This window comes from Prenolepis imparis, unplaced genomic scaffold (assembly GCF_030444845.1).
Source record: "Prenolepis imparis isolate NDT839.2.m4 unplaced genomic scaffold, iyPreImpa1.0 SCAF_207, whole genome shotgun sequence".
NCBI classification, from domain to species: domain Eukaryota; kingdom Metazoa; phylum Arthropoda; class Insecta; order Hymenoptera; family Formicidae; genus Prenolepis; species Prenolepis imparis.
In genome coordinates this window covers 1-64,007 of record NW_028141365.1, presented here as the reverse complement: position 1 = coordinate 64,007, position 64,007 = coordinate 1, and the positions used below count along the sequence as shown (strand labels likewise).

Below are 64,007 nucleotides of genomic sequence, written 5' to 3'. Positions count from 1 at the left end.
ATATATATATATATATATATATATATATATATATATATATATATATATATATATATATAGAGAGAGAGAGAGAGAGAGAGAGAGAGAGAGAGAGAGAGAGAGAGAGAGAGAAACAGAAAGAATGAGAAAAAATAAGTGTGAGCGAGACAGAATAAGGATGTGAAAGAAATAATAAAAGAGAGGAGGAAGAGGGTAAGAAAAGAAAGAGACGATACATTTTTTGTATTATATATTTATATTTATACATGTATATATATTTATATTTATATTGATTAGTTATTCAAGTCGCTAGTAGATAAATAATACGAGTTTAGAATAATTGACCAAAACTAGCTTGAAAATGATTTATTAACAATTCACGACGTTTCGACCATGTGGTTGTGGTCCTTTTCGAGTGAATATACTGAAATTTTACATATATATGGTTAGATTAAATTATTTATACAAAATCATGAACAAATCCATAAGAAGAAAAGCAGCAACTCACAAATAGACGTTGATTAAATTGTATCTCACAGTGTCACATTTATGTACGTTAAAATGGTAGAAATCACAAAGTTAAAAAGCTTAAAAAGAAGCAAGCAACATGTCATGACGAGCGATCGTCAATTTTTGTTAAAGTGTCAGATAAGAATAGCTAAACGACCTTTATTATTTTGTCATAAATATTATTTCAATTCTCTGTGTCCTTTTGTGAGTTGATCGTGTTATCGAGTTTTTTAATGAAGAACATCTCTGCTATTTCTCTCTTTCTTACATTTTTCTCGCTATATAAAATATTATATGTTTTGCAATCGAAATCATGCCCGAGGTCCGATCTGTGTTTACTTACGACGGAATGAGATGACGGATGTAATTTAATGTTATTACAATGTTCTTTGACTCGTGTCTTTGACTCGTGTCTGCAAAGATGTCTTTTTGTCTGGCCTATATATGAGGCCGTACAATCGCTGCATTTTATTTGGTAAACTACATTCGTATTTTGATCTTTAGGTAGGATATCTTTACCCCGTTTTATTAGAGTATTAAGTTTTTTAGGTAAACTATAGACGACATTTAAACCAATATTTTTTAATGAATATGCAATATTGTCAGTAACGTCCCTAACATATGGTAACGAAATGTATGGAATTTTTTCCGGTGGTTCACAGTCCATGGTGCTATTTGTATTGTTATTGTACTTTAAAAAATTGATTGGTTTATGTATAAAACGTTTAATAATTTGTTTAGGGAAACCATTGTTTAACAGAATATTCTTGACTGTTTTAATGTTATCTGTGTGGAAAAGGTCGTCAGATAAACGTAACGCGTGGTCAACGAGATTATAGATAGTGTTGCATTTGTATTTGAAAGGATGATTCGAAAAATAATTTATGTATCTACCCGACCACGTAGGTTTTTTATACCAATTCGTTATAAGTTTATTACCGCTACGAATGACAGTAGTGTTCAAAAAATTAATTGAAGAATTACATTCGATTTCGTATGTGAATTGTAACCGTTCGTGGTAATTATTAAACGTAGTTAGTATTTCGTTTATTTTTGTGTGTGGTACTATAGCGAAGATGTCGTCGACATATCTGTAATATACAGGAACGCAAAAACCCAACGAATTTAAACAGTGTGATTCGAGATCATCCATAACTATATCAGCTAAGATTGGGGATAACGGGGATCCCATCGGACTGCCGAAGATTTGTTCGTAAAATTGTCCATCAAAGCAAAAACTGGTTGAAGAATGGTTTCAATCGCGTATAAAAAAACGCCAAATTTAATTTAGTTTTTCTTGATATATCATCCCATCGTTTTGTTATTGCTTTCAAAACTAAGTCTTTGGGGATGTTATTAAAAAGTGAGGTGACATCCAAAGATATCAATTCACTGTCATCTATGGTTCTATCCTTAATAATTTTAACGAAAGACTAGCTGTCTCTAATATGTGAGTTAGGTTTATTAATAGAGCAAAGTATTATGTTGTGGATGTAACTCGATATATTGTATAGTGGGCTGCCAAGTGACGAAACAATAATTCGTAACGGGAAACCACTCTTATGTATCTTAGGGAGTCCGTAACACCGTGGAAGATTACCGTTTGTACAGTTCAGATATTTATACGTTTTATCATCAATGAGGTCATTAGCACGCCAGGACTTGACAAGCGAGTTCAAATTATTAGTGAGAGGTTTAATCGGATCTTTCTTTAATATCTTATATGTGGAGGGATCGTTAAGTGCCGTTTGCATTTTTTGTAAATAATCAATTTTATCTAAAACTACAGTCGTTTGTCCTTTATCTGCTCTAGTCACTAAAACATCTTTATTATTATGTAAAAACTCTTGGCACTGTGAAAATCCTCTAAGAAAGAATCTATCTGTATAACCAATGTGTTTCTTATCTCGAAGAAATTTTTGGAGTGAATACACAATTGAGTTTCTAGTATCTGTTAGAACATCCTTGGGTATTTTACATGAGTTCGCCTTAATATTTTTTACAACATCCAATGTGTAGCTCAAGCAATCCCTCTTGTTGGATTGTTGTAATGGCAGTGCAAAATTATCGCCAAGGCTCAAAATATCAGAAATTGTGTCAGGAATCTTTTTATTACTAACATTGATTAGCCATTTGGAGTTATCAATATTCTTAAACGGATCCAAATTCATGTCAAATTTTCGTTTTAAATAATTGAGTTTTTTAATTGCATTTATTTTCTTTTTGTGATTAAATGTTTGAACTCTATGCTTACTCAATTCAAAAAAACCGTTAACTAGATCTCGAGGTAAGCAAACAGATAAACTCTCCTCCACATTTCTGATTCTTGATCTTAGGAATTTCAGATTAAAATTTAAATCCTTAATCTCTAAATTTAACAGTTTATGTTGATATTCTATAATGACATTATTAAACTTACGATTAACATTATTACTATGAAACGATAAGTTAAACTTCAAATTTTTAATGTGTGACGGCATTAAGTCATATCTTCTGCAACGTAATAGAAAGGTTAGCTGTTGGTTTGATGTACAGATCTTCTTCTTATAAACAATCCAAGACTTCATAAGCGATGTGGTCCTGGTGTCATAATGTTCCAAGATAAATTGACATGACGATCGCTCGTCATGACATGTTGCTTGCTTCTTTTTAAGCTTTTTAACTTTGTGATTTCTACCATTTTAACGTACATAAATGTGACACTGTGAGATACAATTTAATCAACGTCTATTTGTGAGTTGCTGCTTTTCTTCTTATGGATTTGTTCATGATTTTGTATAAATAATTTAATCCAACCATATATATGTAAAATTTCAGTATATTCACTCGAAAAGGATCACAACCACATGGTCGAAACATCGTGAATTGTTAATAAATCATTTTCAAGCTAGTTTTGGTCAATTATTCTAAACTCGTATTATTTATATTTATATATATATTTTTTTTATTGACGTAGAAAATAATAATCTGTAAAATAAAGAATATTATAATTAATTTTATTTAAATTAAATTTAATAAATATTTCATACTTATTATTACATATTGATATAAATAATATTGTCGCGTCCACGTCCGCGTCCGCGTTCTCGATCCCTTCCGCCTCTTGCCCATCGGGCAGTTTTATTTTTCACTGTAAGAAAAAAAAATATATATATATATATCTGGATATATTATTTATTATTTATTCATTCATACTTACGTTGCAATGTAGTAGTAACATCATCTTTTGATACTGTGTGTTGAAGCTGTGGATTGTCCACAGCCACAATTACAGGCTGTGATTTCACTGTAAAAGAAGTATATATATATTGTGACGTGGTCGTCACGACGCGCGTCCGCCTCAGCCTAATCGCGGGGCAAAAAGCGAAGCGGTCACGCCAATCGCGAGAGAGCGAGAGAGAGAGAGAGAGAGAGAGAGAGAGAGAGAGGTGTTGGCATCACAGGAGAGAAACTGCCGCGGTTGGAGAGATTAGCGAGACGAATATACAGCCGAAAAACAACAAGAGCTGACCTTCCGAACAACCACGAAGGAAGCAAATACAGCGCGTCACCAAGGAATTCGGCCTTGGCGATCGACTGACAAGAGATCCAGTGACGCGCCCGACAACTGGCGCAAGAAGGGCCCGAGACCGGAAGGGTAAATTCCCACCCGCGGGTTATCGCTCCGTCGGATACTGGACACAAGGCCGCCGCGTGGAGGCCCACGGCGCGAGGTCGCGAGGGCCTCAAAATCCCGCGCAAATACCGCGCGAATAAAAACATTTGGTCACTATCGCGAGGGGTGCTGTGAACTCCCGTACGGCCTTGCTAATCTCGCGCGACGACGGTAGACGGCACGGCGCCGTAATTGGTTATCGCGTACGCACCCCGCGTGCGCAGAATTGATCCTGCTGTCGATTTCGGGCCGTTAGATCCGGCAGATTGGTGCGACTGCTCATCCTCGTTAGACGTGTGGCGATCTAAGATCCTTTTGACGATAAAGACGAACTCGAGAGGGACCAAGTCGAAGGGAGAAGTACCGGTGAGGCTATCCGTCCGTAAGCGTATCGAATAATTATCACGTCTGTCATCCGATTGTGTGTCACCGAACGGTGTTAATCCGAGTCTCGTCCGTTCTGACGCGATTGTCTCGTTTAGTGAAGTTTTGTCGCGTGGGCTCTGCCTTATTCGGGAAACTATTTGGTATAAAAGCGATCGACGTCAAGCGGCGAGTACTTTCGCGCATTCGGGCAAGTCAATAATATTAACGCGAAATCTTCGTCTCTCTGGGATTCGGTCACATATGTTGCGTCTCGCGTTATATAGTTGTCGCGCCTTTGTATAAGATATTCTATTGTGTATGCCTGTTGCGTGTCATCGTGGTGTGATTTACCCGCTGGGGTCCGGAAATCGTTATCGTGCGAACTTCATCGCGATAGATCCGAAATTAATAAAGAGAGAGCTTACTGCGCGACCACCGGCGAGAGCGTGAGAGAGAGCGCGAGCGAGAGTTCTGTAAGACACCCCGCCCCTTGATCTGTCCAGCCACTGGACCAGATAAGGTCTGACAGCCTCGACCGTCCTCTGGCCGGGCATGCTGGGGTCTTCCAGCAGGCCCGACCATCTTTCGATGAGGACGCGTCGAGACTGTCCCCTCACGGTACGTCTGACACCGTCAGTGTAACCCCCGCCTGTTGCACCTCCCGAGTCCGGTTGTACACTTCTGCGTACATCCGGGCGAGGAGTTCCACAGGGGGGACTCCGGAGAGTACCCCCACCGCCGTCCAGCTTACCGTACGGTACCCCCTACATATGCGGTTGGCCACCCGGCGCTGCACTTGTCGCAATGCATCGCGCAAGCGCCGAGTAGCCGCCACTTTCTCCGCCCAAATGGGGGCACCGTACAAAAGCATGGCGTGAATGGTGCCAGCGTATAGTCGGCGAACACTTTCTCTAGGCCCTCCCAAGTTTGGGAGAAGGCGGCCCAAAGCCATAGCCGCCCTCTCCACTCTGGGGGTTATTTGCCTAAAGTGCTCGCCGAAGGTCCATCGGCGGTCCAGGTAGAGGCCCAGATACTTTATCTGGGTCCCAACACAAATCGGGGTGCCTGCCACCTTAACTTTGGCTCTTGGTGGCGCCCCATGTCTTCCGTTGTGGAAGAAGACTGCTTCAGTCTTGTGGGGCGCCACCTTGAACCCCACCCCCTGGATGGTCCTTACCACCCTCGCCAGCGCGAGATTGCCTCTCGCGACGGCTTCCCCCCAGTTTCTTCCTCCGGCCAGCACCAGGGTGTCATCCGCATAGCAGACAGCCTGGCAGCCAGAGGGGAGGGCAGTCCGCAGGACCACGTCGTAGGTGATGTTCCACAGCAGTGGGCCTAGCACTGACCCCTGTGGAACACCACCCGACACCGTCCTCTCGTTTTCCTCCGCGTCCCGGTCGTAATAGACTATTTTCCTGGAAGTAATCCCTTATCACGGCGACGAGATAGGAGGGCACCCGGTGATACTCCAGGGCCTCTCCCACGGGCCGGGGGCGGGAGAGAGCCCGCGTGGATGAAGAGGGAGATGGCGCCGGGGGGCAAAGAGTGAGAGTGAGAAGACCCCGTCGCCAACAACGCCAGACCCGGTGACATTGAAGGGGAACTTAGGTTCCCCAGAAATGTCACCGAGAAAGGGCCGCCTCTTAGAGAGGCGGCCAAACACACCGGGATGCTGGGCAAGGGGCGCGGTGCCCCCCTCGCCGGGCGCTAGAAGGGATGGCCCGAGAGGGCGAAGTTTGTCTGGGGAGGGCGGGGGCGGGTGTCGCCTGGCTGGCGGCCGCACGGCGTAAGCCCTGCGGCCGGGAGTTGGGCGGCATCCGCCCCCCCCCGCCCCGGCCGAGTTCCTCCTCCAGGGGAGGGCTTCGGCGGTGCCCCCGGGCCGATGGTCGAATCCCGCAAAGGGAGGGAACCACGGCCTGGGGGCACGGGGGGTCACAGGGGCTCAGAACATACCCTGAGCCCCATTGCACGTGATCCCCCGGGAAGGGACGCGGCAGGGACGGCCCTCTCACCGGTGCCTCAGAGCGCCGGTGGGAGGGCACCACTGTCTGCGGCGAGGGTTCCCCCCCTTCTGGAGGGAACTCTCGGGAGTAGAGCTCCCGGAGCGTCGGCCGAATCTCTCGGCCCCTTTGGGAGGGAGAGGGAGCCCCGTTCCGGGAGCGAGGGGTGGCGGCTCAAGCGGGAAGACTCGAGCCGTGACCCCGCCCCCCAAATTTTTTGGGAGGGCGCGGCGTGGGGGTGGTGCCCCCCTGCGCCGCAACCGGGAAGGACCGCACGATGGTTTTCGCGGGAAAGAGTATCTTCCCTTCGGGGAAGATGCTCTCCTGGGAAGGTAGGGCCAGGGGATGGCAAGAAGTGATGCAATAGCTCGTGCCTTGCCATCCCCATAAGCGCCAGCGTAGGTACCCGCTGTGGTTTTAGTACGGTAGGTCTTGGACCCCATCGCCGATTCATACGTGAATCGGTGATGGGGGACAAGAGTCCCATATAACCCTCATCCCCTACCCGGGAGGTGAGTGGTACCATGAGGTTCCCACAGCGTAACAAAAAAAAAAAAAAAAAAAAGGCCTCTCCCACCCGTCGCCAGGGCAGGGTGTTAAACGCATTGGCGATATCTAATGATATCGCCAATGTCACCCCTCCCTCCTCCGCAGCGGACCCCGCGATCGAGCGCACCCTATCGACTGCATCGATAGTGGAACGCCCGACCCGGAATCCGTATTGGTCCGAGTTCAGGTTCGGACCCCCCCGAGACAGGTGCCGGACGGGGCGGTCACAGATTATTCGTTCGAATATCTTTCCCGCCTCGTCCAACAAACAGATCGGCCGGTACGCGGAAGGTTGGTCCCGCGGCTTGCCCCCCTTTGGGAGAAGGACGATATTCGCCTTCTTCCAAACTGGGGGGAACTTTCCCTGCCGTAGACAGTAGGTGTACAGGTCCCTCAATTCATCTTTGAGCTCTAGGGATGCCACAAGACGAGACAAGACGAGATTCTGGACAATCTCGTCCTTGTCTCGAAAAAATCTTGAAATGTATATTCTTGTCTTGATCTCGAACTCGAGAATCTCGTCTCGTCTTGAAATTCTCGAAATTTCTCGAAAACCAAAATGCCATTTGCAAAAGAAATTGTTTTATGTAGGATCTGAAAGATCCAACTCCTTTTGTTTAAACGGACTCTCTAAGATAGCGATACTTTTTAAGATAGCGGCGTAATTTTACCAATTGGCGTATAGCGATAGCGGCATAATTTCACTGATCGGCGTTCACTTAGATCCGATGACAGAAGCCGCACCGCAAGCCGGTTAGCCGGCGGAAACGGCGGTGAAGCTTTTGAAAATAAGCATATATAAGCATGTGGCATGTACACGCCATGAGTCGCAGAAGATTCGCCCGCACGATATATTATAGATTCTAGCACTCGTTAAATTCAGAATCGAACTACAGCATCACATAAAATCGGCGTTGTGTTTCGTAAGGCCAAACGTCAGCAGACTACGGAGCTTTACTGAATTTTTAAAATGTTTACAAAAAGAAAAAGGAGCGTAGAAAATGAACCAAATATCAGTGATAATGACAGTGACATAGACGTAAACGAAGTGACAAATAATTGTAGTGAAAAACAAGAAATTAACGAAATCAATAAAAAAAATACAACCTTAAAAGTTAAAAGTTATTTTGACATCAAGATTATAAAAGATGCAAAAGTTGGAGTCTGCAAGTTGTGTAAAACTCAAAAGAAGACAATAAAAATGACGAACTCTAATACAACTGGTCTTAAGAGACATCTGCAAAGGAATCATGCAAAGATTTATGAAACCATATTCGGAAATTCAAACTCTCCAAGAGTATCTTCGAAACAATTATCTATTCATGATACGTTTAAGCAGGTATGTTTTTGTAGTGTTACATTACAAAAGATAGAGAATAATTAATTGAGTATATACAGAGTCGTAATTTAGAGGTGAAAAAAATTATGATACAATGAAAACCTGACGAATTTACGCATTAATTTTGGATAATAATGTTCTCACAAATATATATAAAATACATATTTATCCAATCAACAATACACACACACACACACATATACAATATAATCTTTTTTAAATAATTAATTTTATCTTTCATTTAAATTTAAAAAAACTGAATAATGAATATATGCTTTATATAAATATGAAATACGATTATTAATTATTTTATTTTTACTAACTGATGACCGATAATTTAATTCATTTTTTATTTTTTTTATTACAGTCCATGCCAATTATAACAAATCAGATCTATTTAGATCGCAAGATTGTGAAATGGATAGCAATGAAGTATCTGCCTTTTAACTTTTTCGATGATCAAGAAACGCAAGAATTTTTTACACTTCTCAATCCTAAAATTAATATGCCAAAGCGTACCACGATGCGTGCAAAAGTTGTACAAGTCTTTACAGATATACAAAAATCTGTAATTGACACCTTGATGCAAAACAAATCTAAAATATCATTCACATTAGATGGTTAGACATCTGTTGCAGGAAAATCATATTATGGGATAACTGCACATTTTATCAATGATGATTGGAAATTGGTTTCCGTTGCTTTAGATTTCGTCGCTTCGAATGGTCGCCACACAGGAAAAGATATCGTAGAAATATTTTTTGCATGTTTAGAAGATAAAGGCATTTTAGAAAAAATTCAGGGCATAACGTTAGATAATGCTGCGTCAAATTCTACATTCATTGAACAATTCGGAAAACTTATGATAAACAATTCACTAGTTTTTGATGTTGAAAACCAACATTTTCGCTGCTTTGCGCACATTTTAAATTTAGCTGTGCAGGATTCTTTAAAGAAATTAGTCAGTGAAGAGACGCGCGAAGATGAAATAGATAATGACGACGATTATGAATCTGTTAAAACACCAGTTCTTAAATTAAGAAGCATTTTTATAAAATTAAAAAGATCGGAACAACTTCGCAATAAATTAAAAAGTAGTTGTTACATAACAGACACGAAGTACTTATTGCCGATAATTGACGTAGCAACGCGTTGGAATTCAACATACGACATGATCGAATGTGGATTATCAATGTGTTCAGCTCTGAATGCACTTTGTAGCACTAGTAATGATATGAACATTGAACGTTTTCTGTTAACAGACGATGAATGGTACTTATTAAAACAGATTAGCGTATTTTTAAAAAATTTTAAATTAGTTTCCACTCTTCTTGGAGGAGACAAGTATGCTACTTTGCCGCTAGTCATAGTAGCATTTAATATGCTACTAGATAAAATAGACAATATGATGCAATTATTAAATCATAAAGAAGACAGATGTGGAACCGATGAAAATTTGCTTTTGGCATTTCAAGCAGCAAGGGATAAATTAATTAAATATTATAATAAGACAAATTGGATTTATTGCATTGTATTACTCTTAGATCCTAGACATAAATTAGAAACATTTAATTTAACTAATTGGGGAAAAGAGTTGCTAAGTCAATCGTTGGAAAAATTCAAAAAAATATATAAAGAAAATTACTTTAAAATATCTTCCGAACAAAGTTATTCTCCAGATTTAACCAATGCAACATTTAATTCTGATCCAGATACAATTGATATACATTCACTGTATGAGAACAATTCAGCTTCAAATGACAATGATTGGAATAAAGAAATTAATGAATATTTGAATTGTAAAAGAGCAGATAAAAATGAAGATATTTTAGAATGGTGATCAAAGCACACCCATGTGTATCCATGTCTATCTGAAATGGCGAAAGACTTTTTGAGTATTTGCGCAACATCCGTTCCATCAGAGAGATTATTCTCTGTAACAGGGCTAATTATAACTAAACAAAGAAATAGATTATGCGAGGAATCGGCGAGATATCTACTTTGTTTAAATTCATGGGCTACATGTTTAATTTCTAAAATCTTATTTGGCGAATAGCGAATACTTCTTCGTGCGTTAAACCAAAGCTGTTTTACTGATCTATTTTATCTTTTTGCTGCGTTTTAAATACTTATAATTAGTGCAATAAAGTGATTTATTAATATGAAAGAGTGACTTATTTATTATTCTAAGAAAAAAATTGTTTATATATTTATTAAGATATGACCAAAAATCTTCAGAAATGACATACCACAAGCAAACGAGAAAAAAAAGTTAAATTTTGTCGGGGACAGTGTTATATATTAAATTGATATATATATATATAATAGGAATAAATATCGATTTGAATCAACATTTTCTATAAGCTGGGAAATATTTTACGAAAATATAGACAAATTTCAATAATTTTCAAGACTCGAGATTTTCGAGAATCTCGAATGTAAACTCTTGTCTTGTCTTGAAATCTCAACAGAAAAATCTCGTCTCGATCTTGTCTCGAATTCGAGACGAGACAAGAGGAGATTCTCGAAATCTCGAATTTTGACGGCATCCCTATTGAGCTCCCTATGGGCGAGGCTCCATGCCCTCCCTAGGACGCCGTCAGGGCCCGGCGCTTTGCCGGGCTTAATCTTTCTGACGACGTCCCTCAGCTCTCCTCTCGAGACATGCATCTCCTCCTCGTCCCACTCCACTTCCCGCTCTGGAATTGGGTCGTTAAGACCGTCTTCCATTACGGGGAATAGAATGTTTATAATCTGTTGGACGAGGAGGGGATCCGCTGACTCCGTCACTGGGGACGCGCCCTGCTTGAGTTTCCCAAGCACCATCTTGTAGGGGCGTCCCCACGGATCTTTGTCCAAAGAGAAAAGTAACTCCCCCCAGGACCTCGCCCTTGCCGCCCGTATCTCACGGCGGAGCTCATCACTGAGGGACCTGTACTCCCTCCATGCGTCTTCGCTTCCTTCTCGTCTGCGGAGTCGGCCGACACGCCTTTTACTGCGTATCAGCTTCCTCCGCAGATCCGCTAGGTCTTCCGACCACCAATAGGCCTTTTTTAGTGGCCGGGGGTTGGACCTGGGCATGGAGGCGTCACATGCCGCCTCCATAGTGCCGAGGATCCAGCCTAGGTTGCCTTCCAGACTTCGATCCCCTGTGTCCTCTCTCTAGTCATGAGGGCACAGTGGATCGAAGTCATAAACGTCTCCCCATCAAGTTTCTTCAGGACCCACCGCTTCTCCTTCCTTTTCCTTTCTTGGCGGCGAGCCACGGTCCGCCCCGCGGTGGTAGCGACGGAGAACTCTATCTGTTGGTGGTCAGATAGAGTCTCTCTCTCCGCCGTCACCCTCCAACGGCTGATTAGCCGTTGAGCGGGGGGGTTTGCCCACGTCAAGTCGACGATGGAGCCCCCCCGCATTCTGACGCACGTGTTTTGTGCACCAGAATTTATGATGTTCAGACCGTGGTCCGCCGCCCAATCCAACACAAGGTCCCCTCTCCGGTCCCGCCGCGGGGACCACCAAACGCCTTACTTAGCGTTGAAGTCACCCGCGATTATTGTGGGGCGTGGAGAGAGGCCCCTTACTTGTCTACCTACCTCCTCCAGCCTGTTGGCATAACTTTGCCTGTTCAGGCTCGGAGGCAAGTAGACACTTACAATCGCGGTGGGCTCCCAGAGGACCGCCACGAATCCCCTCCCTTTGGCGTACGGCTCTATGGGAGGGGAGTTCGCGGCACCCCTCCAGACGATGGACGCCGTGCCGTCTTGGCTGACCGCCCATCTGGGGCCCTCTCGGACGTTATATGGTTCCGAGAGGATCCCCAGACCGCAGTCCTCCTCGGCCATCGTCTGATCGACGAGGAGATTCTGCGCCGCCCCGGAGTGGTTCAGGTTTGCCTGTATGACTCTACAGGTCATCCCGGCCACTCTCGGGGCCCTTTTTCCTCTCCACCTCCATGTCGGAGGCGGAGTCTTTATCACCGATATCCTCTCGCAGCCTCCTGCGCTTATTACCGCCCGCTGCGGGAGGATAATCTTTTTTCTCCGCCTTTCTCCTTTCTTGCGTGGGGAGAGGAGTGGGGGCTCTGCCCGCCGCGGATGAGGACCTTCCAGCCTCTTCCCTTTCCGCCGCGGGAGGGGCGGGCTGGCTCTTGCTCATTCGGTTTAGAGCCAGCCCCCTCGTGCCCTTCTGTACGGTAGGGCACGCCTTTCCTCCCGAGCGATTTGCAGGGAGGTTTCTTGCTTTGCACACTGCGCAGTGTGCAACCTCCCTGCAGCTCTTAGCTTCATGGCCCTCCTTTCCGCACCTGTAGCAGAGCCCGCTCCTATCGACGCTGTTGGGGCACCGTTGCCTCACATGGCCCCCCTCCAAACACTTGTAGCATTGGAGGGGCCTGTTTTCCAGCAGCTGCGCCCCAACCAGCGCCCATCCTATTTGCATCCTGCCTGCGGCCACTATTTTGTTGGGCGCTAATAGGGGGCATCTCACCCACGCCGTACTCATTCCATTGGGGAACATATGGATGTCCCCTACCTTTATCTCTTCGGCCTCACACCCCCCGTTCTCCGCTATCGCAGCGGTTATTTCTCGGGGGGTGGTTGAGACCTCCAGGCCTCGGTGGCGAAGGGAGGAGGAGCCAAGGGGGGCTACGGGGATGGCGTAGCCTCCCCCAGGCTTTTCAAAAGCACAATGGGAGAGGAGAGAGGAGGGGCCGAGGGTGGCTCCGGGGATGGCGTTGCCTCCCCCGGGCTCGCCCAAGGCCAGACAAAGGAGGCGCCCAAACCCCAACGTAAGCGTAGGGTAAGGGGCGCCTCCAATAAGGCGAAGAAGGAGGGAGCGGACACGCCCGTAGCTCAAAGTAGTGAGCTCGTGGAAGTAGTCATGGAGGAGGCTTAAGCATCGCCAGTTATGGCGAAAAAAATAGGCCTCCTTCAGGCGAACCTGAACCACTGCGCCAGGGCACAAGACTTATTCTTGCACACTCTGGGGCAGTGGAGATGCGGAGTTGGGATCGCGGCTGAGCCGTATCGTGTCCCAGCGGATAATCCGTGCTGGACCACGAACGACAACGGCTCGGTCGCGATCACTTGTAGAATGGAGACAGGCTCTCCCCCATGCACGAAGATTGGAGGTGGGCGCGGGTATACAGCCGTAGAGTGGGGCCCACTGTGGGTAATCGGGTGTTACATCCCCCCCAGTGTGGACTCTGCCACGTTCGGGGATATCCTCGACGAGATCTCACTCGTCGTCCAAAGGAGACTCCCCGAACCTATTGTGGTCGCCGGGGACTTTAATGCCAAATCGGCGCATTGGGGCTCCCGGCGAACAGACCGCAAAGGCAGGATCCTGGAAGATTGGGCAGCGGTACTCGGCCTCTGTATCATTAATCAGGGGACGAGCAGCACCCTAGTCAGGCCGCAGGGGGAGTGGATTTAACATGGGCATCTCCCCATGCGGCGGACAGGATTGAGGACTGGCGGGTGATGGAAGAGGAGAGGGTGCTGAACCGCGCCCAAAGGGGGGACCCGCCCAAAAGGTGGGCCCTAGCTAAATTGGACCCTGACAGGTTGATGGCAGCCATACTCTCAGCCACCTGGCCCGGTGCAGAAGGACCGCAAGGGATAGAGGACCAGGTGGCATGGCTCGGGGAAACCATGAGGGATGCTTGTGACATCTCCATGCCCCGAGTCAAGCTGAGGTCGCAAAGAGCGGCGTACTGGTGGACGGAGGAGATTGCGGACTTGAGACGCACCTCCGTCCAGGCCAGACGCCGCTTTAAGAGAAGGAGAAGGAGAGGTGTCGGCGACGATGACGAGGGCGTGGCAGAGGCGCTCGAGCGTTACAGATCAGCTCGTAACACCCTGAGCGCCGCCATCAGAGCGTCAAAGGCGAGGTCCTGGGACGAACAGCTCCAGGGCCTCAATGCGGACCCTTGGGGCGTCCATACATGGCAGTTATGAAAAAACTGCGAAGATGGACGCCCCCCCGTGACGGAGGCACTGGACACTGAAGTATTAGAAAACATTCTATCGACCCTCTTCCCACAATGCGACAGGGTTCCCGAACTACATATAAGGGAACCCGTCGCGTGGGAGGAGGAATACGAAGTGTCCAGTGCCGAACTGGCCGGGATTGCCAAGAGACTCAGAGCCCGGGGCAACAAAGCCCCGGGGCCTGATGGCATTCTCGGAAGGGTCTGGCTATATGCCATGACGCACCTGTCAGGGCCAATAAAGAGGCTGTATACCGACTGCCTCAAGGCAGGAGAGTTCCCCCCAGTCTGGGGTAAGGCTAAGTTAGTCCTTATCCCTAAAGGGGGCAGAACAGATGGAGCACCTTCCGCGTATAGGCCCATCTGCCTGCTCGATGAGGTCGGCAAGATCTTCGAGCGAGTAATAGCCGACCGACTCGTCAGGCAGATGAGGGAAGTGGGGCCGGACCTCCACGAGGACCAGTTCGGATTCCGCGAAAATAAATCCACGACGGACGCGATTCTACGCGTCCGCTCGTTCGCGGAATCCGAAGCTGAAGAGGGCAGGGTGGTGGTTGGTGTATCGTTGGATATAACCAACGCATTTAACACCCTGCCCTGGGGAAAGGTGAGGGGCGCCCTTGAGGATCATGGCGCGCCCCTCCATACCTCGTGGAGGTCGTAAAGGCCTACTTCAGAGAACGAAGCCTAGAGTACCGGGACAAAACCGGTGCTCAACGCGGAAGGAAGGTGTCATGTGGTATCCCACAGGGGTCAGTTTTGGGCCCATTGCTGTGGGACATCACGTATGACAAAGTGCTCCGTTCTGCCCTCCTCCCGGCTGCCGTGTCGTCTGCTATGCAGACGACACAATAGTCCTGGCCGGGGGGAACGACGGGGGGACGCGAGGAGGAAGGCGAATTTAGCGGTGGCCTGCGTGGTGCGCTCAATAAAGGGACTGGGCTTGAAGGTGGCTCCCCATAAAACGGAGGCCATCTATTTCCATGATGGCTCCCGGGGGAAGCCACCAGGGGCCCACGTTATCGTGGACGGCATCCCCGTTCGGCTGGGGCCAAATATTAAATATTTGGGCCTATGGCTGGACGGAACTTGGCGCTTTGACGAACATTTCGGTCGTCTGCCCGAAAAAGCCAACGGAATAGCGGCGGCACTCAGCCGCCTACTGCCCAATCTTGGCGGGCCAGACGACCGGGTAAGAAGGCTGTATGCGGCCGTGGTGAACTCGGTGACCCTGTATGGGTCACCGGTGTGGGCGGACGAGGCGGTGGCCACGCGACGTATTAGGGACGTCCTCCGTCAAATACAACGGAGAGTGGCCATCCGCGGTTATCGCACGGTGTCGCATGTAGCGGCCTCGGCCCTGGCGGGACTGCCTCCCATGGAGCTCCAAGCGTACGCCTATAAAAGGGCGTACGAAAGAATCAAGGAGCTCCGTGGGACGGGCTTCAGAATAACTGAGAGGGTCCGGGGCATCATCAGAGCGCAAGCCCGACGAATGATTGAGGAATGGGGGGATGTCTGGAAAACACCCCCCATCCAATTCGGGAAGGAGAGTCGTCGGGGCCGTGAGGCCTGTGTTAGAAGAGTGGGTGGACAGGTCTCACGGCTGGATGTCGTTTCACCTTACGCAGGTGTTCGCCGGACATGGATGTTTCGGCGAATACCTGTGTAAGATAGGTAAGGAGCGCACCACGCAGTGCCATCACTGCGACGAGGACAGGGACACGGCGCAGCACACGCTGGAATTTTGTGCTAAGCGTGGGCAGATGAGCGCCGTGTCCTTATTCAAACAATAGGGGAGGATTTGTCACTCCCGGCCATCGTTACAAAGATGGTCGGGAGCGAAGACGCGTGGAGAGCGGTCTCCTCCTTCTGTTTCAATGTTATGGGGCAGAAGGAGGAGGCTGAAAGAGAGCGGGAGAGGGAGGAGGCTCCCCCTCACCCTTGAATCCCGGGAGGAGAGGGATGACCCCTCCTGGCTGCCTGGGCGAGGAAACCGCCGTGGTGGGGGCCGGGGGGGAGAGAGCCCGCGTGGATGAGGAGGGAGATGGCGTCGGGGGGCAGAGAGGGAGAGTGAGAAGACCCCGTCGCCAACAACGACAGATCAGGTGACATTGAAGGGGAACTCAGGTTCCCCAGAAATGTCACCGGGAAAGGGCCGCCTCTTAGAGAGGCGGCCAAACATACCGGGATGCAGGGCGAGGGGGGCACCTCCGCAGAGCGGAGGAGAAGGAGGCCAGTAGGGCGGAGTGGTTGGGCGGAGGGCACGGTGCTCCCCTCGCTCGGCGATAGGGTGGAGGGCCTGCAAGGGCGTTGTTGTCTTAGGAGGAGGGCGGGGGCGGGGGTCGCCCGGCTGGCGGCCGCACGGCGTAGCCCTGCGGCCGGGCGGCACCCGCCCCCGCCGAGTTCCTCCCCCAGGGAAGGGTCTCGGCGGTGCCCCCCGGGCCGATGGTCGAATCCCGCAAAGGGAGGGAACTACGGCCCGGGGGCACAGTGGGATCAAAGGGGCTCAGACACACCGAGCCCCATTGCACGTGATCCCCCTGGGAAGGGACGCGGTAGGGGCGGCCCTCTCACAGGTGCCTTAGAGCGCCGGTGGGAGAGCACCACTGCCTGCGGCGAGGGGTCCCCCCCTTCTGGGGGGATCTCTCGGGAGAAGAGCTCCCGGAGCGTCGGCCGAATCTCCCATCCCTTTAGGGAGGGAGAGGAAGCCCCGTTCCGGGAGCAGGGGGTGGCGGCTCGAGCGGGATCTCTCGAGCCGTGACCCCGCCCCCCAAACTCTTTGGGAGGGCGTGACGTGGAGGCGGTGCCCCTCTGCGTCACAACCGGGAAGGACCGCAAGATTGCGGGGGAGAGTATCCTCCTCTCGGGGACCTGCTGTGGTTTTAGTGCGGTAGGTCTTGGACCCCACCGTCGATCCATACGTGGATCGGCAATGGGGGACAAGGAGTCCCACATAACCCTCAACCCCTACTCGGGGGGGGGGGTGAGTGGTACCATGAGGTTTCCACAGCGCCAAAAAAAAGGCCTCGGAGGCGGAGCTCGGCCATTTTAGTTGCCCGGTCGACCCTTGCAACCGCAGGTCCGGGTGGAGAGGATGGTGACAGCCGGAGCCAGCAAAGAGCCAGCCAAGCAGCCGCCAAGCCCGTCTAAAGAAGAGAAGACGGCTGAAGGGGTCCCGAAAGGCCAGATCCGGGACCAGGAAAAGAGGTCAGCCGCTGCCGACTTCTTCTGAGGTAACTAAGTGACAGGAGATAATAAGTTACCGACAGCCGACGGTCGGTAACTAACCGACCCGAGGGAAAAGACTTTACACGTCGAGCCTGACAACTTACCGACGGACGATAAGTGACCGACTGTAAAGTGAACACTAAAAAACTTACCGACTTACCGACCGAGCACAGTCGGTAAGTTTACCGACACGGACTTACCATCAATGGTACTTACCATTGCGAAGTTAACCATATTATATTTAGTTCTTATTTAATCATTAATTATTATTAATTGCGGTACAATTAAGCGTTTATTGAACTGTTAGCGGTTAGATATAATAAGCGCAAACGATATGTACTTAGAGTTAAGACGCCTATGCGTGATTGTAGGAGGCGCAGGCGCAAGGAGCTCGCCATCATGCGGAGTGGGGGCTCACGGCTATAAAGGGAGAGCCGAGAGAGGGATCGAGGCTCTTTCTTCTGAAACCACCGACGCGTTCACGTCGCGGAGATAAGCGTGCAATTAACACGCAAAGCTTTTTCTTTTGTTTTGTGCGTAGAGAGTCAATTTATTTTTGTTTTGGAAGGGAGCGAGTATATATTTTATATTTTATTAAAATAAATATTTTATATTTATAATATAAAATCGAGTGCTCGTTTATTTATCCATAAACCGAAATCCTGTGCGTGGTGACGTCTTCGGTGAATCCTGGACAGGTCCTGACGCATAGACTGGAAGCTGCCACATCCTGGTGATTTCTGAAACAATAATTAATACGATTAATTATTAACAACGTGTGTGACGCGAGTGTTGCGTCATTGCATACGACGAACAAAGGTGACAGTTGGATGACGTCATCTTGTGCCTTTGTCTCTGACAAAGGAAGCTACGCAGTAGCAGCGAGCAGTGAAGCAGTAAAGGTGCTCATCTGCAGAAGGGGTTCTCATCCTGGGGATCCAAAGGTCTTGTCTGGAGACAAGGTAAACTAAGTAGCAGTGGTGATCATCTGGAGCAGGGGTTCTCATCCTGGGGATCCAGAGGTCTTGTCTGTGAACCAGGTAGACTACGCAGCAGCGGTACTCATCTGGTGAAGGGGTTCTCATTCCGGGGATCCAGAGATCTTGTCCGTAGTGTAGAGAAACGGACTGGCGACCGTGTTAAAGGTAGGAAAACTACCTAAACAACATAACTCCCGAACTCTCAAGACCCATCGTCCGGTCACACCCTCACCTCCTTTTGGCCTGCAAACACCTTTCTTAGGTTGACGGCCAGAATGTCCGCCAACCTAGTACTTTCTTTACCGGGAACTTCAAAAATGAGGGCTCCGGTAACTGCCCTCTTGCACTTAACCCCCGTGATGCCCATGGCATTGAGGTTCAGCTTCAGCCTTGCCTCCCTCATTGCCTCTTCGTAGCGGCCAGGAGGGCATGTGACCGTGACTACGGCCGTTTTTGGCTCCTTCCTGGCCTTTTGCTCCGAAGTGGGTATCACAGGGATTTTTCTCTTTCCTCCCTTAGCTGCTGTGGCTGAGGCGGCGGCCTTTTGGGCCGCCTTTTTCTCGGCCATCGCCGCCTTCCTGCTCACGACAGTGGCCCAGGATGACTCTTGTTGAGTCCCCGGGCTTGTGGTGGTCTTCTGATCCTTCTTCCGCTGTTGTTGCTGTGCGGTATTCGTTACCGCGGCCGTCTTCCTTGTCGGTTGTTTCTGCTGCTGTTGCTGTTTGTTAACAGCAGCAGCAGTAACCGGCTCCCTTTTCCTCGCCTCTTCCTTCTTTCTCTGGGCCTGTGTGGCCACCCCTGGCTTGCCAGGATTGGCTGGCGGGTTGAGGGTGGTCACGCCTTGGCCCTTCTCCTTTCCTTTCCCTTTCCCCTTGGCTGGGGTTGAAGCTGAAGGGGTTGCCTTGGTGCTGGGTTGCGGCAACGCCCTGCTCCCCTTCAGCTTCTTCTCCTTCCACTCGCCGGGCTAGTCTGGGGGACCCCAAGTCGCTTGTTTATTGCGCGCTCGATCAGCCCCTCCAGCCTAGCTCACATCCTTTCTTCCCTTCCTCTCTCCTCCTTGTGGTCCCGCGCCTGGCTGATTATTCCCGGCAGTTGGGCGCTATTAGCAGCGGGGTGGGGTGCGGATGACTCCTCCATCTCGACATCCTCCGCCACTGTTTCCTCCCTCTCGAGGGGGGCTGGGGGTTCCTCCATTAAATATGGACTAAATAACGCAATAAATAATAATAATGGAATATAGTGAAAGGCCAACTAACGAGCAAATAAACAGATATAATATAATATAATATATTCAATTAATCATGCTCTTAAAATTAATAACATGTAAATTCTTAACATGTAGACGTTTCGACTTAGTCTTCCTCAGTACAAATTCTAACTTAAACAAACGCTTAAATAATATAATAATTAAAGTATATCAAACGACCATGACGAGCGAAATATCCATCAATATTTTAACATCGGTGTATTTTCTAAGAGGCACAGCAAGAATAACATTTCCCATTTTATCATTATGGAACGCTTTTGTTAGTAATGAGATTTTAAACTCATTCTTCGTTTGAAGGCGAGAAAGGATTTGTCCAAATAAAGGATTTGTCCGGGTACGGACCCGGAATACTTCCGGGCGGCTTGGGGAGGCACGCGGCGGCGAATCCGGAAGCTTCCGGATATCCGGATATCTCCGGGCATATCTCCTCGTCGTCCCGATACCCCTGGGATAGGGCACCAGTGAGGGAGACCACGTCTTCCCCACCGCTCGCCTCGCCAGAAGGGATCATCCCCCAATTGTGGGACGCCGCTTTACGCCGATGCCACGCCGCGGGTGCCGGGAGACTATCCGACACCCCAGGCCCAGACACCGTCATACCCGGCACCCACGTCCCACCCGCATCACCACCGAAGTGATAATGCTTGGCCAGGTGCTGGTGTATCAGCACCGTGCAGTGCACCTGGCCAATCGTCACTGACCCTGCCCCAGAAACGTCCGGGCGGCCCAGCGACGGTGGTGGTCCCCCCGGGACACTGGGACGAGAGCAAGTCCTCCAACCAGCACCCGAAAACACTCCCCTCCTCGCCCCTCCCGACTCGAGCCCGAAACGTCCGGGTGGCCCGGGAGTGGCCGTCCCCGGGACGCTGGGATGAGAGCAAGCCCTCCACCAGCACCCGGAGACTCTATCTCCCGCCCCCCTAGCCTCTGGAAGAACACCCAGAGTCCAGGGAGCTGTTGTACCCAAGTTAGACTTAGGTACGGGTCACTCTGGCACCCTTCTCTCTACGAGATGGGTGAGCCCCCCCACTACGACAAGGTGGTGACCTACGGGGGGGGGTGCCGAGGGGCTCTTCGCTCCCACTTCATGTGCCGTCCCTGGGATCAGCTGTTGAATGGAATATATAAGCTATACGCTTTGTAACACTCGCGGCAAGCTACCATTCCACGTGACTGTATGTGATCGCGAGCGGCTTGCGAATGCGAGGGCGTGATATATTACAGCAATGAGCGGATGAAATGAATAAAACAAAAAAAAAAAAAAGTTTTTTGTCAAGAGCATGCTTCTTTTGCAAATGGAAGAAGAGCCTATGAGTTATGCTGACGAGGATACATAAGAAGGTAGTACTTGTCAAAGTCTAACCTCTATTCACTCGCCGTAGTTTCTCATTTCGCAGATTTTTGAACCGAATGCAGTTTACACTTTAGAGTGCTGATTGCGGACGCGATGAAGCGAGCGATGCTTAAAGGTGGAAGTTATTTGGCTTATATCAGCAAACATAAGCGGAACCTCAGGTGAGCTCGTTTCTAGGTTAGCTGCTAATGCGAGGTTTTTTTTTGTTGATGCGGTGCACCGAGTTGTTAGAGTTGTCCCGCCGGAGCGTCGGAGTCGTTTACTGGTAACAGCACGATTTTAACGATCGGGCGCTTCAACGTAGTGGCAGCGGTGCGCACCAGGACTATGCGGACGAGACCGTCGTCTCCCGGGTAAATCTGTGTGATTCGAGCTAGCGGCTAGCGGGCGGGTGGTGTATTTTCGTTTCGCACGAGACATAGACGACCAACTCACACTTCGTCGGTCGCGGTCCTACACTTTGACCGGGGCAGGAGGGAGTTGATGACTTCACTGGACCACCGCTCCCAGAAGTGGTCGCGCATACGTTGGAGAACCTGCCAACGTGTCAAGCGGCTTGGTGCTGAATCTAGTAGGCTCGGCTCTGGGAGGGCATTTAGCGCTGACCCGACGAGGAAGTGACCAGGCGTGAGCGCGGCTAGGTCGTCCGGATCATCTGATAGTGCCACGATGGGTCTCGAGTTGAGACACGCTTCGATTTGCGAGAGAAGAGTGCTCATCTCTTCATACGTGAGTGTGGCCTTGCCTATTACTCTACGGAGATGGTGCTTTACAGATTTCACGGTGGATTCCCACAGGCCACCGAAATGAGGAGCTGACGGGGGGTTGAAGTGCCACTGTATTTGGTCGTTGGTCAGTTGACTGGCGATCTGGAGCTGGGTGGATCCGCTAGCGGCGAAGAGAGCTCTGAGCTGATTGTCGGCTCCGACGAAATTAGTGCCGCAGTCGCTGTAGAGGTGGCGGCAAAGTCCTCGACGAGCTGTAAAACGTCTAAAGGCCGCCAGAAACGCATCGGCTGAATAATCCGATACTACCTCGAGGTGCGCAGCCTTCGTGCTGAGGCACACGAAGACAGCGATGAAGCCCTTGTATGAACGATGACCTCTACCCTTGGTCGTTCTCAGCAGTATTGGCCCAGCGTAGTCCACCCCGGTATGTAGAAAGGGCCTCGATGGGAGCACTCGTGGCGCAGGTGACGCAGCGATGTATCGCGGTCTTCACTAAAGACCGACCGCGAGGGATTCAATACAACTGACGGAGAGAGCCAAGAGTGAGTTGAACGCCGCCGTGTAAGGTTCGCTGATGGGCCGCCTCGATGATTAGCCGGGTGAGATGTGACGCGCTGGGCAGTATCGCCGGATGCTTCTCATCAAAGTATAGCAGAAAATGTTTGAATCGCCCCCCGACTCTGAGAATGCCATGCGAATCTAGAAAGGGGTGCAGCCGGGTTATTGCAGGCCGAAAATCTTGTCAATTCGAGGGGTTCATTCACTTCTTGACGCTGAGCGACTGCGACGGAGCGCAACTGATGTCGCTCTTCCGGTAATTCGCCGTCGGTAGGTCGTTCAGGGGAGACCGGCCACGCGATATCGCTCTCCTGCAACCAGGGCGGCCCCTGACACCAGAGGGCATGCGTGACTAGGTCGCCTGGCGATATGCCTCGCGAGGCACAATCAGCCGGATTCGATGATCCTGGGAGATGATGCCACTGAGCTTCAGGTATCGTTGTCTGTATTTCAGAAACTCGATTCGCGACGTAGGTTTTCCAGTGCGTAGGATGGCCTCGGATCCAATCTAGGGCGATCGTTGAGTCCGACCACAGGTGTACAGGGGCGTGGTCGATTTCGAGGATCTTCCGAACGTGGGCTGCCAAACGTACGAGTAGAGTCGACGCGCACAGTTCTAGCCGAGGTAAGGTAACCTGTTTTAACGGCGCGACCTTGGTTTTTGACATGATTAGTCTAACTATTTGTTGGTTGCAGATGGTCGTCCGCACGTAGACAACGGCGGCGTACGCTCGCTCGGACGCATCTGCGAAGCCGTGGAGTTCGACGGAGGCATCCGCAGGTCCCAAAGGCACGTAGCGCGGAACGCAGATTTCCTCCAGGTGCGTAAGATTCTCCTGGAAGCATGGCCATAATTGGGCACTGTTGTCATCTAGCGGGGCGTCCCAGTCGATACCCTGCAGCCATGTCGATTGAAACATAATCTTCGCCCGAACAATCGCCGGAGCCAACCAGCCGAGCGGGTCGAACAGGCGAGATTTCAACGATAGAACTGATCTTTTGGTGATGATAGACATGTTTAGAGCCTTGGTAGCAAATGAGAACCCGTCGAAGTTCGGATGCCAGCGGAGACCCAGCATGGTGTGGGTATCCTGAGGTTTCCAGGAAGGCAATTCCCTCTGCAACCGGTGGTCCGGCGTAAAATCAGAAAGGAGGCTAGGGTCGTTAGACGACCACTTTCTGAGTGGAAACCCGCCCGCCATGCACAGACTCGACAGCTGATCGCGAATGTCCCTTGCTTCGGACAGGGAAGCGGCTCCCTTGAGGACGTCATCCATATAGACATCTCTTCGTAGTATTGCGGAGGCTTCTGGAAAGCGAGCGACTTCGTCATCGGCTAGCTGACGTAGAGTGCGCATGGCAAGGTACGGGGCGCAAGTTAATCCATAAGTTACCGTGTTTAGAACATACTCTTGCATCTCAGCTTGGCCCTCGTTTCTCCACAGGATCTGTTGCAGAGGCCGGCCAGCAGGATCGACGAGGATCTGCCGGAACATCTTTTCGATGTCGGCAGTTAGCACGTACCGATGAATTCGCCAGCGCAGCACCACGTCCGCCAATGATGGGAGAAGGTTCGGGCCAGCTCGAAGGTGACGATTAAGACTCTCACCGGACGTAACCGTTGACGATTCGTTGAAGACAACGCGAAGTCTGGTTGTGGAACTAATCGCGCGCATCACACCGTGGTGAGGAAGAAAGCATGATGGTTCGGTTCCCCGACGTGGCGAAGTAGCAGGGGACATGTGTCCCAATGATGCGTATTCGCTCATAAAGGCCACATACAGCTCACGCAACGGGTCATCACGAGCGAATCGCCGCTCCATCTGACCGAGCAATCGAGCCGCAGAGCGCCTTGTTTCCATCAGATCCGGTAGCGGCGGTATAACCGGAAGCCTCACCACGTATCGCCCATTTTCTTGGTGGTAATGGGTGCGGACGAAGTGCTCTTCAGTTTCCTGCTCCTCCTTAGAGTGGGGAATTTCCGGAACGATCCCTTCCTCCTGAAGCCAGAACCGCTGGACCATGCCTGGCAAATCGTCATCCTTGCTACAGTGGTAAGTCCGAAGATGCTGACATGGGTTGGAGCTCCCGACGGCTCCCGACGGCTCCCGACAGGATCCATCCTAACGTTGTCCTTTGTGCCACAGGTTCCTGAAGAGCACCTCGACGGAGTCCTTGCTGGAGGATTTCGGCATACACTTCTGCTCCAAGCAGAAGTTCAATTGGATCTGACGCCAGGAATTCATGGTCTGCCAACACTAGGTCGTGAGTATGCCGTCAAGCCTGAGTGTCTGTTTGATTGCCGCCGTTGTATAATGTGAGGCGAGGAAGAATTACACCCGCCATCTTATCGAGGTTCCGCCCTTGCGTGGAGCGATTTCGAGATTGACTTGGCCTCGAGCGACGCCGGTTAATTTCCCACCGACTCCGTAAACGGAGACCGATGCAGGTAAGCGAGAGAGTTTTAGCCGTTGCGCGAGAGACTCGGCTACAATGGATATTTCTGAGCCCTGATCGATCAGTGCGCGAGCGAACTGCCAGGAAGTATCGATCGATTACGCGAACTCGCGCGGTAGCGAGGAGCACAGGAGGCGTGGGTCGGGACACTCGGAAAGCGGAATGCGACGTCTTCACTACATCATTCGCGGAGCACGCGTCGTGGAGTGTAGTGTGGTGTCGAGCGCCACACGAGAAGCAAGTCCTTTTGGAGGAACACTCATTTAATTTATGTCGACCGAGACAGTTCAAGCAGAGGTTATTGGAGTCGACGTGTCACTTTCTCTCGACGGCAGACTTCCCCTTGTAATCAGGACAAAACATGATATAATGATCTTGATGGCACAAGGAACAGCGGCTTCGTTTATTGTCAGATTTACGATCGTGTTGCATATGTCCTTGATGACTCGTGTTCGTACTCGCCTTCGCGGTACCGGACTCGACCTTCGACGGTTGTAACGTCTCGAGTGTTTGTAATCTTTGATCTAAGAATTGTCGCAGCGCGACGTACTTGGCCGGCTCGCTCGTTTTGCTAATCGCCGTCTCCCACTCGCGACGCGATCGCGAATCAAGAAGTTCGATAATAAGATGGACGAATAGATCTTCTCCTTGTGTCACCTGTCGCTCTATGCTCTCGAGGGAGCCGACGGTGCTCATAACGGTATGCAAAAGTTTGCGAAGATCGCTAGCTGACTCACCCTTTAGTTTTTGTAAGGATGTAAACCTGGACAGATATGAGCGCACTAGCAGTCGTTTGTTCTCATAATGTTCCGTCAGGATCTGCCAAGCTCGGTCGAAGTTTTCACTCGTGGTTGGAAGGCTTCGAATTAGCAGGTCCGCTTCTCCCTTCAGGCACGTCTTCAAATAATGAAGTTTTTCCACAGGTTTAGCGGAAGGGTCCCGGCCGATGAGAGATTGGAAGAGATCCCTGAAGGCAGGCCAATCCTCATATTTACCCGTAAAGTGGGGTAGCTGGATACGCGGGAGCGTGGTGCGCGGTGTTGCTGCGGCTTGGTGCTGTGGAGGTACTGCAGTAGCTGCACGCTCCTTGGCTTGAAGGTCGTGCTGCAGATCCAACAACATGCCTTTATTCAGCAGGAAAGTCTCCTCGGCGAGGGCCGGTATGTCTTGCTTCATATAGACGTCATTCTTGACCTGATCCAGATGCTCCAGGAGATCGTCGTGGGCGTCAAATTTGGTCCAGTTCTTCTTAAGGGACTGAAGCCGCGCTTCAACAGCTCCAAAAGTAATCTTCGCGGAGCCTAGTTTCATCAAGTTGTCGTGCGCGCGTGAGATTTTCCCATACAGGGCGGTGGCAGAGGCCACGATCGTTTTCAAGTCAGTATCCATTTGTCTTCTCAATTTTAGGAGGATGCTCTCAGAAGCACTGGGGAAGCTCCCCTACGTAGAGGACCGGTTTGGTTCACAAGAAAAAAACGAATCCGGCTCGAAGGACCAACTTTATGTTTGCGAGAGAAGACTGTAAGGATAAGGATTGGACGAAACCCGGCACAGAATGAAGATTTCCTTTTGCGACAACACAATTCTTTAATGAACATAAAAGATATACACTTTTGAAAGTTAGTTTAAACTTGAATCCCGCTAGCAACGGATTTCAATCTTTATATATCGACGAGGCATTCTTTTGATTCTCCTTCTGAAAGGATCGAGAGAGACTGTTTTTAACAACTCGGATTATCTATATCTTAAACTCTCCGGGTCTCCGTTTATTACAAAAAAAGGTTGATCCTTACAAAGGGCATCGATTATTTTTAAAGGATTATCGCAAAATCATCGTGTAACGGCAGCCTGTTATTGGGCGCCATGTAGAGAGGGACGCGTTGCGTGCTTTGCGTGCTTTGCGCGAATCGGTCTATCGCGCATGGTGCCTCTCCGCGAGCCAATTATGAGAGCGAGCGGGAATCTCTTTAGATATATTTTTCGATGTTCGCGAACATTCAATTATATTTAATCATATCAATTCTTTCTTAATTGTACTCTATTATTATATTTTTCGCCAATAGATTTAGATTTAGATATGCCTTTATTGATTCCCCAAAGGGGTTACAATTCATTGCCTCTCTTAGCGTACATTTATCTCTTATCCTACCTTATTCTACTTACTTATTCTATTTACACTCTACTTATATTACTTATCCTACTCTTTTCTTAGCCTGCCTATACACACACGCTATAACCCTTCTCTATCTTAGCCTAGTTTGGACCTCCGCTTCCGGTTTTCCTCGTGCCATTCCGTTTCTCTCCTTTTCTCAGCTCTTCCCCTCCTCTCACTCTCTCTCTCTCTCTCTCTCTCCCTCTCCTCTATCCCTCCCCCCTTCCTTTCAACACTTCTTTCATCCATTCTTCCCCTTTCCCTTCCTCTCCTAATATTCTTTCTACTGCCTCTTGCCAACTTTCTTCTTTCCCTTCATCTCCTCTCCCACATCCTTTCCATACATGTTCCCATGTCTCTCTCTCTCTACCGCATATTCTGCATTCCTTTTTCTCCTCACTTTCCCAATACCTGCTTTCTCTTATTTCATTGCCTAACCTGAATCTTGTCACCCTTCCCCATCTCATCTCCGACCATCCCTTTTTCAGGTACTCTGGTTCCCTCACTCCTTATTCTCTTATACCATTTATTAAATTTCGATTCTTCTAATTTTTCCCTCCTTTCCTCCCTCTGGCCCTCCTTCTCTTTCCTTTCTACTATTTCATACCCTATCATTCCTTCCCCTCCTTCCCTTTTCCACGCTAATTCTTCTAAACCTTTTCTTTTGAAAAATTCCTCCCTTTCCTTTTCCCAGTCTGATATCCTTCTACCCTTCTCTATCCTTTTCTTAATTTCTTCCAAACACTCCTTCGCCAATTTACCTCCTTTTCCTTCCTCTAATTTCTTCTCGAAGTTCCATGCCCTTCTCGCTGCTCTACCTCTAAGTTTATTCCTCTTTAGTTCTTCCCTTACCATATATCCGGGTGTACTCCTATCTACTCCTAGTATCCATTTTAAAAATCTTTCTTCTACTCTTTCTATTTTTTCCCTTTCCTTCCATCCCTAAATCTCGGCTCCGTAACTTAACACCGTCCAGACCAGCGCATCAAACAACCATATCCTTTTTCTTACGTCTTTCCCAAATTTCCTTTTCCCTATGCTCCACACTTGTCCCATAATTCTCATTGCCTTTCTTACTCTGTCTTTTATGTGTCCCTCTTGTCTGCCATTCGATTGAAAAACATATCCTAAGTATTTTATCTCTTTAACCTCCTCTATCTCCTTCCCTTTCCACATCCACCATATTCTTTTTCTTCTACCCCCTCCCTTTCTAAATACCATTATCTTCGTTTTCATCACATTCACCTCCAGCCTCTTTTTATCAATGTATCTTTCCATTCTTGCTAACATTGCCTTCATCCCATCTTCCTCTTCCGCCAATAGTACCATATCGTCCGCATATGCCATCGAATATATCTTCCCTTCTTCCAGTTTAACCCCTCCCCATCTCCCCCTAGCCATATCCTCTTCCAAGTCTGCAATCACAATATTAAATAACAACGGACTTAACGGACATCCCTGTCTTACTCCCCGTCCAAAATTCTCCACCTACCTCTTCTCCTATCCTTATTCTACTCTTTGTCTCCCTTAATATCTCCTCTATTCTCTCTATCAACCCCTCTCTAAACCCTCTCTCCCTTAGAGTTCTTATTAGCACCTCCCTGTCTACCGAATCAAAGGCTGCTTTTAAGTCTATAAACACGCTTATCATCTTCTTTTTCCCCTGTAAATCTGCCTTTGCGCTAAATAATTCAATACATATGCATTGTCCATTATCCCCTTTCCCTTTCTAAAACCTGTCTGATTTTCCGGTATTATCCCCTTTTCTTCTACTTCTTCCCTTAACCTTTCCGTCAGAATCGATGTGTATATCTTATACAGCGTCGACATGAGTGTAACTCCCTGTAGTCCGTAACCTTATCTCCTTCCCCTTTTTTCACTATCGGCGCTATTATCCCTTCCTTCCATCCCTCTGGCCACCCCTCTCCCCTCCATACTCTATTACAAATCTCCCAGGCCCATTTTCTTATTTCTTCTCCTCCATATCTCCAGACCTCATTTGGTATTCCGTCTAAGCCTACTGCCTTATTTAACTTTAATTTATTTATAACTTTGTTAACTTCCTCCCATTTTATGTCTCTTTCCTGTCCTCTTCTATTTCCTCTCTCTTTTCCTTTCAGAACTCTCTCCTCTACCCCTCCTAACAGTTCCATAAAATGTTCCTTCCATTCCCTCATCTGTATCCCTTCTTCTATTCCTCTCGTTTTCCTCCTCTCCCTATTTACTATCTCCCATACCTTGCTTTCTGTTCTCGCTTCTCCTGCCTCCCTTATTAATCTTTCTCCCTCCTCCTTCTTTTTCCTTTCACACATCTCCCTATACTTTCTCTATTCTTCTCTATAACTTCCCCACCCTTCTACCCCTTTCCTCTCTCTTCTCAACTTCTGTCTCACTTTTTTCTTCTCCTCCTCACATTCCTTATCCCACCATCCCTCTCTCTTTCTCTTTCTTCTATCATCTCCTTTCCTACACTCTTCTAAAGCTTTCTTTATTCTTTCATTCATTTTCTCTATTTCTTCTCCCACCCCCCTTTCGTTCTCTCCTATGTCTATCCCTCCTATTTCCCTCCTTAATTTCTCTCTCCCTTTCTCATCCCATATCCCCCTTTTGCCCCCTTGCCTTTTACTCTTTCCCTTTTCCCATTTACCTTCTTCCCTTATCCAACAAATTACTGGGTGATGATCCGAGTCAATATCCTCTCCTATTTCTAGTCTTTCTATTCTTTCCCGTAGTCCTTCATTACCTAATATATAATCTATCACCGTATTTCCTCTACTTCCCGTATACGTTATAACCGATAAATTTAATTATAATTATCGTTATTTTCGCGGAGATTCCTTCGACACGATCTCTCGGAGCATTCGGGCCATCGAGCGTGCGGGTTTAATAATCAAAACTCTATCTAACTGGAATGGGCGCCAGGTACGGGAAACCGTACCGCTACTCACCGGAACTCCGCGGCGCGGTCGCCGCGTCCGTCTCGAATCCGGCACGCTCGATCCAATACCCGCCAAGAGATCGCGACGATCAAGGGCGCGGCAGCTCGGCCGACGGCAAGGGTTCGCTTTGCGACAGCGAAAGAAGGGGAATAACAGGGCAAAGTTGCTGGGTTTTCATGAGTATATTTACGCAAGTAAAAGAAAGTAAATAATAAGAAAGAGTATTAAAAACATGAGTACTAATAAAAACCAGAACAATACAAATTCAATATATGATATAATGACAAACAGACATTCGGTCGACATAGGAGACCGTTGAATATAATTTGACATAAGTACTATTATTCGAGTCACCTCGGGATATTCACATACGGATATCGTCGTAGTAGAAACACGCGTAAGCCGCTTGCACCGCCCGAAATTCGATACAATAAAACTTAAGGTCGCACGCCGGGATATCAACGTCCACGCGCCGCGCACGTGATCCGCTCAGTCGTTGCTACCCGCGTGAGTATCGAATCCGGGACTTCTCGCTCGCGCTAATTACAACCGAACGGAGGGTCAGGTCCATTTCGCATACCGCCCTTCGTTCATTATACGCTAAACAAGTTCCAAAGTACCCGCGCAAAATACGAATTTACGAGCTCACCGATCTTACGAATTATATACGACAGCTAACGGGAAACATGTAATCGCGATACACAATATGAACCGTACAAATTTTCCAACCTCAGAGTAATCCTCCCGTAATCAGGGCCGTGAGGCGGCCCGGAGGATCCCCGCGGTCGTTGCGGCGGCCCTTCGCTTCCGCGCTCTTTTCTTTTCCGGGGTCGTTCCTCCATTCCCGTAGGATACGGGCGGGAAAATCTTGCGGCAGCTTACGGGGGGCCCGATTCCGGTCGCCTTGGACACCGGATGTCGTCCGCCGCGAGTCCTTAATCGATCGTGGATCGCATCCGGGTCCGGGCGCCGGGCATGCCATCGGGTTCCTTGCCGTAACTCCGTGACGGGGCTCCTGCGCACTTCTCGCGCGGAGTGGCCTTCCCCTTTTCCTCAGCTCTCGATCCCTAGGGAAGAGGAGATGGATATCAATTTTACGTGGCAACTACTGTCCCGAAAAGTATTTAAGGTCATGATAGTTTAATAGCCATCTCACCTAGCGTGTTCCGTAAGGCGTGGCCTCCCCTCGTCCTGTTTCTTCCCCTTATGCCGCTTTTCCTCCGGATGAGATGTCGTCGCTTCTCCCTCGACCTTCGCTAATTTCGCTAATAGCTGCTGCAGCAATCGCCAGAAATCTTAACAGCTACGGCAGCACGCAATCGAAACGCACAGCGGCGGAATCGCGTCCGATTCCGCGCTCGAATCGCTCTCTCTCTTTCTTATTTTAGAGAGAGCAGAGGTCCCAAAATCACCCCCGGGCGGGTCTGGCAACCCTTGTGACGGACAAGTTACCCGAACGAAACTGTCACGTCACAACGTGTATTCTTCATCTTCATCTCCCTTTACATTCCCGTTTAAAATGCTCCATCCCGTTTCTTCTAGCACCTCCACTAACCTCCTCCCTTCCCTATTGTTTTTCTTGTCTTTAGAATTCCTAGTCTTCATCGTTCCTTCTTCCTCCCCCATATTTACCTTTCCCCCCAATTCTCCAGTCCTCGCATTAAAATCTCCTATTATTATTCTCTTACCTTCCTCCTCTCTTTTTTCCAACCATTTCTTTAATCCCTCTATCTTTTTCTCTAAATCTTCATTAACATATACCCCCACTATTCTCCATTCCTCCTTTCCCACTTTCCACTTTCCCGTCATCATCCCCTCTTCTCTTATTTCGATTTCTCCCACTTCTATTTCCCCCTTCCTTTTTATCCCCATTATCATCCCCCCATTGCTCTCCCTTTTTTGTTCTTCCTACTCGCGTATTGTATTCCCCACTTAAAACCCTTCGGTAACCAACTTTTAACTTTCTTCCATCCTTTCTCCTCCACCCATGTTTCCATAAGGACTATAATATCCCATTCTCTTTTCCTTTCTTTCCCCCTCCCTCACCTCTCCTTCTTCTCCTCTGTTTCTCCCTCCCTCCTTTCCTCTCCCTATTGTTATCTCCCTCTCCACTTCCTTCTCCTTTAATCCCCCTGTTTATCCCTTCTCATCCCTAAATTCTTCACTTCTCCTTCCTCATTCTTCAAAACTTCCTCTCCCTCGCTCCATTTCCACCATTTACCGTCTATTTGTAGTCCCCCCAAGCCTATCCGTACTCTCCTGCCCTCCCCTTCCTCTCTCCTAGCCATCTCTCTTAACTTCCATCTAATCTTTCTTTCCTCCCATGTTAAATCCTCTTCTATCCTTTCCTCTCTCCCTCTCAGCTTTTTCTTATTCTCCATCACTTGTCTTTTCTGCTCAATGCTCCTCAATGTCACTACCGCCATTCCCCTCTCTCCCTCCCTTGTTATCCCTACCTTCCTAATATTCTCTATTTTTATGTCTACTCCTAATTTTTCTATTACCTTTTCTACCCCCCTTCTTACCCCCCCCCCTTTCCATTTCCACTCTCCTAATTACTATATTTTTCTTTCTATCCTCTCTTTCCTTCCATTCTATCTTCCTCTCTATTATCCTTATTCTTGATTCTGCCCCACCTTCTCTCCCCTTTCCCATTTCGTTCTTCCCCCCTTCTATTTCCCTCTCTTCACCCTCCTTCATCAACTTTTCTAATTTTCTTTCCAAGTTTTTGATTGTTTCTCTCATCTCCCTTCTCTCTTCCTCCCATTTTTTCTCCCTCTCTCTAAACTCTTCCCTTATCTTTTTCATTTCCCCTAACATTCCTTCCCCCTGTCTTGTTATATTATCTTTTATTCCTTTTATATCCTCCCTTATCTCTTCTCCTAAAATTTTTATCCCTGTCGCTATGTCTTTTCTCACTTCCTCTCTCAATTTCCTCTCCCATTCCTCCCCCTTTCCCTCCTCCCTCTGCGGCGATCACCATACTATTTTGCTAGATCTGAAAACACTCTCCTCCCCGTTCCCACTCTCAGCTCTATCCCTCTTTTTCTTCAGATATTCTGTTATATCTCCTGCACTACCTTTCCTTTCCTTTGGCTGCTTTATCCCTCCTATATCCATCCTACCTATCTCTCTACTACTTATTTCCCTTCTCTGACTTTTTATTCTATGACTTTATTTTCCCTTCTATCTATTTTCTTTGCTCCGTGCCTGTCACTGTTGGCGCTGCTGTCGCTCCGCCTCGCGCTACCATTCTATGCTCCGTGCTCTCTCTCTCTCAGCTCCCAACCTCTTATTATCTTTTTCACCCCTTCACCTTCCCTCTCCCACTCCACCATCACTCTCTCATACACTCTCTCACCTCCACTCTCACCCACACACACCTCTCTTCTTCCACTCCTCTAGATCGCTCCTCTTTCACCTTTAATCGCCTCTTCCACATACACACGTGTCACGCTTAACAAACCGGAAACGGAAGTCCTATTTTTCGCCAATATTTAATTCTATTTTTTTTGTTTGTAATAAACTTCATCATTTAGTTTTGCTTAACTAAATCGCGTACTGCTTTTCTTTAGTACTGTCAAATTAAACGTCTGTGTCGTCATTTCTGTGTCCCTCATAATTTCGCTAGAGTAATTTCGGCAACCACACCCTGCCCCTTTGCCATTAGGCGAGCTAGTCAGCCCGTAGCGGGATTCCCGGCCAAAATTTTGCGTTTGTTTCGCGATTTGTGGTTTGACGCGTGAAAGACCGCGTCTGACGCCCAAAACTAGTCTCTCGCGAATATCACGGCTGGCGTTCTGCTGCGGTACGCGCGGAACGACCACGATCTTAGTTCCCGCCGCGTGAAACATTAAAAACCCCTGTGTTTTGATGACGGCCAAGATCCGTTCTTCCGACTCTTAGTCGAGTCGGAAGAAAAAGTCGTCGCAATATATATGTATATATATATATTTAGATATATTATTTATTATTTATTCATTCATACTTACGTTGCAATGTAGTAGTAACATCATCTTTTGATACTGTGTGTTGAAGCTATGGATTATCCACAGCCACTATTGCAGGCTGTGATTTCACTGTAAAAAAAGTATATATATATATGTATATATTTATATATTTAGATATATTATTTATTATTTATTCATTCATACTTACGTTGCAATGTAGTAGTAACATCATCTTTTGGTACTGTGTGTTGATGCTGTAGATTGTCCACAGCCACTATTACAGGCTGTGATTGCTGTTGCTTATTATTATTAACCTTGTCAGCCATCACTGCAGGCTGTGATGGTTGTCTGGCCAAAGCAGCAGCCAGTTGCCGCTGCAAGTCCTGCATTTCCGCCTTTAACATCACATTTTCCAATGCAACATTAAGTTGCTCATCACTACTATCAGTCTAAAAAAAAAACATTAGTATCCCGATCTCTCTCTCTCTCTCTCTCTCTCTCTCTCTCTCTCTCTCTTTCTCTCTCTTAGGGCCACTTCGACCAACTCCGATTAACTTTAATCGACGATTAAATTACCCTATAAAAACTTACCTTAAAAAAAAAGGTAAAAAAAGGCGCCTAGTATGGGCACGCCAGTAATGAAAAATTACCCATTGCAAACCCATGTGTAGAATCGTATGAAAAATCAGTCATTGCAAACCCATGTAGAATTGTAATATAAAAAATTACCTATTGCAAACCCATGTAGAATCATATGAAAAATTATCCATTGCAAACCCATGTAGATCGTACTACAAAAGTAATAATATAAAAAAAAATTGCGCGCCAAGTGAAAGTAGAAACTTTTGTACTAGTGGAAAATTTAAGTTGCAAACCTATAGAGTCGTATAATGAACCAGTGAAAAATTTAAGTTGCAAACCCATGTAGAATAGTATAAAAATTAAAAAATTATTAAAATTAATACAAATAAAAAAAAATTAAAAAAGTTTAATTTAAAAAACTAGGCATTGCTAAATTTCAAAATTAATTTTAGCATATTGTTTAATTTAGCAGTGCCTAGTTTTTTTAATTAAAATTTTTTAATTTTTTTTTATTTGTATTAATTTTAATAATTTTTTAATTTTTATACTATTCTACATGGGTTTGCAACTTAAATTTTTCACTGGTTCATTATACGACTCTATAGGTTTGCAACTTAAATTTTCCACTAGTACAAAAGTTTCTACTTTCACTTGGCGCGCAATTTTTTTTTATATTATTACTTTTGTAGTACGATCTACATGAGTTTGCAATGGATAATTTTTCATATGACTCTACATGGGTTTGCAATAGGTAATTTTTTATATTACAATTCTACATGGATTTGCAATGACTCATTTTTCATACGATTCTACACATGGGTTTGCAATGGGTAATTTTTCACTACTGGCGTGCCCATACTAGGCGCCTTTTTTTACCTTTTTTTAAAGGTAAGTTTTTATAGGGATATCATTCATTTTTGTATATGATTTAGATTTACTAGGGTTGCTAAAAAAATGCCATATTTTTCAGAAACTATTTATTAAACAGGTTTGAAATGTTTTTAAACATACATGGATATTTCTTCTTTTTAAATATATATTATTTTTTAATATAATCTCAATCAACTTCTATAACCTTATACCAGCACGATACAAGTATATGTATGCCTTTACTGTATCAACTCTTGTTTTTTCTACGTAATCATGTCATCACAGCTTTAATCATCCCCTCATCATCTTCCCAATCTTGTTTCGCAGAGATCTTTAAATTATATGTTTAGCGATTGCTTCCAATATTTAACTTTTTAAACCACTTAATTAAATGCACTTCGCGAAATACGGTTTGGAAGATGAAGAGGGCGTGATTCAAATGTGAAAACATGGTTACGTGGAAAGGACAAAAGTTGGTACAGTAAAGGCAAGTAAATACATATAATGTATTGTACTGGCATAAAGCAATAGAAGTTGATTGAGATTACCATGTATATTGTGTATAAATTGTTGAATAAATATTCTGAAAAAATAATGTAGGGCATTACTTTTTGAGCAACTCTAGTACTATTTCAAAAAATTACAGTAGGGATACTGCCGGTTCTAACCCATGGGGCTCCGAGGGGGGCGCGGGGCGGGGGGGGGGGTTCTCCGGGGCGAGGGGGTATGACGTCACGCGGGGCGGGGGGGATCTTGTAGGCGAGGGGGATGACGTCACGCGGGGCGGGGGCGCTTATCGCTGTGCGGGAGACGCTTATCGCGTATTGTTTTTCATAAACAAAACAGCGTATTGTATTACTTTGAATTATCTAACATGTTTTATTATAAACAAAACACCGCAAAGTGAGCGCCGACATTCGGCCACCCTCGCGATACCTCCCCCGCCCCTCCCCCATAAGGCGACGCGCTTTGGCGGTACTTCCGCCCTCCCCCTCCCCTGCCCATATATGACGTTTCTTCCTCATTGTTTAGGAAGAATTCTTTTGCGATAATTTTGCCGACATTCGCCCGCCCTCGCGGTACCTCCCCCTCCCCTTCCCCTCCTCCATCTGAAGGGATCTTGGGAGGTCGCGCTTATCGCAATGAACACGTCGGGACGTGTTTTTTTTTCGCGGTAAAAGACCGTGTTGCATTACGCGCCGATATTCGGCAGCCTTTGCGGAACCTTTCCCCTCCCCCTAAGCGGAATTCTTTCTCATTGTTTAGGGAGCGCCGATGTCCGGCCGCTTAAATTTTTATAAACAATAATGAGCGCCGATGTCCGGCCGCTCTGTGTCAAAAGCGATAACGTGATGAAGGGAGATCACCTTTCTGATATGTAATTAAACAATCCGTTAATCATGAAGAGGGGAAGAAATGATTAGACGAAATATAATAAGGACTGCTGCCACTTCAAACCATAGTACGTAATTTGCAAGCGCACAGATACGTCGGTCGAAAAAAGAATAGCGGGTGCAAGTGCTCTATAGAACGTGATTTTAAAAAGTGTGGAAAAATGGAAAACATCGAGCAGACTGAACGCGACCTGTTGGAGCGTCCCATCAAATCGCCACCTTGGGCGAGTATTTTGAATGAGCGCTGCGCTGCGAGGAATTTATCAAACTGCTCGAAGAAAACAGTCGTGTCAAGCGTCCGCGACTCTCCATTGGATATAGACAATCTTTGGTTGCTAGAATCGCGCGACTCGAGGGTGCAAAAACTCGATTGCAGAGACAGTTTATATCCAGTGGTGGTAATTACAGTGGCGACAATAACGCAGGAAGACTCGTTTGGCGAGAGATCGATACCGCGTTTGAAAATCGTATACTGACCGGTGCGGTAATTAACGCAGACTATATCGAACCGCGACAATTTTTGGAAGATGCTAGTAGTGTAGTACTCGAGCAAGTGCAAGACGTTATAAAAATACACAACTGTGTAAAAGTAAATACTGTGTTCAACGGTGAGTTTGTGACAGGTGATAAGCGCGCTAACAAAAGTATTAACACGAGAAATTATGAACTTTTTCGCACGTCCGATTTACGCGAGTGGTATGAACGGCACGTCATCGAAACCACATTGACGTCTCACGAAGAGTTTCAGGAACGTGATAGCGGATGGGCATTGTCACGAATCCTCGATCTTACGGTCAACGTCAACAAGTGCAATCCTATGCGCGTGGGATGCCATATTAAATTACCGCGAGAAATTATGACGAAGAGAGCGGTAATTAATGTGCTATCAATGGACAATGCGTGTTTCGCGTGGTCAGTGGTGGCCGCTCTGTACCCCGCTGAAAAATATACTGAGAGAACATCTTCATATCCGCACTATACGACGGTGTTAAATTTACAAAACATTGAGTTTCCGATAACGTTGAATCAAATAAAAAAGTTTGAACATATAAACAATATCTCAATCAACGTGTACGGTATCGAGAGGAAAAAGGAATTATCAATTCTTCCGATACGACTCGCCGATCAGAAAAAAGAAAAACATGTGAATTTGCTGTACGTGGAGAAGGAGGACGACAACGTTGGACATTTCGTGTATATCAAAAATCTGTCTCGCCTCGTAAGCTCGCAACTGAGCAAACATGACCACAAGAAATATATCTGCAATCGGTATGTATATTTATTGCAAATTATATAATTGTAAATAAAATTGTAAATAAAATTGTAAATAAAATTGTAAATAAAATTGTAATTTTTTTCACAGATGCTTGCACTCCTTTAATTTGAGCGAAAAGTTGGAGGCTCACATTGTGGACTGTGGAGAAATGAATGACTGCGCTATCCGGTTACCAAGCGATAAAGATAAGTGGCTCGGCTTCGACAACTATAACAGAAAGGAGCGGCTTCCGTTTGTAGTGTACGCCGACTTGGAGTGTGTGCTGAGGAAGACATCGGAACACGTGTCATACTGTCAACATCACGAGGTATTTAGCGTTGGATACTATGTGCAATGCTCGTACAATGAAACATTATCCGCATACAGATCTTATCGCGGTGCCGATTGTGTCGCGTGGTTCGCCAACAAACTCGAGGAATTAGCGCATCGCATAAAGGGTATTTTGTCTGATAATGTCCCCATGATAAATTTAACATCAGACGAGTGTGAAAAATTTCATAGCGCCACGCAATGTCACATTTGTGAAAAACCGTTTGCGCCGGACGATAATCGAGTACGCGATCATTGTCATTTAACCGGGCGATACAGGGGTCCCGCACACTCAAACTGTAATCTAAATTACAAAGACTCTTATGTCATTCCTGTAGTTTTCCACAATCTATCCGGTTATGACGCACATTTTATCATAAAAGAAATAGCTACCGCATACGAAGGACGTGTAGATGTGCTTCCAATAACAAAAGAAAAATACATTTCATTTACAAAGACTGTCAATAGTACCGACGACGACGACAAAGATCGGAAAGCTTGCATAAAATTACGATTCATCGATTCATACAAATTTCTCAGTGCTAGTCTTGACAAATTAGCATCTTTTCACAATAAGAATAAGTTAAAAATTTTACGTTTTAATTTTTCCGCATTATCCGCTCACAATTTCGAATTATTGACGCGAAAAGGTGTCTTTCCGTACGAGTACATTGACTGCGTGGACAAGCTGCAGGACACGCGTTTACCGCCGCGCGAATCGTTTTACAGTTCTTTAACCGGTGACACTGTATCCGAGAGCGATTACGCGCACGCTGAGAACGTCTGGAATCGATTCTCCCTTCGAACTCTAGGCGAATATAGCGATTTGTACTTAAAAACTGATGTCTTGTTATTAGCAGATATTTTTGAAAATTTCCGCGACACTTGCATCGCGAGTTACGGACTCGATCCTGCGTATTATTATACTCTTCCCGGGTATACATGGGACGCGATGCTAAAACATACAAATATTACGTTTGAATTGCTTACCGATATCGACATGGTTATGTTTATTGAACGGGGTATACACGGTGGTCTAAGTCAATGCTCCAACAGATATGCGCATGCTAATAACAAGTACATGCAGTCATATGATTCATCGAAACCATCGTCGTACCTTATGTACTTCGATGTAAATAATTTGTATGGATGGGCAATGTGTCAACCATTGCCTTATGCCGATTTTCGATGGGTCGAAGACATTTCAAACTTTGACGTTAACGCGATCGCTCCGGATTCGCTCACAGGTTATATTCTCGAGGTTGATCTAGAGTACCCACAAAATAAACACAACACACACATTGACCTACCGTTCTGTCCGACGCGCGACAAGCCGCCCGGCAAGCGGGAAGATAAGCTCCTCGCGACGCTATATGACAAGAAGCGTTACGTCATACATTATCGCAACCAGCAGCAGTGTACACGTCACGGTCTTCGTATCATAAAGATACATCGTGTATTACAATTTACTCAATCCGCATGGCTCCGCGATTACATCGAACTCAATACAAAATTTAGAACACAAGCGAAAAATGATTTTGAAAAAAATTTGTACAAATTGATGAACAACGCGGTATTCGGCAAAACTATAGAAAACGTTCGAAATCATGTAGATGTAAAATTATTGACAAAGTGGGACGGACGATACGGTGCGGAAGCGATGATCGCGAAACCAAATTTCCATAGCAGGAGCGTCTTTTCGGAAAATTTAATCGCCGTTGAATTACGTAAACTAGAAGTAAAATTTAACAAACCAATCTATGTTGGTATGTGTATACTCGATATATCGAAAGTGTGTCTGTACGAATTTCACTATGAGTACATGTCACCGCTCTATCGTGAAAGATGTCGGATAATGTACACCGACACCGACAGTTTAATATATCACATCGAGTGCGACGATGTGTACGAGAACATGAAACGCGATATCGCTAGATTCGATACGAGCGATTATCCAATTGACAACGCGTACGGTATAGCGCATGCAAACAAAAAGGTGCCAGGCTTGATGAAAGATGAGAATAACGGCGCGATAATGTCCGAATTCGTCGGGCTTAGAGCAAAAATGTACGCGGTGAGGGTGGACGGCAAAAAAGACACTAAAAAAGCAAAAGGTGTCAAAAGTAATGTCGTAGCGCGTAGTATAACGATTATACGCGATGCCTGAATGAAGAGATTGAAATGACACGTCAGCAGTCATGTATTAGATCGAAATTGCATGAAGTGTATACCATTCGCGAGACAAAAATTGCTCTAAGTCCGTACGACGATAAGCGGTATATTATACCTGATTCGACCGACACATTACCATGGGGACATTACCAGATACCCTTATAAAATATAATGTAGTATAATGTGTGTGTGTGTGTATGATATATTGTTATGTAACATATGTGTAATATATTGTACCGATTAAAGGAAAGGATGTATTAATAAAGATTTTGTATTTCATATATTTCATGAATATTTTATATATGTTATACGTTGTACACATTATATTTTTCTTAAAATAAATAGTCTATATGAATTAAATCACATTGTCCTTATGTATCCAAGAATTGTGTGAATTGTCAAATCCCAGCCATTTCACGTAAACCTCGTCACCTCTCCTGCGCAGTACTTTCTCCACAAGATACATGTCCGGATAATTCGCGCGATGCAACTCATACTCGTAAAACGCTCCAGCCACAGATGTTTGCGATAGTCCTCGAGTAGATAGCTTACGGGATTAGTACGCTGCACTTTAACAATCTTAAAAACCTCCGTCGTCCAATTTGGCGTGTAACCCTTCTCGAAAAGTTTCTTGTACTTGCTAACGCGTACCGAGTCACCTACTTTGAATTTCGCCGGAGCGGCAATCTTTATGTTACTATATACCGTTTTTAAAAGTTTATCAGCGATCGCGGGGGTGACGTCGGCGGGTCGCATGCCGATTGTTCGGTGCTTGCGCGCGTTATAATCCGATACGAGTCGCGGCAACGCGTCGATCCACTTGTAAGTTCCATTCAGCGTAAACATCTTCCACATGTCGTTCTTCAGCGTACGATTGAATCGCTCGACGACCGATGCCTTCATTACCGAATATGTAGAATAATGATTGATGTTATGTTTTCGTATAAGCCGTTGCACGTCAGCGTTGTAAAATTCCTTCCCCATATCAGTTTGCATGTTTTTCGGGCATTTCTTGCTATCTCGAATTATTTCGGCGATAGCGTGAGCCGTCTCGCTTCCACCTTTACTCTTGAGTGGTACGGCCCACGCGTACTTGCTCAACACATCGATGATGGTGAGTATGTAGTGATAACCTTTGTTGAAACGAGAGTACGGACGCATCTCGACGATGTCGGCTTGCCACAGATCATTATATCCTCCCACTATGACTTGTCTTCGGGGAAAATTTTTTCTCGCCGGCGCGTGCAGTTCGTTCACCAACTGTCGTCTCTCCAAACTATGTTGTTTCATCGCTTCGTCGGTTTTTCCCGATCGTCGTTTACTGCTGCTTGTTTTATCGCTCATTTCCGTTACTGACCCGTTCCTGAGCCGTTCGTAGCCGTTCTTGAGCCGTTCGTAGCCGTTCTTGACCCGTTCTTGAGCCGTTCGTAGTCGTTCTTGACCCGTTCTTGAGCCGTTCGTAGCCGTTCTTGACCCGTTCTTGAGCCGTTCGTAGCCGTTCTTGACCCGTTCTTGAGCCGTTCGTAGCCGTTCTTGACCCGTTCTTGAGCCGTTCATAGCCGTTCTTGCGTTGTTTACTTCCGTTCTTGACCCATTCGAAAATCGTTCGCAGCCTTGTTCACAGTCGTTTCTAACCCGTTCGTAGCCGTTCCTGACCCGTTCGCAACCGTTCCTGACCCGTTCGCAACCGTTCCTGACCCGTTCGCAGCCGTTCCTGAGTTGATAGTAGCCTTGTATGTAGCCTTTAATGACTTGTTCGTAGCCTCGTTCGCAGCCCTGCTTGAGTTGTTCGTACCCTCGTTCGCAGCTGTTGCTAGGCCGTTCACTACCACTACCACTCATTGTAGTTAGATAGCAGTTCGATAATCCTTCGTAGCCGTTCGATAATTGTTCGTAGCCGTTCGATAACCCTTCGTAGATGTTTGATTACCGTTCGATAGCCGCTCCTAACCCGTTCACTGCTGCTCATTCAGGTCGTTTTTGAGTTAGCATTAGCTGTACGTTGAAGTTCGTTTATCGCAGTCTGTACTGCTCGCACGTCCTTCTCGAACGAAGTCAGCTTCTCATCTGATTCTTTCTGTTGATTCATCAATCTTTTAACGCAGGATTCCACATACAGTTTGTTGACAGCATCAGTGTCAGCTTCAGGTTGCGCTACACGACGAATCTTGCGCGATCTTGCATCATAGTCTGTAGCGACACGACACAGAGCGTTTCCGCGCACATAACTTCTCACCAATCTATCCCAATGATCGCTTGTGCCAGTTGCATCATTTCTCCGTTCGAATAATCCAAATTTGTTGATAGACATTTTTCGATGCGAATGACGCCGATCGACTGATTAGTTTTGCCGAGACCCCGTTTAATTTATAATAATGCCTGCTTCGCGAAGTTCCTCGATGATCGACAGGATCTCATTGTCGTGAGCGTTGTGGCCAGCTCGGCGCGAAGCATCGAGCAATCGTACCCGATCCACTAGCTCGTTGGGGTCGTCCCAGTGCACGTAATCAATTTTATTGTCGGTTAGCGTCATCGCTTGAGGCATGAATACACCCTTTCCAGATTTTTTCTTTTCAATTGACATCAACGGTGCGATTATTTGTTTGTATTTGTATCCCCTATTGCTCCGTAATTGACCTTTCACTTTAAGTGTCCCAGCATAATCTCCCAAAGTTTATTGTGTGCAAATAGGGCACATATCGCATGGAATTATTATATACAATGGATTTTTACAATTGCAGCACCATCGACTCTCCACTGCGTCGTGTAATTGAATCACATGCTTCCGAACAGCATACATGTGCCCGAAGTCTTGAATAGAGATCATACATGTAGTACATAGAGCTAGATCAGTACCCGTCGAATAATAAAAGTATATGGTGCAAACTTTTGTACGTCCGTTTAGCGCAAGGATTTGTGAATTGTCCACTACCTTGTCGTGAATATCCGTAAGGTCCTCACTGCGATCACTAATATAATTACTGTCATCCGACAGCGCGTGATCTTCGTCAGACGACTCGTCTAATATCGCTTCGAAATTATTATTTTCCATTTTTTACACATTACTGCACAATTTTTCCACACTTTTTAAAATCACGTTCTATAGAGCACTTGCACCCGCTATTCTTTTTTCGACCGACGTATCTGTGCGCTTGCAAATTACGTACTATGGTTTGAAGTGGCAGCAGTCCTTATTATATTTCGTCTAATCATTTCTTCCCCTCTTCATGATTAACGGATTGTTTAATTACATATCAGAAAGGTGATCTCCCTTCATCACGTTATCGCTTTTGACACAGAGCGGCCGGACATCGGCGCTCATTTTTGTTTATAAAAATTCAAGCGGCCGGACATCGGCGCTCCCTAAACAATGAGAAAGAATTCCGCTTAGGGGGAGGGGAAAGGTTCCGCAAAGGCTGCCGAATATCGGCGCGTAATGCAACACGGTCTTTTACCGCGAAAAAAAAACACGTCCCGACGTGTTCATTGCGATAAGCGCGACCTCCCAAGATCCCTTCAGATGGAGGAGGGGAAGGGGAGGGGGAGGTACCGCGAGGGCGGGCGAATGTCGGCAAAATTATCGCAAAAGAATTCTTCCTAAACAATGAGGAAGAAACGTCATATATGGGCAGGGGAGGGGGAGGGCGGAAGTACCGCCAAAGCGCGTCGCCTTATGGGGGAGGGGCGGGGGAGGTATCGCGAGGGTGGCCGAATGTCGGCGCTCACTTTGCGGTGTTTTGTTTATAATAAAACATGTTAGATAATTCAAAGTAATACAATACGCTGTTTTGTTTATGAAAAACAATACGCGATAAGCGTCTCCCGCACAGCGATAAGCGCCCCCGCCCCGCGTGACGTCATACCCCCTCGCCCCGGAGAACCCCCCCGCCCCGCGCCCCCCTCGGAGCCCCATGGGTTAGAACCGGCATAGTATCCCTACTGATTACAATGTCCTCATTCTGTATCTGTAATGTAAAACATATTTAAATCATTAGAATACGGACATATATGCAAAATATACTGTTTCTTTATTTTATATTAACAATTATATACTTATGAAAGAAATAGTAGCATAGGATGGCAGCGTAACAAGAAAGTAGTTATTATTGTGAATGAAATATAGAACATCACATATAAGTAGTATTGCATATCACATGTATGTAGTATACATTGCAAAATGTAGATCCTTCTATTTTTTTCTTGAATACATATTTATATAATGATATTTGCAACTACTTTCTTGTTACGTTACCATTTTACTATTTCTTTCATAATAATAACTACTTTCATGCTACGCTACCATCCTACTATTTCTTTCATAAGTATATAATTATTGATATAAAATAAGGAAGCGAATAATAAAAGCTAATAATAATAAATTACGTAAAGATGTATTTTTGATAGCTCATAGCATTCATAATAGTGCTATGATTATCTTTACATTATTTATTATTATTAGCTTTTATTCGCTTCCTTATTTTACATCAATAATTATGTACTTATAAAAGAAATAGTAGGATGGTAGCGTAGCATGAAAGTAGTTATTATTATGAAAGAAATAGTAAAATAAAATGGTAACGATACATGTGATATGCAATATACTACATACATGTGATATGCAATACTACTTATATGTGATATACTATATTTTTTTCATAATAATATAATAATAACTATTTTCTTGTTACGTAACCATCCTATTATTTTTTCATAAGAATATAATTGTTAATATTGTTATAAGAAATATAAAATAAAATAATTACTTGATTCTTATAAATCTCATCTTCTTCTATCGATTATGACCCTCTGGCTAGATTCTCTTATAATAAATAAAAACGAGCTAACCGCACACTTAACCTATGTCACATGTCACATATCACATACACGTTATATATATTATATATATATATATATTTATATCTATACATAACCCCGCACGCTGCTAATATCGCGGAGCGCCACTAACGCCGCCTGTGTCAAACGTGAGAACTGTACAAGATTACCACTACATGCATCTATTGCATGTGTTGTTTACGTGTGATATACGTGTATGCATGTGTTGTATACGTGTGTTACACGTATAGATACTATATACTATGTATGCGTGAACGACGATGACGACGTGGACGTTTCTTACAAGAAATTTTTCATATTTAGACTTTGCATTATGATATTTCAGCTTACAAAGCATGTAGAGCAAAAATAAAGACACTTTCATTATATAATTCGACCTCAATCTATCGATTAAACGTAGTAAGAACTCGATAGCTTCAGCCGTTATATGAGTAATATCCGACTATGATATCTCAAACTGTCCGATTCGCGTAAAGATACACGGTGCCTCGCTTCTGAGGGGTCGGCTTCGCTCAAACTAGGCGCGAGACACTACCGTGTCTCTTGATATCTTTGTCTCTTTTTAGATACGTTCTTAAAAAGAGACAAAGATTAATCGTCGATTAAAGTTAATCGGAGTTAGTCGAAGTGGCCCTTAACCTCATTCTCTCTCTTTCTATCTGCTACTCTTCTCTCTCTCTCTCTCTCTCTCTCTCTCTCTCTCTCTCTCTCTAAAATTAATTAAAATTTACTTACATTTTGCTGTTTTGAGTTGCACGCATTTTCGCTCCTTTATTTTTCCTTAGACATTTTTGTATATTATGTCACCACGTGAGATGCAGAACAGAAAGCTCCAGTAACAATTGAAGAGATGTACGCACTGTTGCCAGTTTCGGGACGCGCAACACGCCGAGTCGTAAGGCTTCTGCACATAGGACGCGGAAACGCTTGCCGCGCGGCAAAAATTACTAAAAGTGTTCAAACACTTAATATTTTAAGATTCCATCCGCAATTATATTTACGAAGCCTTATTTCAGTCATTAAATGATTTCGATAACAAACCCAAGATCATTAAGATTTATTCAGTAAATTATTAAATGAAGAGACTTATAAATAAGGCCCATGTAGGTATAATTAAAGAGAATATTTTATTATAGAATTAAGTCAAACGAGAACAAGAGATTCTCGATATTACGTTATGGAATCATAATTCTATAATTTAGAAATAACTTTATCTTATCCTATTGTATTAAATTAAAGTTTTATTAAGAATTCTAATTAAATAAAATAAATTAATTATATAAGAAATGATTCCATAAACGTACAAATGAATATTTGGCGAACTGTAAGAAACTTTAACATGTATCTATGCGCAGACCCCTCTAAAATTAGCTCACAAATCAGCAAATAATTAAGTGCCGATCGTAGGTGACAAGCCGCTTCCGTCCGTTATCTCCCTCGTGTTATCGGATGCTAGCGTTCAAACCGCAAAAGAATAATAAATCAGACGCTTCTTGGAATCGTCGCTCCTCATCTCAAGCGCACCACCGAACTTCGATATCCGGTCCAGATTATCTAAAACTCGTAAATTGATAGTTGACACCTAGAGCGCTCGCTCTTGCGGGTCATCGCATCGTGACCTTTTAGTACAATTTATTGTGACATATTCCAAGAAAACGTCTTTCTTAGAAATCCCCACCAAAAGGGAACTGCACACGACACTCAGATTTTTCTCGATTTGATGGGTATATAAACCTTTAATTCTTAACTTCATTACGGCATATCATCATCGGCATCTTACCGTAACTATACGGCATCTCATTATCGAGAACCCACCGTAGCTCTACAGCACATCATTTCTGTAGCCTTACGATACTCTGTATAAAGTCACGCGTTTGCCGTCAACTGTGTTGACATACCCGATTTGTTAGTCGCGCATAGAATTATAAAGTAAAAATTAAATAGAACTCTTGTGCATCAAAACTCGAATACGTTGATTTTGCCAAACATCCCGCGACCGAGGTCCTAGAGAAGGGAAGAAGGCGAACGAGCGTATAACGATCCACTGTCTGAAGTTCACAGTCTATCACAAGGTAAGTACTTATAATTACCCAGACTATTTAACACGCCGCTTCACGCCAATTCTAATTCTAAGTTGTAGACTGACAATTCTCTTTCAATCATTACCTTCTCTTAAAACAAATAAACGAAATCCACTGTTAAGCATTGCATGCAGCTAACAGTTTCCCGTTGTCAGTCGATATTTATCAAATCAGAATCCAACTATCTTTCCATAATTATTCAAGGTATCAATATCAGAATTTAGCAACATTAACGTAGAAACAATACTCCTGGTATCACTCGGACGTCATCCAACCCGCATTTTACCTCTAGCCGTTGGACGTACCTTTCGTAGGTCCACACGACTCTCTACCATTTCCCCAACTTCCCGTCGTTGTCGAGGCATCCATCGTACTTGCCCGATGACAAAGCTCCCATCAACACCCTGCGTATCTCCATCGTCGACGAGGCATCCATCGTACTTGCCCGAAGACATTCTCCGTACCCCCATACCTTCCTTTTGAATTCATATTTAAAACCAAATGAATAGACGTATCGGATATTGATATCTCACTCTTTCTAGTTCCCCTTCATGTTATCTCACGATAATTCTTATCTAACTCATTATAAACCCTTCATTCTGACCATATGACCCCTTGTAGATGAGCAACCCGAGAAACAGAAAAGCACGTCGGATAAAAAGAAATCATCGAGCCGGCTTGAAAACTCGCGAAACACGCGCTGCATCGACCTTACGCTGGTTTAAGCGTAAGGCACATAAAAATAAGCCGCATGTCAAATCGTGTGAAATAGTACCATTTTCTCCCGATACATTGCGTCGCTTAAAGACCTCATCTTCTCAAACTAATACTCCAAGAAGCTTAACTAACGAACACGAAATAACGCCTGTAATAAACTTACCGTCAGGCTTAGATTCATACTCTCTAGAATTAATATTATTCTCTGAATGGTGTCAGAACATACGCTATTTAAAAGAAGATTACACTGCAGATAACCATCAAGAAGAATCTCAACCTAACGATTTAATCTCTCAACTAAAAGCTCAACTCCCCGAGAATTCTTTAGAAATATATAGATGAGTATGACAATTATCTAAATTATTGATATATGTACACTTAATCATATGTGCATTAAATATATTATTCTCATCATTGCCTCTACCAATTAATTCAAATGCTACCCAGATCTACTGAATTAGACGTCCAAGGATTAACAAACGATGATGCAAATTCAATTATAAATATAATTATCGGGTTACTAACTGACGTTTTAGAAGGAACTATTGATATCGATCATAGTCTGCTTAGATAATCTTCATATCCCTGGTGCTCAAATAAGCGTCGAATTCACAGACGATTAAATAAATATCAAATTCATTTTATTAATTAGCCCCTGAATTATTATTATCCAGATGAATAAACAACTTCAAGGCTTAATTTGCAATACGATTTACCAATTAATAGTCAATTTGATCTATGAATATTTGAATGGTAAAATAACTTTCGATCAAGTTATAACTATTTTAAACGACATCGAAGATATCGCTAAGAGATTCGATACTCCCAACTAGTAACTAATACCCCCACTCCTGTGACCTACAACATTCCCTAGATCCGTAACTTCGGTCCTAGCTCTCGGCGTCCCAGAGGTATAGCCGGTGTAAGCAGGTTGCCTCACAAAAATAGAGAGCGCCCGTTTTCTCACTAGCCTAGGCATAGAGAGAGAAGGAAGATCACCCAGACGTGACAACTCAAAACTTTGGTGGCAGCGGTGGGATTGCCTAAAAGACTGATAAAGATCCTCCTGTGTAAAGGTCTCAGGAATTAATCCTCTTTCGCGTTAAAATTCTAAAATTTTAGATTGAAAGTGAATAACGAGTGTAACTTGAAATTTGATCAAATTGTCGCTGACAAGTGTGGCAACAATTATCGCTGTCGCTGACGAAGAGGGTGGCAACAGACGATTACGATTGAATTTTCAATTATATTCAATTCCTTTCCTAAATGATTATCTTGATTTGAGATTTGACTTAGTTGTCGCCGACGAAGTGTGGCAACAACACCAACTGTCGCTGACGAGGAGTGTGGCAACAGTTGAGAAATAAGTTAAAATTTCAAATACATTTTATTTTTCTTCATGCCCAGGAAAGGCGGGCGTCGAGTTCGAATTAAAAGGATTAATTTCCAGATCAAAGAAACAATCTCCTCTTTCCAAAATCCCCTTCCTCTTTATTTACAAAAATATACAATTTAACTAATAATACAAATGACCCCGAACCACTATCTAACGAAAATAAGAATATCAATTATAAACCAACGCCAATAGAATTTGAATACAAATATCCTGATTACAAAACAATTGAACGTACAGATCCCCGTCGCAAAATCTATAAAATTCGACATCTATTCGGTCCCGATTAAGCGACCGAACACTGTAACTAATCTTATTAATATATTTTCTTTCAGTCTCTTATTTCTCTCTAAGGTAAGTGCGCCATGCCGAATATACGATCGCAAAGTTCTAATCCTCCTTCCGAGGCTGAGGAAAGTGTATCACGATCCGAACTTGAAATTTTTAGTCGAAACGTTAACGAAAAAAGAAACGTTAACGGAAAAAGAAAAATCACTCAAAGAGCAACATAAATTACTGCAGGAAAAGACAGACGAATTTAAAGCATTATTACGAGAAATTGAAACCAAAAAATCAGACGACCAGCATGACTCAATATTAACTACTTTAGTTGAACAAATCTCTCACCTTAGTGCTTTACCCAGACAAGTAGAGATTTTAAACCAACGTATTAATAATAGTCTGACTTCCGATGCATCCTACACAGAAAATAATATCTATTAGATATCTAATGGATATCCACAATGGGCATTATGGATATCCACGAATATATAGGAAACAGCTATTAGATGTACTTTAGATATCCAAATGTCCGCCATTCGAGATCTCATAGATATCCATAAGATATCTACATAAATATCCATTAGATATCCATACAATATTCAGTGAATATTTCTGTAGATATTTATTGTATGTATACTGGATATTCATTAGATTTTTGTGTGGATATTCATTCCATGTCCCGTAAATATTCACAGAATATGTAAATCAATATCCATTGGACATCTATATCAATCTCTATTATATGTATATTAGATATTCATTAGAGTTCGCATAAATATGTATAAGATATCTATATAAATATCTAGTAGATATTTATATAATATCCAGTAAATATTTCTGTAGATATCCATTGGATGTATAGTGGATATTTATTAGATTTGTATGTGAATATCCATTAAATGTTTCATAAATATTCACAGAATATGTCGGTCCATTGGACATCTACATTAATATTCAATTAATATTTATATAGATATCTACTGTATGTATAATGGATATTTATTAGATTTCTGTATGGATATCCATACAATGTTCTATGTATATTCCTTAAAGGATAGGCATTGGTAATAAGGTTTATTAAAATTAAATTTTAAATATCTTTTGAAAAACAATAGTTTTTATTTCTTTCAATGTAATGCATACGTTTTCACTTTCCTGCTTCATTAATAAGCAGAATTAATACAAAAAGAAATAGAAATTAATTGAACAAAAAGAATTTAGAATTATTATAAAAAGAACTTATTAGAAGTTAAAGTTAAACGCAGAGGGATTAAGATTAATCTGTTTAGTTATTTGGAACACAATACGCGCACACTAATATCGTAAAATTGCAGAATTTATAAACTTTTACAAACGTTTAAAAACATATGTTAAAAACATATAATAATAATTATAAGCAGAATATTATACAGGGCCAAAAGTCTGGATACAATTGAATATCTCTTAAAGAATATCTCTTAAACAGAGAAAAAATTTCAAATAAAAATTGTAGGGTTTAAGAATATCTATTTGCAGATCTTATCACTTTAACCTTGAGTAGAGTTGTCAAAATCAAGACGTACAAAATCATGAATTGAATTTTTTAAATAAAATCACCATATTTAAATAAACCATTTTTTAAAAAAGATGATTTCATTAAAAAAATTCAAGATAATCTTATCCTGATGACCTTGGCAATGTTACCCAAAGTCAAAGTGATAAGATCTGTAAATACATATTTTTAAACTTTACAATTTTTGAAACATTTTTTTGTAACGCGGTCACCTTTCCTGAGCGCACGGATCGGCTCGTCGGTGTCAGGGTTCGAGAGAAGGGGAGACTCAAACTTATTAACCTGTTTTTGCGTAACAACTAACTTTTATTGATTTAGAAAAATACATGCAAAGCCTAGGTGTGTAATGTGTTATTCACAGCGTGTATGCGTGCTGTGTGGATGTGCGTGTGTGTGAGAGAACGGTCGCGACACGCGTATTTACAATGGTGGCTCGTGGAACCCAGCGCAGACGAGGCGGGGAACGCGTCCACCTCGGTCGTGGGCCGGATCGTCCGGAGGGCTGAGGAACTCCTCTGCCCTAACGGTATCGTCAGGAAGCCGATGACTCGGCGGGACCAAGAAACACCTTGGTCCTACAGGAGGTCAGGAAGCCGATGACTCGGCGGGGTTGAGTCACCTCAACTCGGTCTTATGCTGGAGCGTGCGATAGGCAGGACTGCAGGATAGGATCTAGTGTCTATCTGCTGGTCGGTCGCCCTTATATACCCGGCTGCCCCACTCTCGTGGTCGGGTGCGTGGGGGAACGGCCGTGCGTGCGAGCGAGACGGCATGCGTGCGAGCGAGACGGCATGCGTACGAGCGAGATAGCATGTGTGCGAGCGAGACGGCATGCGTGCGAGCGAGACGGCATGCGTACGAGTGAGATAGCATGTGTGCGAGCGAGACGGCATGCGTGCGAGCGAGACGGCATGCGTACGAGCGAGATAGCATGTGTGCTAGCGAGACGGCATGCATGCGAGCGAGATAGCATGTTGAGAGCGATAGAGAGAGATAGAAAAAGCAAACAAGCGGTCTATTATTAATCTATATATTTTAGCCGGTTAGTAACTTCGTTACAAGAATATCTATTTGCAGATCTTATCACTTTAACCTTGAGTAGAGTTGTCAAAATCAAGACGTACAAAATCATGAATTGAATTTTTAAATAAAATCACCATATTTAAATAAACCATTTTTTAAAAAAGATGATTTCATTTAAAAAATTCAAGATAATCTTATCCCGATGACCTTGGCAATGTTACCCAAAGTCAAAGTGATAAGATCTGTAAATACATATTTTTAAACTTTACAATTTTTGAAACATTTTTTTCTTAAATGTATTGTTTACGAGACATTCGACTGTATCCAGACTTTTGTATTTCTGTACTCCACTTTGTATATATAATATACTTCATATCTATCTATCTTAGGTTCAGTTTCTTAGGTATTTAGACATACAATTCTTAAATTTAAAAAATATGGCTTATATGATTTCCTTTCTCTCTTTCTCTCTCTCTCTTTTTCTTATTAATTCCGCAGTTACGCATTCACGCAAAAAGTTACACACACACACACACACATATATATTGCCCCAAAAATGCACAGTGTACATTTACATACATTTCAACGTTATCAACTTAACAATTACGCTTCAACTTAACAATCATATTTTTAAGCAAGTAAATAACGCATTAAAAAACTGGAAAAATCTATACTTCGAAAACATTAATAAAACATCATCATTTGTAACATAAATCAATAAAAGAATACCAAATCTTAGAAAATAAAAACGTACCTCAAGTATAGAAATTATAAAATTTGAATTAAACTTAATAAGCAAATAATTAATATACATGCACTTCTGGGGCAATGTCTACTCTACAATCTGTATATATAATAATATAATATAATATTATGAAATATACAACATAAAATAATTTGTTTGTTTTTAAAACGGAAAAATTCAGAAATATTTCAATACTTATAAAACTTTAAGTGTGTAGTTATCTTACTATAAAACTATATATCATATAATTATCTCACTATATATCATAGTTTTATAGTAGACAGTGAAGTGAAAATTGTCGAAACAAAGAAAATAAGCAATAACCATAATATTGGTAAACCACTTCCACTACAAATTAAATTTAGTTTGATTTACTTAGGTTAAGTATTATATAGTTTAAATATTATATTTAATGTAACATATTGTGTCTTATTATTTAGCATAAATCATTATTAGTGAAAGCTTATTCAAAACTGTCCCGGAGAGGACTCCCAGCACCCACCGGATTAATAAAAATATTTTTGTCAATCTGGTGCGGACTATCCCGGAGAGGACTCCCAGCACCCACCGGATTAATCAAAATATTTTTGTCAATCTGGTGCGGACTGTCCCGAAGAGGACTCCCAGCACCCACCGGATTAATAAAAATATTTTTGTCAATCTGGTGCGGACTATCCCGGAGAGGACTCCCAGCACCCACCGGATTAATAAAAATATTTTTGTCAATCTGATTCGGACTATCCCGAAGAGGACTCCCAGCACCCACCGGATTAATAAAAATATTTTTGTCAATCTGGTGCGGACTATCCCAAAGAGGACTTTCAGCACCCACCAGATTAATAAAAATATTTTTGTCAATCTGGTGCGGACTGTTCCGGAGAGGACTCCCAGCACCCACTGGATTAATAAAAATAGTTTTGTCAATCTGGTGCGGACTATCCCGGAGAGGACTCCCAGCACCCACCGGATTAATAAAAATATTTTTGTCAATCTGGTGCGGACTGTCCCAGAAAGGACTCCCAGCACCCACCGGATTTTATATATATATATATATATATATATATATATATATGTATCTTTATATGAAAACTTCATCATTTTATAATATTTTATTTGACTCAAACAATATCTTTATAATTATTAAACACTTGCATATTATTAAAACATTTCAATGAATTGACATATAAATGTATGAATAATTAAAATTTTGTATCAAAATATTATTAAGAAAATAGAATTTTTACAAACTCACTCTTGTGATCCTCACAGAAATAATACTTATGCAGGATATGATACTCGTACGATATTTTTCGTGTCTTCTAACAAACAAAATTTTTCCTCCTATAGACAAACATATTTAATAACATTAATTACACAGAATATAAAACATTTTCAAATATATTTTGTTTTATTAAAGTTAGAATATCTGCTTTTTTATGAAATTAAATGTGTATTTCTTGCATGTTTCTTTTTATATTTTAACAAAAAAATTTTAATAAAAGTGATATTTATAAAAGTTTTAGTATTTATAAAATGTTATGCCTATATAAAAGCATTTATTACTAAAACTACTTACTATTATTTATTACTAAAACTTTGAACTTTGACTTTTCACATAAAATTGAAATAGATAGGTTACAATACTTTAAAACATAAAATTTTAAGATACAGAAAAAAATATATAATATAATGTTTAATTATATATAATGTTTAAGAGATGAGAAGAAATTAAATTCACTATAATAACTTCACGTGAAAAATTTCACGTGAAAAGTTCATAAGAAAAGAAAATATGTATAGTATTTTGTATGATTAATATAATATAACTTATTAACTCGTAAGCAATCCAGTATTAAAATACGCATTAAGTACCGTAAGTTTAATTATTGTTATCATAAGTTTTTTTTTCTATGAATTTGTTGTAATTTTCACGTGAACTTTCACTTTGTAATATATTCTTGTTAGATTCGTTGAAGTATGTTCTTTTTACGAGCAAATGTAAACTTTCTCGTAATTTTTAACCATCAAACGACTTGGTTAAAATGTGAAAAATAATGTAACGTTAAGCATGCGCATTGTGTAGTAAAAAAATTCGAGTAATAATATTCATCTAGTTATATTTGTTTCGTTTCGTTAAGATAGTTGGAAATAAAACTTTAATAGGCGAGAGATATGGATAAACCTTTACTTTGTCAATGAACAACGCAATCAACTACAAAAAAAGAAGGAAAAAGTTTTACAGATGCAATAAATAAAGTTTTACAGGTGCAATAAATAAAGTAAGTATGTATAAATAAAGTAAGATTGCTATAATTTTTTGTACAAATAATTTGTTTTATGTAATAATAATTTCTTTAATAAATAAATAGTCCCTTTTTATATGATTATTATAAAGTTACATATTTGAGGTTAATTTATATTTCTAACGATATATGATTATCAATACAATATATCTATTTTTTTTAGAATGAATACAACACATAATCAAAAAAAATTATTACTTGAGTGGATAAAGTTGCATCCTGATGTGGCAAGAGGAAGATTGCGACGGAAAGGTGAAAGTAAACAAGAAATGGTAAATATTATTTAATCTAATAATCTTTTTTAATCATGCAAAATGTATTAAATATTAAATAGATATACAATTTCAGAAAGAATTATTAGAGGATATGGCAAATGTTATAAACACAGCCAATAAAGGTCCCATTAAATCCAGTTCGGAATGGTTAAAGGTATTATAATTAATGTTTATAATTGTAATAATGTTTATATGTTTAGCGTAGATAAGCGATCAATGAAAAATATTTTTTTCAAAAAGCCATAGAAAGCCATAGAAATATAGATAATTATATATCGATTTATCTTTGTATATACATGACTAACTTAAACAAAATGTGCTTGTAAATATTATTATATTATGACATTTACAAGCACATGTGAATTTTAATAAAATGTTGATATTACAAAATAACAATTTAATATTTTTATATTTGTAGACGTGGAAGGACTGGAAAATGTATGTGCTTAAAAAGGAAACTAAAGGAAGAGCTCATCATCAAGGAACAGGTGGAGGACCTCCCATAAAAATATCTTTTTCGACATTAGAAGAAGAATTATTGGATTTTTTAACCCCGGAAGCAGCAGGGTTAGAAAATATTCCGCAAGGAGGAATAAATTTAGATAAAGAAAATTCAAATTCTCAAGAAATATATTCTGAAAATAATTCAGAAGAAGTGCAAAATTTAGAAACTGAAAATGAACCATTACATAAAAAATTACGTACAAGCAATATGCCTTTAAATAATATGAATGGTATACGATTTGTGACACTATAATAATATGATTAAATTGATTTAATTTTTAACATACTTCTAAGATTATTTGACATTTAATATTTTTCAGATTCAAATACGAATTCAAAATCGATATCTGTTAAAATGGTAAATATTCAAGAAGAAAAACTAGCGTTGAAAAAAGAAGAACTAGATATTCAACGACAACTTTTGTAGGTACAACGATCTACATTAATTGAAATAAAAAAAATAAGAACTGTCATAGATACGTTTGGATCTTTGCAATAAAATTATTCATAAAGGAGGTAAGCAATTTGATTACAAAGGACCCCGCACTAAACCACGTGAAAATGGGCCCTGCGAAAATGGCTGAATTTGAAATATGTTGTACCTTTTGGGTCACTGAACAAATGTTTCCTCAGGCAAAATGTCAAAAAATGGACAGTTTCGTCGTTTCAACCCTTCAAAAGCCTGAGGTCAGACCAGCAAAGATATCACTTTCGGATCAATGCGGTTACCATTATAAGGAAACAATATGAATTTTTAGTGAACAAAATAGTTAAAGAATAATTTGTTTATGACAGTATTGTTTATTGCTTATTTTAAAACAAATAATGCGTTAAAAAAACGCTATCCGTTATGATTTTTCCCACTTTAAATCAGCAATCAGTTCTTGCAAACAATGACATTTTCAAAGTGTTTAAACAATACTGTCATAAACAAATTATTCTTTAACTATTTTGTTCACTAAAAATTCATATTGTTTCTTTATAATGGTAACCGCATTGATCCGAAAATGATATCTTTGCTGGTCTGACCTCAGGCTTTTGAAGGGTTGAAACGACGAAACTGTCCATATTTTGACATTTTGCCTGAGGAAACATTTGTTCAGTGACCCAAAAGGTACAACATATTTCAAATTCAGCCATTTTCGCCGGGGCCCATTTTCACGTGATTTAGTGCGGGGTCCTTTAAATGTTTTTATTTATATAGCAGAATATATCATCTTTTTTATTATAAATAATAATTAAATGATATATTATGTACATTATAATCCAATAAATTCAAAAATTTTTTTTTGTTACGCACATGTTGCAATAAGTATCCAAAGTTGTGCACGCTCTTTATTTGTTTGTTTTTTATTTGATTATCTATACTTTGTCACTTTATTTTGTGTTTCATATATTGAGATATAAGATTTTTTTTATAAAGTATGTTTAAAATACTGAACTAAAATACTATAAGACTGAAAACTAAAAACTGGTCATAAATAGATAAGTGACATTGTGATATATAAAATTGTTTATGTTTATTTAAAATAGATAATAAGTGACAATTGTGATACATAACTTTATGTAATAAAACTATTATTTTGTTTATTTAAAATAGATAAGTATTGTGATACATAAAAATACTCTTTTATTTAACTAAAAAAGAAACGCTAAAAATATTATATTATTTATTTCTATATTATATATTTAATATATATTATAAATTCTGCATTATTCAATTTATTTTGTATCTTGCTAGTATAGTTTAATCAATAAAATATTATGTAATGATATTATCACATGTATTAATTATTAATAACTTCCAAACATTTTATTAATAACATATATAATTTGTGATCACAGTTATTACATTATTAAATATATAATCTTTCATTATTTTCAATTAAAATATCGCTGTATAATTCGTTCTCGAATTTCGTTGCCATTTAAATTTTCTTCTACGTTGTATATTTCAAGATTTCTTTCCCTTTCGTCTAATTCATCATAATATATTTCCGGTTGCGGGACATTATAATGTTTTGCAATATTTTGAACCACACAACACGCATTTACAATAAGAGCTGAAATAAATTTTAAAAATTAATATTCTCAAATATTTAAAAAAAATATAGTTGCTATATGAAAATTACACTACCAGAGAATTCTGGCGAGTAATGCAAAGCTCTTTCCTTCCTCAGGCATCTCCATCTTCCCTTCAGCATTCCAATGGCTCGTTCTACACATGACCGAGCTTTTACGTGAGCATTAGTATAACGAGCTGAAGGTGATCCTTCTGGTTGCCTTAATTTTGGTGTCATCAAATAGGGTAACAGGGGATATCCGAAATCTCCTAATATCAAAATTGTAACACTTTATTTGTACATATTAATAACATATTCAACATTTAATTTTTCAAAATTAAAAACTAAAAAAATTTTACACACCCATACGTGTGTATAACTACATTTGTAATTTATAATAAACTTAGGGGCCTATTCTGTTACTTTTAACAATGTTGTTATATGCATCACTGTGCATATTTTTTGTATCATGTAAAAGCTGCGCAATGATACATAACGACATCATTAAAGGTTACAGAATAGGCCTCTTAAAATAAGTTTAAATACTATTATGTTTTAAATTAATAATAAATTAATAATAATGTTTAAAGTTTTACCTAATAACCAATATTTATTCGTCCATTTTGAAATTGCTGTTCTAAGTGTACCGAAATACGGGAAGCATTCCAAACGCGTGCATCATGGGTCCTTCCTCCATGACCACTGTTAACAGCAAGTATTTTTCCATTTAAATCACTGACCTTAAAAAATGTTTTTAATAATATAATATTTATTTTTTATGATTATACTTTTACTATTAAAACATTAAATAGTTTTTGATTATTATAATACTATTAAAACGTTTAATGAATGATAAAGTTTTCGATTAATATATAAATGTTCCCGTTCTTTATTTGGAGGCCAAATTGCAACATGGGTACCGTCGACAGCCCCTATTACACCTGGAAATAATGAACCCAAAATCTGAAATAAAAATAATAAAAATTGTAAATCAAAATTGTTTGTTGTAATGAAAACTATATAAAATATTAAACTAACTGTCTTTTAACAGATTCGATATCACGATGTTCTGTTGGAAATTTAATCCAATTTCTCATGATCTGATTGAGTGCTTCTACGACACTATGAATTGATCCCGATATTGATGCTTGGCACATACTAGATAAAAAATCCTGGCCGATTCGCCGTTGGTATAAGCCAGAAGCAAAAAAATTCAAAGTTGCCAAAATCTAAATATAAGATAAAAATATTTGTTTAGCTAGTATATTCAAAATCTTACGAAAGATAAGAATATTGTTTAACAATATTTATTATATTCCTTTGATAAATAAAAGTACCTTTAACTCAGAGGAAATTGCTGTTGATTTATTTCCTTCTGGCATATATGGATGCAACTCCATACATAACTGCATTGCTGCCTCTCGAGATAATCTGAAAATTTGCATCATAAAGGTATATAAATTAAAAAGAATTGTATACATAATTTATACATATATAAATAAACTTAAAAATAAAAAAAAAACGTTTGACAGACATAATAAATATACAAAATAACCTATCCAATCAATAAAAAGAGTATAAAAATTATGTCTATTAAGTTAGCATGCCAACAAGAGCACAATGACATGAAACATATGGAGAATTTAGTGCTCTTTATGTGCTAATTTATTGCTCTAATCCTGATTTTATTGCTCTAGCCGTTTAATGAGAAATTATTTTTATGTTCACTTTTAAAAAAGTTAGAATACCCATTTAAAAAATAATAATACAAAAAAAAACACTTATACTAAAATTTAGTGCTAATTATGTGCTTCAAATATATACTAAATTAAATTTCGGTAGGCTACCCTTTACACCGAAAACAATCCTAAGTGTACTCATACAAGAGTGAAGTACCAAAAATAATAATGATTTAAAAAAAACATTTATACTATAATTTAGTGCTAATTATGTGCTTCAAATATACACTAAATTAAATTTTGATCGGCTACCCTTTACACCGAAAACAACCCTAAGTGTACTCATACAAGAGCGAAGTACCAAAAATAATAATGATTTAAAAAATTTCTTGATTGTAATCTGTTTTAGGATTTTATTGCTCTTAAAATACATATTGACCGATTTTATAACTCCATCCATATTTGAGGAAAACAACCCCTATGTTATATGTCTCTTTTGCTACAAAATTAATGAGTAGAATTCCAAAAAACTTTTTGTGAAATATCGTGCACTGCCCTAGAAAATATACTCCATCCTGATGATTTTTGTGATGCATCCTTTATACGCGAAAATATCTCAAAGTGTACGTCATGCGAGAAGGAAGTATCGAAAATAATCATTCTTTATAAAGTATACTCGGTTTTCAACATTTATGATGTCATGTATCTTCAGATGTTGTCGTGGATTAAATTAGCGTGTATCATATATATGTAATATGTATAATAATGATATAAAAACAGGAATAATTTTTTTGTTATATTTATTGAACATATTTTGTATATAATACTACATGTGTTTGAACTTCTTATGTTTCCTGTATCAACGTGTAACATATATTTGTAATACGTGTATTAATAATATAAAAAAAGGAATAATTTTTTTGTTATATCTATCGAACATATTTTGTATATAACATTACATGTGGTTGAACTTCTTGTGTTTCCTGTATCAACGTGCTATGTGTTGTCAAATCGTCATATCGAATCCAGTGACCAAAATGAAATACTAATGCTGTGAAGTGACCAATATTTGCATTAGACAATTTTGTTTGGATACTAGATCCTGTATAATCAATCAATCCTATTAATTTATATTTTTCATTATCAGGGCTTATAAACTCATTAGGTATGTCCTTTAATTTTATTCGAGTATCATAGACATCAAATAATACAGTAATTCCTGAAAAAAATCAAGATTTAACATAATTAAATTTTTATAAACAACGTCAGTATTTAGAGTATTTTAATACTAATATTTATTTACTTGCCTATACATATAGATATATATATAGGCAAGTGGATGAATATTAATATTAAAAACTTAGTTGATATAGTTTAATAAGACAAAGATTTCGAATCTGAATTACGATTCGGTTACTTTTGCCCGACGTTTTTTTTATTCAGAAATCTATTTTATTTTTATTTTATTACTTTGTTTTAAAAAACTTTCTTTTAATAAGTTATAAGGTACAATTTTTATAAAATATAATAATAAAATATTTAATTTATATGTAATGTTTGTGCATAATTAAACATTTATAAAAATAAAAACAAATTGTTTTAACGACATGATAAATATTATAAAATTATTAATTTTTATGTATATTTATTTGTTTCACAAATTAAATTAAAATCTACAATACAATATAACGTATAGGTACAACATATGCAATGTTTTAGTATATAGAAACTGTGAGCGAAGAGTACTTTTATACCTGGCAAAGATGTTTTTGATTCTTCTAAACCATTGCAGTTTTTCTTGCAACATTGTTTTCCTTCAGGTAGCATAACGTGCAGTTTTATTACATCTTTAAATAATTCAGTATTAAATAAAACATCGCTTCCTATCTGGATTACAATTAGTTTTTTCTGACGTGGTGAACAACCTTTATTGCAAGAAAATACTTCTTCAAAGCTAGGAGATTTTTCAAATAGCTTACTAGCTAAATAACCCACGCTTGTTTCGCAGTCAAGTATGTTACATTTTTTATACATTGCCTGTTTTACGGGAAATATTTTAGACAAAATTTGTGCGCGTAGTCGGTATGTATGCATCCTCATACCTTTGTCTATAGTATCTAATACTATATTAAACAATGGTACACTATTCCGTAATTCATGCATCTAAACATAAATAAAATAAAATTATTGCAAAACATAAATTTAGTAAAAATAAATTAGCATAAAATTATTTTGCGATAAGCCTATATACAGAATAACCATCTGTTTTATTTTATTTTATATTAAGGAACAATTCTTGCTAATTAATTATAAATAGTCAAATAGTAAAATTAAAATTAAAATATAATTAAAAATTTGATAATTGTAATGTGTAAATTAATTTATATATAAAGTGATTAATAATAATATATCAAATATAAACATTTCCATGAATGTCATGCATGTGATATTAACATAAAGATAATATACCTTTTCTCGTAATAAAGGATAATCAAGAGATGCAGCTAACATTATTTGAAAAATGCTATCAAAAGCACATGTGTTAATAATGGAAATAATTTGTTTGTCCAATTTAATAGGACGTAAGGACATATTGTTACCATTTTTTAAAATGGGTATATTATTATTTTTTGTGTATGACAAGGAATCCTGAATAGCGCGTACATTTTGCTCTAAATATTTTGCGATACGTTTCTTGCTTTTCTGTTTTGCCAATCCTCTCCAATTTTCAATTTCATTAGAAGCTAATAGATCTGGCGTATTTTTTTCAACAGAACATTTCATGCAAATTCTTCGTTCACCATATCCTTCTTCATCACCAAATGATAACGAACATTTGTTCATTAAATGTACTGCATTTTTGCATATAGCACATAGATGCGCACCAGTTGGTATATCGCCATTGCTACAAGCTGGACACGATAAATCTTGATTTAAAATTTTATCATTAATTTCTGCGGTTTTATCTTGAGAAATTGATGTTTGAAGTTTATTATTTGAAGAAGGAAAAACACTTGATTCTATCTGTGTAGGAATATCTTCCTCTATGTTAGATTCAATAGGTTCCATTACATCGTGTTGGGCTGCTCCAACAATTTTTATTTTGCCGTTAATATAATTTAGATGCATCTCAATGAATTCATCAATTCTTAATTGTTGTTTAGAATTTTTTAATAAATTATTTTTAATTTTATTAAACTCTCCTTCGACTGGCGCGCTGGAGGCAGGCATTCGACCATAGCCAAATTTGTTTCTACTGATGCAAGACCAAAGTGGAAGAAGCTGAATATCTTTAAGCAAACGTTTCGCTAGCTGAGGGCAATAATGAGCATTTTCATGATCACCACATTCAACAGATAAAAATAGAACTTCCGCATTAATTTCTGCTCCCCATGCTGCCCACGTATTACGGAAATGCATCGTATAGATATCATCAGTATTGGTATACTCCTTCACATTTTCATCAATGCTTTCAACTTCATATTGATGAACAATACCTGTTTTATATAAGTTAAAATAAAAGATAAAAACATTTATGGATAGATACATTTTGTCGATTAAAATTTTTTTTAAAACTACATTTTATGCTTTTATCAAATTATTTTATGCTTTTATCAAATTATTTTATCATCTACATACCTATTATCATTTCTTTTAGTCGCATTTTTGCCTTTTCACATTGTGTTATTTCTCCAGATGGTAAAGCACCTTCTGTTTCACTTTGTGCTACAGTTAAAATATCTTTTATAATTTCCCGGGCTTTTTCAATATCAGAACATTTTATTAATTGTCCTATAGTACTCTGCGTTGATACCACTGCTTTAAATCTTTTAAAAATATTGTATATAATTTAATAAAATGTGCCACATCTATCCGAATATAGCAATGAGGTAGTGTCTGATTTAGTACTCTGCGTTGATACCACTGCTT

General features: G+C 42.0%; 3 protein-coding genes across 3 annotated transcripts; 2 read left to right on the top strand and 1 right to left on the bottom strand.

Annotated features, from left to right (window-relative positions):
* The first annotated feature begins 13,303 nt into the window (after positions 1 to 13,303).
* On the top strand, positions 13,304 to 13,831 carry LOC145947989 (uncharacterized). The gene has a single exon (XM_083057753.1). The coding sequence runs from the start codon at positions 13,304 to 13,306 to the stop codon at positions 13,829 to 13,831; it is 528 nt and encodes a 175-aa protein (XP_082913879.1).
* A 4,430-nt stretch (positions 13,832 to 18,261) lies between these two features.
* LOC145947988 (uncharacterized) lies at positions 18,262 to 24,529 on the bottom strand. Its single transcript, XM_083057751.1, has 5 exons — positions 22,627 to 24,529; positions 21,655 to 22,399; positions 19,670 to 19,802; positions 18,886 to 19,562; positions 18,262 to 18,358 (listed from the first exon to the last, which is right to left on the bottom strand). Exons 1-5 carry the CDS (start codon positions 24,527 to 24,529, stop codon positions 18,262 to 18,264), a joined length of 3,555 nt encoding a protein of 1,184 aa, XP_082913877.1.
* Positions 24,530 to 36,871: 12,342 nt separating this feature from the next.
* Positions 36,872 to 56,762, top strand: LOC145947987 (uncharacterized). The gene is made up of 6 exons (XM_083057750.1): positions 36,872 to 36,917; positions 37,347 to 38,118; positions 55,720 to 55,828; positions 55,905 to 55,985; positions 56,250 to 56,319; positions 56,656 to 56,762. Exons 1-6 carry the CDS (start codon positions 36,872 to 36,874, stop codon positions 56,760 to 56,762), a joined length of 1,185 nt encoding a protein of 394 aa, XP_082913876.1.
* Positions 56,763 to 64,007: the final 7,245 nt, after the last annotated feature.

Bases quoted from the DNA above. Each gene is read 5' to 3' on its own strand.
- LOC145947989 (XM_083057753.1), top strand. From the start codon at position 13,304: ATGGCGAAAAAAATAGGCCTCCTTCAGGCGAACCTGAACCACTGCGCC.
- LOC145947988 (XM_083057751.1), bottom strand. From the start codon at position 24,529: ATGGTCCAGCGGTTCTGGCTTCAGGAGGAAGGGATCGTTCCGGAAATT. The intron at 22,400-22,626 runs GTCGGGGGGCGA...CTGCGCCACGAG, and splicing joins ATTCGCATGGCATTCTCAGA to TGCTCCCATCGAGGCCCTTT. The intron at 18,359-18,885 runs GTTGGCGGACAT...TTATTGTTTCAG, and splicing joins CCCGGTAAAGAAAGTACTAG to AAATCACCAGGATGTGGCAG.
- LOC145947987 (XM_083057750.1), top strand. From the start codon at position 36,872: ATGATTAGACGAAATATAATAAGGACTGCTGCCACTTCAAACCATA. The intron at 55,829-55,904 runs GTAAATATTATT...ATACAATTTCAG, and splicing joins GTGAAAGTAAACAAGAAATG to AAAGAATTATTAGAGGATAT. The intron at 56,320-56,655 runs GTGGAGGACCTC...AATATTTTTCAG, and splicing joins AGCTCATCATCAAGGAACAG to ATTCAAATACGAATTCAAAA.